At 37.5% G+C, this 72,089-nt stretch overlaps 3 protein-coding genes and 1 long non-coding RNA gene across 10 annotated transcripts; 1 reads left to right on the forward strand and 3 right to left on the reverse strand.

Annotated features, from left to right (window-relative positions):
* Positions 1–15,967: 15,967 nt before the first annotated feature.
* On the reverse strand, positions 15,968–30,999 carry LOC110873370. Of its 7 annotated transcripts, none has more exons than XM_035975869.1 (19): positions 30,851–30,995; positions 30,115–30,189; positions 28,918–28,940; positions 28,607–28,797; positions 28,368–28,490; positions 28,238–28,280; positions 27,991–28,055; positions 27,680–27,775; positions 27,442–27,496; positions 26,689–26,788; positions 26,401–26,599; positions 26,129–26,291; positions 26,009–26,046; positions 25,690–25,744; positions 25,517–25,621; positions 25,396–25,421; positions 24,579–25,311; positions 23,870–24,008; positions 15,968–16,308 (listed from the first exon to the last, which is right to left on the reverse strand). In XM_035975869.1, the coding sequence occupies exons 2-18, from the start codon at positions 30,154–30,156 to the stop codon at positions 23,888–23,890; spliced, it is 2,178 nt and encodes a 725-aa protein (XP_035831762.1). In that variant the 5' UTR covers positions 30,157–30,189; positions 30,851–30,995; the 3' UTR covers positions 15,968–16,308; positions 23,870–23,887. The 7 variants fall into 7 exon arrangements, 6 of the variants coding, with proteins under 6 accessions (XP_035831762.1, XP_021977978.1, XP_021977979.1 ...); XM_022122288.2 differs by lacking the exon at positions 15,968–16,308 and having other exon boundaries at positions 23,781–24,008; positions 24,579–24,894; positions 24,955–25,311; XM_022122286.2 differs by lacking the exon at positions 15,968–16,308 and having other exon boundaries at positions 23,765–24,008.
* Positions 19,874–23,827, forward strand: LOC110873371 (two-component response regulator ARR17). The gene is made up of 5 exons (XM_022122289.2): positions 19,874–20,190; positions 23,066–23,145; positions 23,229–23,306; positions 23,386–23,456; positions 23,556–23,827. Exons 1-5 carry the CDS (start codon positions 20,067–20,069, stop codon positions 23,677–23,679), a joined length of 477 nt encoding a protein of 158 aa, XP_021977981.1. The 5' UTR covers positions 19,874–20,066; the 3' UTR covers positions 23,680–23,827.
* A 5,100-nt stretch (positions 31,000–36,099) lies between the features above and the next one.
* LOC110873369 lies at positions 36,100–37,557 on the reverse strand. The gene is made up of 2 exons (XR_002555093.2): positions 36,733–37,557; positions 36,100–36,635 (listed from the first exon to the last, which is right to left on the reverse strand). It is a non-coding gene; the product is annotated as an uncharacterized LOC110873369 (long non-coding RNA).
* Positions 37,558–40,085: 2,528 nt separating this feature from the next.
* On the reverse strand, positions 40,086–44,280 carry LOC110873368 (trans-cinnamate 4-monooxygenase). Its single transcript, XM_022122285.2, has 4 exons — positions 43,606–44,280; positions 42,363–42,707; positions 42,100–42,233; positions 40,086–40,820 (listed from the first exon to the last, which is right to left on the reverse strand). Exons 1-4 carry the CDS (start codon positions 44,043–44,045, stop codon positions 40,222–40,224), a joined length of 1,518 nt encoding a protein of 505 aa, XP_021977977.1. The 5' UTR covers positions 44,046–44,280; the 3' UTR covers positions 40,086–40,221.
* Between the last annotated feature and the right edge of the window lie 27,809 nt (positions 44,281–72,089).

The following is a 72,089-nucleotide window of genomic DNA, read 5'->3' on the forward strand; positions in this document are numbered from 1 at the left end:
AGATAAACCCGTGTAATTCACAAGGTTTTTAAAGATATAACATTTTTTTATTATTTGCTATATAAAATAAGATTTATTCAACCCGTACAATACACGAAGTTTTTTTAAAATATCACTTTTTTATTATTTAGTATATAATTACATTTCTTCAACCAGGGAATACAAAAGGTTTTTTTAAATATAACTTTTTTATTGTATGGTATATAAATTTACATTTATTCAACCTGCACAACAAACGAGGTTCTTAAAGATAATTTTAAAGATTTTTTTTAACAATAGATAAACCCGTGTAATACACAAGGTTTTTAAAGATATACCATTTTTTTATTATTTGCTATATAAAATTAGATTTATTCAACCCGTACAATACACGGAGTTTTTTTAAAATATATTTTTGAATTAATTACATAGTTAGTCCCTATGGTTTGCACAAAATAACATACTTAGGTACTAATAGTTTAAAATCACCTTCTAGGATATTAACGTTTCATTTTGTAACGTTTGGAGGTATTAGCTTCCAGGTTATTAACATAGTTAGTCCCTATAGTTTGCACAAAATAACATACTTAGGTACTAATATAATGTGATTTTAAACCTACAAATAACGTTAATACCTCCAAACGTTACAAAATGAAAAATGAATACCTAGAATGTGATTTTAAACTATTAGTGTCTAAGTATGTTACTTTGTGCAAACTACAGGGACTAACTATGTAATTAACTCATAAAATTATATTTCTTCCACCCATGAATACACACGGTTTGTTTTAAATATAACTTTTTTGTTGTGTGGTATATAAAATTACATCTATTCAACCCGCACAATAAACGAGGTTCTTAAAGATATAATTTTTTTATTATTTAATATATAAAATTATATTTACTCAACACGTGTAATAAATGGGGTTTCTAAAAATATAATTTTTTTATTTAGTATATAAAATTATATTTATTCAACCCGTGTAATACACCAAGTTCTAACCTAGTTATCTATATATTAAATCACAAACCTTGCGAATAGTGATTTATTATATGAAAAAACTAAAGTAAACCCTAGGTTCACTATCTATCCTATATCCTATCTTTCAAAGTGGTTAGCGTGGACGGTATGGTTGGGGTGAGTTAGGGTGTTTGAGTTTTCTCTACCCAATAATCACATGCTATGTCAACTCCCTCTTTTCACTCTCTATTTTCTACTAAAACACTAGAAATAGTTTAAACACCCACTCAATTAAAAAAAAAAATTGATTGGTTCTCTCTCTCCTCCATCTTTTCGTCTTCACCTTCGGTGAATACTCACCGATCACACCCCTTCTCTCCTACTCCCCACTCACCGATCCACCACCGGAAATGGTTCACCGATCAGCAACCCCCTCTTCGAAGCCATACCGACTACCCTTATGAGTGAAAAAATGTATTATTTAATTAATTATGAATATATACGAGGAATTAGATGTAAGGGGTTTCATCAAGTGAATACATTTTATGAACGAATATGTATTTTAGTGGAAATTTATGGAGGGGGATAAGAATTTTATTGTTAACACTCTTAAATCTTAATATACCACACAACAAAAAAGTTATATTTAAAAAGTCTCGGATCGTGTGTAATTATTCTAAATTTGTTTAGAATATATACGAGGAATTAGATGTAAGGGGTCTGGTAACAATGCGAGAACAAGAGTTACTCACTTCTATGATGTTCTTGGTGACGAAACTGACTTTGGGGTGTCAAAGTTAGAATTAGAGTGTTAGAAGATCAAGGTCTGCTCGTTGGCGAAGAAGAACAATACGGGTTATATATAATCGCAAACATGAGCAAGACGATAACACTGATGGGTAAACAACAGTTGATAGAGAAAATACGATGTTCCCATAATTAAGGTTATATATAATCACACGATATAAGAAATGGTGGGGCGTAAACGTATCCTTATTCCCGTTATCAATTACTTTTTATCTATTAGTATGTTCATCTAAATATTTTTTGTCATCTTGAAAAAGTAAAAACCATAAGTTTAATAGCAAATTGTTGTTTTGTGTGTTTTAAGTTTACATAAAAGGTTATATCATAACTGAATAACTCAATTATTTGTACTAAAGACCCACTTTTCATTTCTAAAAGATAATGAAGTGGATATAAAACGTTCTGTTCAAAATCCATACTTGTGTTTGCTTTATCAGAAACGTGTGCATGAGACCGAGAGTTATCTACCAAAAGAAAAATATTCTGACTGTTTTGATTATATGATGATACTAGTATATATATACACGACAGGGAGATCGGTAATTATAGAGAGAAATTTCTATTGAGTTAAGAAAATCAAACAAATTCAAATGGATGGAGCATGTTACGTGTTACACTTTTTCTGACACTGTTACCTTTTTTTTACTGTTCAGTTTTGTAACTTCACATGTTACACTTTTTATGGGTTCTTTTAGCAGTTTTTTAGAAACAATTACGAAGTGTTTAAGTTTTAGAACTTAGAATGTTACATTTTTATAGGAAGATATATATGTAACAATTAGAACTGTTATACCTTTTTGTCAGTCTATTACAATTTCTGAAAAATAATATTTTGTACTTGGTCAATCTCCATCATAGATTAGTTGGATGGATAGTAGATATGAGGTTCCTTGGTTTTCCTTAACATACCAAGATTTTTGCTATATCCTTCCCGATATACATAATCATTTCTATTTTTATATCGTAGGTAGTAGTAACCTTTTATTGAGTCCTATATACACATGATAAATAATAATTGATTGCATCACGTGTCACACTATCGTGAGCCTAAGATTTTTTTCGCTTCTCTTATTTCAATCCGTATTCTATTTCTTAATTAAAACATATACTTATAATCATATCTTATCTAAAAAAACATAAATAACGTTTTATATTAATAAATCTTCATTACTAGCTATTTAATATCTTTTTTATTCAAATCTTCTAGTATAAATCTTCATTACTAGCTATTTAATATCTGTGCCTTGATTTCCATCATGAACCTCGATCATTTTCAAGCTTTTCTTCAACCATTTTAAATCTAAGGTTTTCAATTCTTTCACTATTTCTAATCCACCTCTCTACAGGTTTTCAATTCTTTCTTTAGATCTTTACTGTTTGCCTTTATTATTCGATAAAATCACTTTTGTAATTCTTTAAAATCACTCTCCTGCTCATTACTCCACCTTCACTTGTTTCTTCTACACAACACTACGATTCTCATTGGTTTAAAATTCATTGAGAAGCTAGTTATTGTAAGTTGCACGCCAGGGGTTCGATGAAATGCCGAGAAGAAAAACCATTTGTTTTAAGGCTGAATGTCAGTTGTTTACTACAACTGATTGAATAATCAACTGTTTCAAATAGTTTCCGTTGGGGTTTTAGATGTGATAAAGATGTAGATGTCGGATTTGGAACACCGAAAATAGATTAGGACTCATTTTATTTCTGTTTCGAAAGCCCGCAATGGATTGAGTGTGGTGTACCTTAAAGGGAGGCGGGGCAACTTGTCGTTGCCCCCGCTAACCCATTACTTTCGTTATTTATTTCCCAAGCTCAGCGCGAATTTTCCTTAAACTTCGTTTGTATTTTGAATTGTTGATGCTCGGGTCTAGACTGGGGGTTTTGTCTGGGGCTTTGACTGTTTGTGGGGCTCCATCCGAGGAGGGGGTTGTTGGTTCCTCAAGGGGTGTCTGGATGTGCCCTTTTAAAAGCTTCCATTGTTGCCCTGATGGACAAGCAGGGGCTAAGGGGTTCCCGAGGTTGGTGGCCCATATCAAGCGGCTTCATTTGTCTTCAGATGACAAGAAGTGGGCCATGCGGGATGCCGTAGCTACGGATAGGGATTTGTTTGTTTCAGTTGGTGAAGCTCTTAAGGTCTCTGGCCAATGGTTATGTGGGGAGTGTATGTGTTTACATGCTCTCAGTCGGGGGTGCCACCATGCAGATTGGGTGGCACGGATCAAGTTGGTTACGGGAAATGCAGAGGAGTTTATGGTGGGGATTCCTACGTCACATGTTGGAAAGGATATTGTTTCTTTTGGAGGTATGGGGGTGGACGTGAACCTGCTTGATCGTGTCTTCTCTCTTCCCATCAAAACAGTTAAGAGCATCCCTCATAGTTGTCGAATGGCCTTTTCCCAGGCTTTAACGACATCTTTGTGCAAGGTGGTGGCTACGCCAGAGTCTGTTGAGGCGTGGGTGAGACTTTTGTTGTTACCGTGTTGCACGTTGCGGATTTTCAGGCCTTCTAACCGTCAGGAGTGCAGGTCGGGGAACAGGAAGTCCTTAGTAGGGGTGTTCAAAACCGGATATCCGAAAATTCGGATATCCGAATTGCGGATATCCGAAATTTTCGGATACCAGATTTCACTATCCGAATCCGTATCCGAAATTTCGGATATCCGGAATTCGGATATCCGAAATTTCGGATACGGATTCGGATAGTGAATCGGATATCCGAAAATCCAACTTTTTATTTAATATTTATTTTTTTATTATTTTTTTCGTATTCGGAAGCGGATATTTTGGATAGTTTCGGATATCCGAATATTAGTTTTCGGATATTTTCGGATATTTTTCGGATATTTCGGATATTTTTTGGATATTTTCGGATATTTTTCGGATATTTTCGGATACTTCGGATATCCGAAAAAAATGAAAATTAAATTTTCGGATATTTCGGATATCCGAAATATCCGAAAATTTTGAAAATCACTATCCGAATCCGAATCCGAAAAATTCGGATATCCGAATTTCGGATATCCGAAATTTCGGGTATCCGATTTTTCGGATATTTCGGATTCGGATATCGGATATTTCGGATCGGATTTTCGGATACGGATAGTTTTGAACACCCCTAGTCCTTAGAATGTCTTAGTATTCAGCGGGCCCTGGCAGCGTGGGGCAATGGGGATGGTTTTGCTGAACTCATCCTATCACTTTTTGCCGAACCATCAGAGGTGGTTACGCGCCCTAATGAGCTTCCCCATGGGTCTAATAATTCTAGGGTGGCACCAACGTTAAGCAATGTTTACGGAAAGTTGCAGATGGTCATTTTACTGCGGCGGTGAAAGTTTTATGTTCTTCGGGGGTTGCACCTCTTGGTGAGGATACTATGAAAGCGTTGGTGGCTAAACATCATGTCCTACCTCCTCCGATTATGCCTGTGTCCTTGCTATCGGAGCCACCCCTTATTGTGGATGTTGATAACGTTCTTGGGTGCATTAAATCTTTCCCCAAAGGGACCTCTTGTGGGAGGGATGGGTTGAGGGCACAACACATTTTGGATGCTCTTTGTGGAGAGGGGTCAGTGATCACTTGCGGGCTGCTTAAGGCTATTTCTGAGGTGGTCAACTTGTGCTTGGGTGGGAGGTGCCCTAGGGTCTTGGCGGAGTTTGTTGCTTCTGCGCCCCTCATGCCCTTACTAAAACCGGACAACGGGATTAGGCCTATTGCCGTGGGCGCAATTTGGAGGAGGTTAGTCTCTAAGGCGGCTATGAGGGGGGTCGGGAAGGAGATGGCTAAATATCTCGGTGATTTTCAATTTGGGGTGGGTATTCCTAGTGGGGCTGAGGCTGTGCTCCATAGTGCGAACAGGTTCTTAAACGTGTTCCACTCGGATGGGTCCTTAGCCATGATTACTGTTGATTTCTCTAATGCTTTCAACCTGGTGGATAGAACCGCCCTTTTGTCAGAAGTTCGGACCCGATGCCCGTCCATTTCCTTATGGGTGGATTTTCTATATGGACAGCTGGCCAGATTATATGTCGGAGATGATCATATTTGGTCCACCACTGGGGTTCAGCAGGGAGACCCCTTGGGGCCTCTTCTCTTTGCCTTAGTTTTGCATCCCCTCATTCATCAGATACGAGATAGATGCAAGCTACTCTTCCATGCTTAGTACTTGAATGATGGTACGATTATAGGAGATGCTAAAGAGGTAGCTAAACCTTTAGAATCATCAGGACTAAGGGGCCTTGTTTGGGGCTTCAACTTAACGTCAAGAAAACAGAAGTTTTTTGGCCATCATGCAATGGAGTTAAGGCACAAAAGGGTTTGTTTCCTTGTGGGATTGGAAGGCCGGTGTCGGGTGTCAAACTCCTCGGAGGCGCTGTTAGTCGGGATGTGGGTTTTATTTGTAGGTTGGCCGTGAAAAGGGCATCTTGTGTAGTAGATCTGATGAGCTATCTTCCACATCTGCGGGACCCTCAATGCGAGCTCCTCTTGCTGCGCTCTTGCATGGCTGTTGCTAAGTTGTTATTCGGCCTCAGAACGTGCCAACCCACGTTTGTTGGGGAGGCTGTTCCGGTTTTTGACAAAGGTCTTCGGAGAGCTATCGAGGATATTGTGGTTTGCGGGGGTCCGTTTTTTGGGGATCTTCAATGGAGGCTTGCATCCCTTCCGACCCGTTTTGGGGGTTTGGGTTTATGTTCGGCTGAGGATGTATCTACGTATGCTTTCGTGGCATTGAGGGCGCAATCTTGGAGTTTGCAGGACCACATTCTTCGGGACTGTGGTATTGCCGGGTTAGATTCTGATTATGTGTGTGCGTTGGATTGCATGCACATGTCCCTTCCGGATTTCAATATTGGCGGTTTCTCTAATAAGGACACCGCCTCCCCTAAAGCCCAAAATGCTTTGGCGAGTGCCCTATTTAGTAGAACTGTCCAGAGTTTGGGAGAGAAGTTTAGTCTATCCCCTCGTCAAAAAGCCGTGTTCGATTGTCTACGGGCTCCTCATGCTCAGGATTTTCTGACAATCATCCCCATTGAAGGACTAGGCCAACACATGTCGGCAGTGGAATACCGGGCAATCCTTAAGTACCGACTAATGATCCCTCTGTTTCCAGTTGATGAGCCCTGCCCAGTTTGCCGCAAGGTTTGTTTAGATACTTTTGGCGAGCATGCGGTTCATTGTAAGGAGTTGCCTGGTTTTAAACACAGGCTGATTTGGTAAGGGATATTCTGTTTGATGTTTTAAAGCGGGCAGGGATTTCAGCAAAAAAGGAGGCTCCGGTGAACTTTTTGACGGACCCGCTCGATGGGAGGTCTACTCTTCGACCAGCTGATATTCTTGTGTTTGGGTGGGCCAGGGGAAAACACACTTGTGTGGACCTTACAGGAGTGTCCCCTCTTGTTGGGCTCAGGGATAATGGGTTTGTTGCTGGCCAGGCTGCGTTGAAGGCGGAATCAAGCAAGGTCGCTAAACATGAGAAGGCTTGTTTAGAGAATCAACATGTGTTTATCCCATTCGCTTTTGATACATTTGGTTCCCTAGCCCCAGAGGCTGTGGAATTCCTAAACAGGGTTCAACGGGTTGTGAATAGTAATCTCTCAACCTTTAAGGGTCGTTTCGTCTTTAGCAGGATTGGTTTTGCAATTCAAAAGGGGGTTGCGGCGCAGCTTGTTGCCCGTTTACCTGCCACTTGTTTGTAATTTGTTACTTTGGCATTTTAATGAAAAATCTTTATCTAAAAAAAATTAGATTATATATCATATTTAGAGGTATAAGTATACAGGGGAGGGTTCATTTGAGAAGAATTTTTTATTGAGAAGAAAAAGAATAAAAGGGTACAATTGTAAAACATTAAATAATTTTTTTCTTATCTCATTTATTATTATATTTGACTAATTAATTAGTCATTAAGACTACAATCCTCTACACTAAATATTTTTGCCTACACACATCAAAAGTTATCCTACACATTTCGAAATTTATCCTACACATATTGAAATTTATCCTACACAACTCGTAATTTATCCTACACGCCTCGTATTTATCCTACACTATAAATGAATTTTTATTTTTTGTGAAAAATATATATCTTAAAAATAAGTTACAAATTTAATATAGTTAGTTAATAAAGATGAAACTACCAATTAATGATGTATGTAAATTTACTAATATACCCTTATAGTTACATTAAGTACAAATATTAAATGAAGTCTAATGAAGCATTCCTATTGGTTAAAGTTTCTTCTTTTTTCTTCTTACAAAGAATTTCTTCTCATTTGAACCCTCCTCTAAGTATACAATATATTATATTTAGATTATATATTATATTTAGAGGTACAAGTATATAAAATCCTTACAAAAAATATAATTGTAATATTTTAACAACTCTTATCTTATACAAAAACATTTTAACAGAATCTCAATTCCTCTAAATATAGAACTATACTTAATTTTTTAAATTTTATTTGGATATCAACAATTTTTCTACATTGACCGAAAACCATTAATATGTATATGCGTAATGGTTTCAATAGTACCGGTTTCGATTTTGTTCGGTCGAATTGACGTTGTACTGATATTGTTTTGGGACGGTATACGTTCAGTTTGTCACGATACTGGAACCCGCCTTACGATACAACAAAGATACTCTCATGAATACAACTTCGTTCTTAAGAAAATTTATATCGGAAACCTTTAAAAAAACGGGTACCGCCATCGAGGTTGTTCGGATAGTATCAGTTCGTTCGTCACTTTAAAGAACAAAAATAGTTAATTATATTTGACTTGTAGGATCTTGAACAAAACTTTTATTGCAACTTAGATAACAATAGGCACATCGCAACATTATATTCGGAATTTTATATTATTAGAACAACGAAAATGGTAAGCAACATCGATTTATAAAAATCGTATGTATATTAAAAGTTAAAAGATATGTTTAAAATTAATTATAATAATAATCAAACTTTATAAAAATCGTATATTAAAAGTTATAAGATATGTTTAAAATTAATTATAATAATAAAATAATAAAAAATGTGTTAAAGAAAATGAATATAAAACCATGAAAAGTAGGGATTTCTCATGTGCTCGTATCGATTTTGTTCATTATGGTACCACACTCTTCATAATGACCGAGTAACGACACCGGTTCACTTAATATTTATACCAGGATTGATGTTGTTCGATCGGAATTGTACTCATACAATAACGACACTCATATAGCTTACGGTACCTAATAACTTTTTTCATTCAACTCCATTTTCTAAAAAAAGTTTATACCAAGACGTCGAAAAAAATATTAACGCAACCTGGTCTTCAGTTTTGTATCCCTTTGAATCGTTACGTAACAGACACTCGCTATAGTAACCTAAAAAAATTGTTATATTTTTTTGACAGATGAACTTCACAACAGATGGCTAATTCACACCCACAAGACGCAGGCCCGCCACCACTTATTACCAGGACTATGTCGTCTTAATCGGGCCTACGTCTGGTCGAGAGGGGCGTTACGCTGTCCCCGATAAAATTTTCAGCCTCCTGCCACATGACAGGAGTTGCACCATCCACAAGAGCCGAGCCTCTGGAGTAAATGCACTGTTGTAGAAAACTCGGGTGGGATCAAGGGTCGAACCTGAGTCCTTCCCAATCATTTCCAATGCATCAACCAGCTGGACTGGAATCATTTGCTTAAAAAAATGCATATACCAGTACATGGATCAAAAACAATAAATGCATATACCAGTACCAGTTTCAATAATGCCGGCACCGGTACCAATATGTTCTGTCGAAATCGCTTTGATTTGTCACGATATTGGCACTTGTATAACTTACGATAGAAAAACAAACTTTTTATACAATTCCGTCCAAAAAAATTATATAAGAGTGTGAAGAAAAAAATTAATACAATCGTGTATGCAACTTTTTAAAAAAGCTAATGAATACAAGTTAGTAGAGAAAATCAAATTAGTAAAAAATTAAATACGTTAAAAACGTATATCATATGAATTATAAATAGTGAAAACTAGAAACTAAAAGAATAATATTAATATTATTGTTTCTTTAGGTGCAAATTGTTTTCTAACGAGTTGATGTAAATTCGTAAGTTGGCGGGATGTGAATTATAAATGCCTTAGTTTTCATATGCCAAAACATACTTTTCATTTCACGATAAAACGTTTTACTTAAAAAGAGAGAAAGTGTTTTGAGGATATGCTTGCAACTTTATAGTCACGCTTCCTTTCGATTTCAAATCAACTAAACTTTGGCTTATTGTCATAGTATGCAGACGTGACTCAAATTGCTTCATAAACACAAATTCAAATTAAAATTGAATTCTGATTTAAAACAATATCGAGTAGGAATTTGACGGTGGGGGTGGAGGTGGGGGGCGGTGATGGAGGATTGGAGGGTGACGACAGGGGCGGAGGTGGGTGGTTGCGGCGGTGGTGGCGGGTGACGGCTATGGTGGTGGTGTGTGGCGGGTGGCGGTGGCGGGGGCGGTGGGCTGACGACTAGGGATGAGCATTTGGTATCGGGTACCGGTACTTTATCGGTACCGAACCATACAAGGTATATTCGGTACCGGTTCCCCTTACCATCGTTTTTCGGTACCAATATTTATGGGTAAAACACCGGTAAATACCGGTGCGGTACCGAACTGGTATATTCGGTACCAGTTTGATACTGAATGGGTACCGTGCTCATCCTTACTGACGACAGTGGCAGTGGTGGTGTCAGAGGTACGTAACGGTGGGTGTCGTAGCGGCAGAGTCGCGTGGTAGTCGCAAATCCGGCAACAATGGTGGGCATCGCCAGCAACGGTGGCGGGTGGTGGCGACGGTGGTCGGTTGTTGTTTTGTTAAGGAAGGCTGAATTGGGGGATGGTATGGTAAAAACAAGAGGGGATACATGGAATGATTTTGAGGGAATGAAATAACTTATGTAATTGACGACATCGACCAACCAAACATCTTTTCTTCATTCCCTCACGATACTCCATTCATTCCAGCTCTTATTTCTGCATACCAAACGCTATATATTTACTCGTGCATTCCATTCTCTCATCTATTCTACTACCCAATACCAACAAACAGACCCTAATTATTTTTTTATGTGACTCAAAACGATTTCTATGCTACAAAAAGGGCCTACTTAATCATTTTAGGGGCTTAGACGAAAAGTAAACCAAAACCCTTTTCTAGACATAATGATTTTCTCTTAATAGATTAATTTTTTTTTTTTCAAAAATGTTGATTATACTAAAGTCTGGCTTTATATTATGTGTTTAATGATCAAAACCCTTTTCTACCTTCACGAAGACATACACAAATTTCAGAACCGCCAAACCACGTTTTATATTGTGTGCTGACAAGCCTGACATTGGTGATTTAGAAAATCTAATCATTGAAATCCTTACCCACCAAGTCCAAAACAAAGTGGCAATCTCTTTTCAAAGAGTTTAGGCTTTGTGAATAAGACGTTAAAGAGAAAAAAGGAACTTACTGATTATTTCTTTTGGTGATAATGGCATACCTTTTGAATGTAGCATTTATCTACGATATGAACTACCGGTATTCCACGTGCTATGGGTCGAGCGAGTAAAAATGAGTTTTGGAGGTAAACACTTGCTGACGCGAACCAAAATGGGTTAAATGACTAAAAATGAGTTTTCGGTGTAAACATTTGCTGACCTAACCAAGATGGGCCGAACGAGTAAAAATGAGTTTTTTGGTGGTAAACCAACGAATTATACAAAAGAGACCCTATGGTGTAAACCATAACGGGTCAAATAAGTGAAATGGCAAAGTAAACCACATGTTAGTGATTAGACAAACAAATATGAATAGGAGACCCAATGGCGTAAGTCATAATGGGTCTAATGGGTTAAAACTCATGTTGAATCACATTATGGCGATAAACAATATAAAGATTAGTATGAAATGCAAAAGGGGTAAGCCAAGAACGGATCAAATGGAAAACCGGATCAAACGGGTCGAATGGTGAGATTATCACCATTCGAATATGATATTTAATGCTTGTTTGTTAAGTTTTATACTTACAGATAAGCATGATGTATGGGCCTGAAATGTCAAGGATAGTAATTAGAATCGCTAGGTGAAGGGATAAGGTCCCAAAAATCTCGCGCAGGCACATAGGACCATACCACAACTTCAACACCAATAAACCTCTTTCATGGAACCTTGCGCGGCAGCGCACTGGTTCTAACGAAGAGAACTTAAAAGAAAGTAGTCTCCAACATTCGCACGCCGAGATAGAACTAATAACATATCCTTGCGCAGACTCATGCAACGGAACAGTTAGAATGAAAACAAATATCTTCGCGCAGATACAACCCAGACTTGAATAGAAAGTGACCTTCTGTTACAACAGAATTAACATGGGACAGAGGCATAGAGGATTACAACTGTAAACCTTCTAGAAAGCCCCATCATGCACAACCATTCGGTTATAACCGAATGGCCACGTGGCATCATCCTGAACTCCCATCAAGGTCACGATGATGGCACTAAATTGGAGAAGGATCCACACTTACTCACTTTCCACGTGGCATCTCCTCAGTCGTTGATCATGCCCATGATCCGTGTGTATATACACCACGTTAGTGATTAACGGTGAGGAAAATAACCGCTTACGGAAATTACTTTCCGTTACTTCCTCCGTCAACAAACTTTCCCGCCCAAAATTCGGTTATAAATAAGGCGATTCAAGTACAACCTCTCAAGTTACTCTCACTTCACTTTCACTATTACTTCTTCTTCTTCTTCATTGAAACCTGTACTTATTCTCACGCCGGATGGTGGTCACGGAGAGAACCCCCATTCTCCCCGTGGCGAGTTTAACGGTTGTTCGTTTTGCAGTTATCATTCGAAGAAAGAGCTTAGCCAAACCCCGAATCAAACGAGAGGATCTAACCCTTTTATGCAAAACTATACCCCTGGTCCAATTGATTCCGGTCATTTGAACCAGTGTTTCTTCATTGGCGCCCACCGATTTCTCAATTTTCATTCCCATCTTCTCGTTGTGATTCAATTCTTTTCGATCTCTTTTTTCCATGGCAGAGAATTTGTCAATTCGCCCATCAAGTCCTCGATCCGAAAACAAGGGTAATCCAACCCAGGTTATTCAGATCGACGAAATTATGGGAAAAACAGCTAGCAGCAGAAATTGTCACGAGGCAAAAAGCTCTGTTGTCTCAGAAATGCAATATGGAGCTCAAGATCATCCAGATCTACTCTCAGAAGAAACTCCAGAGTATTGGTTCACCAAATTCCAGAACACCATAAACGAGATTTTTGCACCAAATTCCAGATCTGAGCCTTTTCATAACAGATCTAATGATCAGAAGTCTCAAGAAGGGTACATGTTCAAGAAAAATTTGATACCACAGTGTTGGATCCATAACCAGCACACCAGTGGGACATCCAACTTAGTAACAAAGGATATCTGGAGCCGTTCAGATACATAAAACAAAATATGGAGGATAACAACCACCAGGAAACCAAGGTGCAACAGACAAATATGGTACAAGTAGGACCTTCACGGAGACTGCACAAACGGAGTCACAATCAACACTGGCGAGAACAACAAGTAGTCTTCCATGTCGTTCCAGGAGGTCCTCAAGAAGAACGCCCGGTAATCATCACTACTATCTTTGGCCATTATCGCACTGATTATATGTTTTATAGATCCCGAAAGTTCCATGGACATAATTTACGAGCAATGCTTTAAACAATTAGACTCAGAGGACAAGGCACGCTTGAAACCAGTCGATTTTTCTCTCACTGGTTTCTGCAATTAAGCCGTCTTTCCGTTGGGTCAAATCGCCTTCCCTGTAACCCTCTCAGACGGCGAGCACTCGCGCACTATCACAATCAATTTTATGGTTATGCCAGCAACATCGCGCCATGATGTATTACTAGGGAGACGATCACAGAGAGAGTTCAACATGATCACCTCCATACTGCATGCCGCTTGTGGTTTTCCGACGGAAACCGGGGTAGCAATTTTATATTCCAGCAAAGAAGTGATGTATGTGGATGACGAGCCACCAACAAAAATTGCCAAACCCTCACCGTCAAATGAACGAGAAAAGTGGGTCCTCAACGAGGAATACCTTGAACAAACAATTTTGTTAGGACACGCCATCTCACCGGCAATCCGCGCAAAATTAAAGGAACTCCTATCTAACAACATGTATATCTTCGCTTGGTCTCCGGCGGACATAACTGGAGTACCAAGAGAGATAACACAGCACTGCTTAAATATCCGACCTTCCACAGAACCAGTCGCGCAAGGAAAGCGCAGTCTTAGTACAGAAAAAGCAAACGCGATGAACGAACAAGTGGCCGAATTACTTCAAACTGAGATCCTGCGCGAAGTACAATACCAAATCTGGGTAGCCAACCTGGTAATGGTACAAAAGCATAATGGCGGGTGGTGCATGTGTGTCGACTTCAAAGATCTTAATAAAGCCTACCCGAAACATTGTTACGCTCTTCCAGAAATAGATAAGAAGGTCGATTCTTTAGCATCGTTCCGCTGGAAATGCTTCCTAGATTGCTATAAAGGATACCATCAAGTGCAAATGAAAGTGGAAGATGAAGATAAAACGGCCTTCCGCACAGACAAAGGTATTTTTTGCTACACAAAATTTCTTTCGGCCTCCACAACGCGGGAGCCACCTATCAACGTCTGATGGATAGAGTCTTCGGAGACGATATTGGTGTAACAGTAGAAATTTACATGGACGATCTCGTTATCATGAGCTGAGAAGAAGAATCTATGCTTACAAACATTCAACGCACCTTTGACTCCCTGCGCAGGGTTAACCTAAAGCTGAATCCAATAAAATGTTCATTCGAAATGAGGAAGGCAAGTTCTTGGGTTTATCGTAACCAAAGATGGTTTTAAGGTTAACCCAGAAAAAGTGGAGGCTATTCAAATGATGTCGTCACCAGCATCCATTAAAGAGATGCAACGTCTCGCCGGACGATTAGCGGCACTCAATAGATTTCTGGCAAATCAAGCTTCCAAATCATACCCATTCATCAGCACATTACGCAATTGTGTTAAAAAGAGCCATTTCCAATGGACTCTAGAAGCAGAAAAAGCTTTCCAGCAAATGAAAGAATGTCTGATTCAGCTGCTAACCTTAACAGCACCGCGGAAATATGAGCCATTAATCCTAAATCCTAAATCTATCCGCAGCAGAAGTAGCAGTCGGCGCAGTACTAATGGTCGAAAGGGACGGAGTTCAAACTCCGATATACTACATCAGCAAAATGTTAACCGGTCCAGAGACACGCTATTCTTGTAGGATCGATTTCGACCTGAATGAGTCGTTCGGAAGATCTCTAGTCCGTTTCAGAGGCGGAAACTAAGAAACGGATGTGATAACAACTTGAAATACACTTTAAACCTCTTGTATATTGAAATAACAATGTTTACAATCAGAGGAAATACCGGCAGCACTTCGGTATCACTTGGCCTGTTCGTTACAAATGCCATCATTAACAAGCCTATTTATACTAGATACCCAACCGTTTGAAGGTGACATGCCACCCTTCAAACGGTCACACCTTCAAACTAAAGGGCTTCAAACGAAAGCCATCTTCTCAAACGGAACCTTACAAATGATTGGGCCTTCAAACGGACTCATCTAATTGGACCTTTCAAACTAATTATTCAAAAGTCAAATTCAAATCAAATTGTTCTTGTCGTTTACTGTTGCAATGATGATTGACATATTATGATGATGTCATCTATTATGATGTCATCATTCAACATGATGACATCATGTTTGATCAGATCCGCAACGCAACCCAGACTCGACATAAGACGAAGACGACAGATGAATGCACCAACAGACTCCCCCTCAGATGTTGACGAGTCTTAAGTGTCGAGTCTTCAACGTCTTCAGTCTTTATCAGTCTGAACACTCTCTGAAATATCTCACAGTGTAAGCATCCTCAAATCTTTCTCTTTTCTTTTTATCAATATCAACAGACTCCCCACGAACAATCTCTACTCGGATGTGTTTAATAATTCGCTAAAATTATAAGATAATACATTTTTGATAATTTCTTTAGACCCCATATAAAATATAAATTAATAATTCCTTATATATAGCATATTACATGAATGATTTATGAAGGTTTCTTGAAAAATGACTCAATTGTCTTTTGTGTTTCGTTGAAATCAATTTCCCCTTGAATCTCGTCTCTAATTTTCCTTAGCATGGTAAGAACTTCTGGTGTTGTTTTCTCATAGCTCAACAAGAAATTGTTCAATGTGATTGCCGCTTTAATAGCTTCGTTTCACGAAGGGGGATCCATTGTAGAACTTTCATCATCTTCTTCATCGATATCATCTTTATTAATTCCAATAACGCTTTCAATACTTTCTTAATCAGTCAACAACTGTGCAACTACATTTTCTTCTGGGTGAGTCAGAGCATCTTCGACATCCATTGCATTGCGATAACCCAACTCTTTGATCAAATTCTGGAGTTCTTGAGTGCTTTCACCACCTTCATCTGAGTTCTGATATACATGCATTGTATACAATAATTAAGTGGAAGCTTGAAAGGTGTTTGTAAACTAAGTATTCTACTATAAATTAATAAAATATTAATTAATATATAAATTAATAATTATTAATTTATCGGTTAATTAATAACTCTTTTAATTAATAAATTTTGGTGGTCGCAAGTGTATTATTTTGTAGAGTTTCTACTGTATTGAAAACAAGTCATGAAGGATTAATAGTTCGAGTACTCTAAAATAAGCCGTTGAAGCCACGTGACATTCACTAAGTTTTTTAAATGCGTATTTATGAAATGTGACGTATACTGATGTGAGAATTTAATGCACTTATACAATTTATGCGGGCGTTTCTTTACTATGCTAACGTTTCTTTATGTAATTATAGTATATTAATTAATGTTATAATCACTTTTATATTCTATTTTTTGCTTATATTTTTTTTTATATTCGATGTTTTGAAAAGTTTCAAGTATGCATTGTGACGTATTTTTTTTTTTATATCTATGTTCAAAAATAAACTTTACTTAAAATCAAGTGGTAGATAGCAACGTACAAGTGATCGGACCACAAACGTACATGTCATCAAAACTACGTCACATTTTAGTTTTTTTCTTTTATGAAGTGACGTGTTTATCATTTTCGTTGTATTAGTAATATAATATAACGTCATATAAATTTCGAATCTACCGTCGTGACTTGTTTTTTTGTTCTTTGCCATGAGAAACAAATATATACCGTTCGAAAAGCATCGGTAACGGTATCGTATTCGTTTTTTTATGGTTTTCTTGACATGGCATATCTTAGCAATATAATAACGTTTTATAAATTGTGACGTGCTTAATTTTATGTACAAATAGAAATATAGTTGATTTTTGTCTTTATAATGTTAGCCAAACCGATGTCATCCGAAAAAAAAAAACACTACCAATACCTTATTTGTTTTTATGGTTGTCTCGACATGGCGGCATATTGGCTATAATGAGTGACGGTACAGTAATGGTGAGTAACAGATCGAACCGATACTAGCCACAACATTGGTGTCGGTACTGGTATACATTTTTATAGTTTTCAATCAATGTAAAACACGTGTTAATATCCTGTCGAGCATATCTTATCCAACTGTTATATCGAGCCGGTATCCATGGCCGGCCCTGAAGGTGGGCGGGGAGGACCACCGGACAGGGCCCGATATTTCGAAAGACACGTTATTTTTTAAAAAACTCCGATATGTATATGTAAAAATAAATAAATTAATAAGGTATACCCATACAAATACCAACATAGGCCCACTTACAAAACTATTTTTATAGTTTAGAATAGTTATTAGCCCATTGACATTAGGTTTAGACCTTTAGTGAGCCCAATACTCAATTTCATTAAGGCCTAAGGGCACGTTTTTTCAAGCTCGAATAAGGTACATGAATTCTCAAGACCGGCCCTGCCGGTATCATACCAGTGCTATAATAAATCAAACCGATACCGATAGAAAACCCGCTAAGAAGCATAAGAAATCCCACAAGTTATATACTTGAACGATATAAATGCCTTGCTCACAGACTCGATATAAATGTGCTGATACATCAAATATTTTCGAAGAGCATTTTTGGAAAACATCATTGAAGCAAATCAGCAATTCTGCATGAGTATTGTGATTGATATCCTATTTTTTTACGCAACAAGTATTGCAATATATAATTTATTCATTAATGAATAAATTAAACAATAGAAAAAAAGAAGTTTAATTGCTCTCCTATTATACATATTTTGTATAATATTATTTCTTCCGGTGGGACTTAGTAATCTAATATTTTAATTTACATCGAGATAGATAGTAAACGGACAACAAGCTGCGCCGCTACCCCTTTCTAAATAGCAAAACCAAGTCTTTTAAAAACTACGTCCATAGATCTTAGGGTCATAACATTACGAACAAGAATTTAAAGCACACCAATATACAGTGAGACCCTTTGAACTCTAAGTAGGTCCACAGCCTTTGGCGTCAGAAAACCAAAAGTATCAAAAGCAAATGAGATAAACATATGTCGGGTTGTCAAGACACGTTTTCTCGTGTTATTACTATTAACATGGACTATTGTTCTAAGAACACTAAAATCATAAAATTACATCACATGTATATGGGTGTGCTTTAGGTTCTTGTTCGTAGTTTTCTGACAACAATATCCATAAGTTGGACGCCTAATTATAACTAGATTTGTTGACGTCGCGCGTTGCGGCGAAACAAAGTAATGATAATGTAAAACAAACGTTATTTGAAAATGAGGCATGTTCTTTAGAAAGCCAAACCGTTAGAATCGATTTAATTTATCATCATGTCGTTTTACGACACCAAATAAATAGTCTATTTTAAATACAACTTCATTTTAACAAAACTTGGAATATTGAGAGTAAAAAAATTAAACACAATCACGTACTTAAGTTTTTAGAAAAAAAAAATTAACGAACTTAAGTTATTAGAGAAATTTCAAATTATGTGATAAAGGAAATATGATTTAAAAAATAAAAAAGAAATATTAGAAACAAAAAATAATTGATAAAAATATGGTTTTAAAAAAGTAAAAAAATAATAAAAATATGTTAAAAATAATAAACTATTATAATATTAAATAATAAAATACTAAAAAGTTATATATTATTACAAAAATAAAGTTACTATTCATGATCCTTCGATAACAATATATATATATATATATATATAATAGGTTAGAAGCATAATCACGATAGGGGACGGTTAACTTATAGCAAAAACTCATTACAACAATTTAAATATTCACAGGTTAATATACAAATCAACAACAAAACAAAACAAAAAATCAGTTATTAACTTACAATACAAAGTCATATTGGATATGATAGGATTGTGGGGTGGATTGCTTACAAAAATACAAGGTATTTGAGATTGTTTATCCAAATATCATGTGGATCTGAATATATTTACAATAATTTAAAGCTATTTATTTAAACTTCTAGTTTTAAAAACAACAAATAAGGAGGTGGTTTAAGGACTGAGAATTTGGTTTAACGGTAAATTTTTCTAGTGGAGATGCAAGTTCGATTCTCATTTGGGTCATTTTCGATGGACATCTAGGTGAAGGAATGAATCGGGGCTTTAATCCAGAGTTTGAACCTGACGGGGGACGAGTGTTTACGGATTTCATTTGGTTCTCGTGCATCAGGAGGCACGGTCTCATTGCAGTAGAGGAGTCGATCTTAGATATAGCTCTGAGTTGGGTGAGTTTACACGTAAGATTTAAAAAAAAAAATAGGTAGTTTAATAGATAATAAATATAAATAATAAGTAATACCAAACACCAGCCCAATGTCTACTTTCTTGACTGTGTAGTGTAGGTTCGCCTGCAAATCGTATCCCAATGACCCAAAAAGATCACGAAATATCTGTCCCCTGATTTCATCACCCCTATTTTTACACTCTTCCCTAATTTCACCCCATTTCACACACAAACACACCCACACACACCCTTTCTCTTTTGTCACATGTTCTATATATATCTCCTCTTTTCCTCTTGTTTTTTCACATAGTTAGTGTGTGTTCTTCATGGGTTTTGTTTTTAAGTGATTTTCTTCGTTGGTTTTCTTTGTTTTTTAGTGGAAGATCATAAAACACATAGTGGGTGTGTGTTTGTTTCTTCCTGTGTTTTGTTTTGTTTTATTTTGTTTGTTTTCAAGAGAAATTAAGATCAGAAAACACATAGTGAGTCTGAGTGTGTGTATGTATTATGGATTCATCAACAAAAGTAGGAATGAAGGAGGAAGAAGAAAAGCCTCATGTGTTGGTTGTGGATGATAGTTTGGTTGATCGTAAAATCATGGAAAGGCTTTTCACCAACTCTGCATGTAAAGGTATTATTTTTAATTAATTCCTGTCATTCTGTATTTAAATTAAATATTTAGGATCAGATCCAACTCTTGAAATTAATATATATTTTTCGTAATTAAATAATATTTCTTTCGACATTTTATACTATAGTTTACACGTTACATTGCATTTGATCTGTTTGGGGTACTAAAAAAACTATAATTTACATGTTGCTTTGCTGGAATGTTGATCTCCATAGTTTTAAAAATAGTACTTCATCTTTTATTTCTTAATTTTGTGGAAATTAGATACAACTGTATAACTACTATCAGAAAATACCACGTTCTTAATTTTACAATTGTCATTTAATTTGGAATTAATTAAAAAAAAAAGAGAACAGTAAAAAAACATTTAAAATAATATTTAGACACATATGTTTTTATTCCCTACTTATTTATTTGGAGTTTAAAACATTTATTTCTCCATCTAAAATTGATATATTAAAAATTTATAAAGTTACATAGATTTTAAATATTTATCGGATTCACATATATAGATAGATAGATATATGTATGTATGTATGTATATAAAAGTGTGAAAGTGAAAGGAAATAGCTGGCAATACCAGGTTAATTCTCCTCCGTAGTCCCTCCCCAAAAAACGTTCCTCAGACAATCACATGTAGCTCTCATGCTCCCCGCATTATATGGACCATACATGCTGTATTCACCTCATGTTTCTCACATTCTTTTTGTGTTATCAGGTCAAATTCACATTTAAAATAAATAATTATCTATTTAGAGACTTGTATAATTATAATAATACACTTTTACATAATGCTTTGCTAATTTGAAAAGAGCCATATAAGAGCATTCACATCCATTCCACTAAATGGTGTGAGTGAGATTTTTATAATATAAAGAGTATAGAAAGTGGTTGTGAGTAGAGGAGAGAGAAAATATTACTGTTCATCTGTATATTTGAGGGGACACTGTTCACCCCCTATAATTTTTTAATATATTTTGAAAATTGTTGTGAGTGGAGGAGAGAGAAACGGTAATGATAAAAGTATAAAAAATATTATTTAATTGAACAGGAGAGAGAAACTGTAGTGTTTTTTAGTGTAATTTAGGGTGAAAATATGGTGGAATGGATGTGGATGCTCTAATGTTATATAACTGTCATATGTATTAATGTATATGTATTAAAGTTAACTCAGATTATAGGTTCATCTTAATCTTAATAAAATACTAAAAATTTTACGATTGGTGTTCGTTTTTAAAACAAAAAAAAAAAAAAAAAAAAAAAAAATAGAACACTTCCTCTATTATCGACCATACACACATTGGCTAACGTTTAAACCACGTTTTCTTATCCTCACCACAACCATAATATTTGGACATAATTAAATAAAAAGAACTATTTTGGGGATACAATAATTGTATCTCGTGATCTTTTATCGTAAAGTGGAAAGTGTGTCAAGTCCATCACAATCACAAAATGCCCAATTATGTGTGCCAATTCTGGCTCAGAGAATTAGGTCCGGATCTATATGAGTTTTTAATATAAAGGGTATGTTTAGCAAAAGTAGCTGGTGGCTGGTAGCTGAAAGCTGGAAGCTGGTAGCTGGTGGCTGGAAGCTGGTAGCTGTAGCTGGTAGCTAGTAGCTGTAGCTTTTTAGATATATTTGATGTTTGGTAGAGTAGCTGGAGCTTTTAATGAAATGTATAAAATTACCAAAATGGACATAGCTAAAAATTTAGAAAGTTGGTGCATTAAAAAGTTTCTAATTTTGAGAGGTTAAAATAGTCATTTTTCCCTAAAAGCTTGTAGCTCCTTCTAAACGCTACTAGTAGTAGCGTTCAACCAAAAGCTTCAAGCTCCTAACCTAAAAGCTTAAAGCTCTTTCAACCAAACAAGACTTTTTATTAAGTAGGAGCTTTTTCTTAAAAGCTTAAAGCTAGAAGCTCCTAAAAGCTCCTAAAAGCTCCATGCCAAACATACCCAAAGTTATGACTATTTTTCTTGGCCTATCCTACCACTTTGGTATTTTTCTTCCAAAACAAACCATTTTAACCCGAACTTATTTCGATAAGAACCTATTATTATTAGCTATATCACCTAGCTAGAGGTGAAAACCAACATTCGGGTCGGGAACCGTACCCGATTTTGAAACCAGTATGAAGCTTGTCAACCCCGGTTTCAAACCGGTTAAACCTGATCCTTCCCCCCTCAAAACCGGCTTCAACCTGAACCGGTTTAAACAAAAAAACCCAAGTTGACAATCTTTGACTCAACCCGAACCGGTTTGGACCCAAACCCCGATTTTTGCTCCTCTACACCCAACCATTTCTACCCAACCCCATTTGATGCAGAAACTGTTTTGACCCAAAGCCTATTGTGATCAATTACTTGACCCGACCCGATTAATTCAGCCCAATACCTTTTTCGGACAGAACCCGTTTTGATCTTAACCTGTTATGATCAGTTACTTGACCTGGCCCGGCCGTTTTTGTCAGTCCTATACCAAACTAAGAATTTCCAATAACAACTTATTACTTTAGTTTTATTTTTATAACAACTTATTACTTTAGTTTTATTTTTATTTCTAGTGTAACTTTATGGTGCAGGGTTGTCTACAATCTGTTGTTAAAACTTTCTCATGTTTCTAGATTTATAAATAATAATTTTCAGACTATTATGGTAGTTCTATTGTAGAACATGTTAGAAGTTGATATATATCTTAAAAATTAGTTTGAAATGAAACTATGTGAAAGTTGTCAAAAACCCGTTCACTTGATTCAGGTACGACCCATTTATAGCTAACTTGGTCGAAATTGCCACCTATACTCTATGTTATACTAAACAAGTGTACACACTTGAACATTGACATTGTGAAGACATTTTGTGTTTGTGACAGTGACTACAGCGGAAAACGGGCAAAAGGCGTTGGAGCTTTTAGGTCAAGGAGAAGACAAACACAACAATATCAACCACCAAGTAAGTTGATGATATATGAATATTTTGTTTTTTGAGACCATGAAAGTTAATGAAAATCTAATTTTCTTTTTTGGCAAACGCAGGGCCTGAAGATAAATTTAGTTGTTACGGATTACTGTATGCCAGGAATGACAGGATACGATCTCCTCAAAAAGGTTAAGGTAATGTGATGTGATGTCTCTATTCCTTAGAATCACATTCTACATTCTATGTTATCTAATCCTAAATCATCTGTAACAGGAATCATGTGACATAAAGGAGATCCCAGTGATTATAGTCTCGTCCGAGAATGTTCCCACTCGAATCGAAAAGTAATCACGCGTTGAACACACAAATGTAGTTTTTAGATATAAGCATGACATAATAATGATGTCATTGATGTTTTTCTTTTGAATTATGTTCGTGTGTAGGTGTTTGAAAGAGGGAGCTCAAGAATTCATCCTTAAACCGCTCAAACAGTCTGATGTTAAGAAGCTAAGATGTCAAATGCAGTTTACACAACCGATGAAGGGAAGGCTTTGCATGGGAAGATAAGTGATCTTGATCAGGATCACAGGATGTTAATGTGTATTGGCACTTAAGGCTTTATTTATGCTAATCAGATTCTAGCAATATGTAATAGGAACGTCCGAAAGTTGCTAAAGATAGATTGCAATTTATGAATTCTGTTATTCTATTTCAATTGAATTTCTGTGCGGTTTCGTGTGCTTGAGAAGTTACGTACCTGCTTCTAAAGTGCTGCTCACATAAGTTGCAGAACAAAGCTTCCAAGCATCATTACTTTGCAAGATCTATCTGCTCCTTCACTTTTAAGCTCATTTTGGCTCAAGAGAGAAGTTTTTGAACCGTTTGCGTTTGCACATCTGGATTTTTATATAAAACAACTTTAAACCATTTTAAAAAACAGCTGTAATTAAATTTCTTATTGGCTATGCAGTTAATATCGGTGATATATCACCGATATATCGGTCCTCAACTAAAATATCGGTGTCAGATATCGATATCGATATTATCGGCGATATTGACCGATATCGGTCAGGATATTGGTACCGATATTATCGGCGATATTGACGGATACTGGACCGATATCTCACCGATTTTCCTGATATCAATAGCTTTCTTCTTGGTTCTACCATTCGTCTTTCTTCTTATTGCTGCTATTAGTGTTTTAAGTCTTTATCCATTCTTGCTCGCTACAATTGTTAGTGTTTTGCAAGTTGCAAAAGCTTGATTTGTTAATGGTAGGAGATTATACTGAAAAGTTAGTGTTGAATTGCTATATATATAAAGTCTGCATGATATTAAAATTACCGATGTCCCACTGCGTTAACCGATGTCTCAAATATCGGTCCTTGACTGATATTCGATTTTTTACCGCATTAACTGCTTAGCTTACGGGCTTTAAAAAGAAGCATAGAATATTACTGACTTACTCTTTTGAGACATCATATTCTTCCACCTTCTGAGGCATCTCTACCGATGAAGATCCACCATCTGAACGTAAAGGAGAGAGTACTGCATTCGGACACGCGGTCATTTCCGGAGTTTTAACATTAGATTCCTCAGAACAACTGTGGTCGTTTTCCGACTCTAAGGCGTTAACAGGCGCTCCATTTTCCGAAGATGAGTGATTTCGCTGATGAAGTGTGCTACTTATAGCTGGTGGGGTTGCTGATTTAGTTTCTCCGGTGCTAACACTCTCTTGAAATTGCATCTTGAGAGAATCTTTTTCTTCCTTATAAAGATTACCACTAAATGATTCATGACGTCCAGTTTTTACATAGATGCTTTCATCTGAGAAAAGATTACCACTAAAGGCATCATGTTCTGATGGCTTCTCTTTCTCATCAGCATAAAACTTCGGGTTGAAATCTGAATCGAACGGCCTGAAAGAGGAGTCCATTTGGGTTTCCAAGGGATTTACGGAAGCGTAACACGGTTTTGTATTCTTGGTATGGCGTTGCTCTTCAAATAACCAATCGTCTCCTGGAGTTGAGAACTCAGGGATCTTGTTATGCATTCTTGAGCAAATGCCACTTTCCTTTTGCCATAATTCCTGTGTAAATGTATTCGTTTTTTTAGCGAAATTATGTATCGGGCATATGAAATCAGCTTCATGTCTTTCGGTAAATCTAAACGATGGTTTTTTGGTTTCTTCATGCCATACTACATTTAAACATGTAACTTTGTTAGCAAGAAACATAAATGCATAATCAGGTAATTGGTATACAGAAGCTTGAAATTTGTCACCTGAATGGGACAAGCATGAATCTTCGCTGTACAAAAATTGTATCAAAGATCATTCAAACGAAACAAGATGAAAAACACTTGAAATATATCGTATATTGAATATAAACTATAAAGTATAAACCTCACAAAGCTTAAACAGTCTCTTGTGTCTTGTGTTGTAAAGGAAGGCCAAGCCGAATAATTGGTCATCTCACTGAAATCAGAGTTTCTACTTCTAGCTGGATAACTGTCATTGTTGAAGTTTATTAAATATTTACAATTGTATCACATATGAATTTAATTGAGTTGGCATACCATGACATGAAATCGTAGTCATGCTCCGTTTGCTGCTTATATGAAGAAGATAATCCTGATTAACAAAATGATAGTAGATTAAGGAAACCGTTTCTTATTATTGTTATTATTACAATTACCACTACTATTGTATTACATCTTTGCAGGATCTCCATTTTATCACTTTCGGCGATGAGCCCAACAATTCAATTTTTGAAGTTCTTTTTTTATAAATATATATATATTTGAGGTCTAGTTTTTGTTAAGAAAAACAAAATGGTTAGAAGGAGTAACGTTTTTTTTTTTTTTTGAGGGGGGGGGGGGGGGGGGGGGGGTTTACCTGAAACATCGAAGCAGTCTGATGTTTTTGCACTTGCTCTGCAGATATAACTCACCAATTAAGAATTAAATTAATATAAAGTAAGAGAGGATGGATAAGAAATATCGGTTAAAGACAGACCTTCTTTTTTGCATATGAATGTCTTCAAACGAGAAATCTGGTTTATCGTAGTTCCTACTTCTCATATGATTCATCACACTGGAATCCGAATCACATGACCAATTCTTCCACAATAAGCCACAGTTATCATCAACAAACTTGCGATCCAAGAAGCTATATTTTTCTGAGAAAAAAACAAAGAACTGAATAATATTAACATACTTTGATGCATGTTAACTCACCTTACTTTTCAGAATACTCAAAGTACTAGCGAATAACTGAAGGATTAGTACCATCTTGTTTAAATGCATCATGCTCCACCCTGCTATCATAAAATTCATCATTTCTTAGGAAATTATCTGCATCATGCAGCAAGCAATCTTTGCTAACAAATGAATTATGCTTCGTATTACGATATGGTTCTTCAAGATAGGGAGGGAACTTTAAAGAACTTGCATTCGTTGGTACATCAACACCAAAAGCCATATCATCCTGCATCGAAAATAAAAGTTACAGAGAACCCACTGCATCGATAAGCCCGATTTCAATGTGGGAATCAACAATCATAAAGAACATTATACCAATTCATGTAATTTGTCCTCCAGGCTGTAATTAAGGTTCTTGGAACAGTGCGAGCCCCTAAAATTTTTGGACGGTGCAGGCTTTGCATAGGAAAAGTTTCTGTGACAAAAAATGTGAAGTGCTGAATAAGATAATTTACATTTGTAACAAGATAACTTACAAGAGATAATTTTAGAAAATGATAATGGTGATGGTAAATAATAGTAATGATAATAATATAAACAAAAAACGCACTACAAAGTAACTTTTTTGACGAAGTGGTGGTATAACACTTACAACTTGTTAATCATTCAGATCGGTATGTTTAAACTACTAGTGAATAGTGATCTATAAGAGCTGAAAATATGGGGATTTTCACTTGTAGATGATTAGTTATACATCATATTCCAGTAATAATAAAAGTGAATGCATGGAAATATTAACATAAAGGCCCAAGGAGCTTTACTGGTAATTGAAAAGCGCTAAATTTACAAGTCATCACATTAGTCAATACATACAGATTTGAAAATGAAAAAAGAAAAACCGACCCCTCCATTTAACCAACCAATTGATTTGTTGAAATCTTCTCAGTAATAAAACTGCGAAGTTTGAAGGGCTGTTGTCATATTGGCTATTTGAAAAAGGGAAAACATTTAAGCAACTGCTATGATAACAACTAGAACTAAATTAGGAAATGCATGCGTTTTTCTCAGTCTTTTCTATTTTTAAAACTGGAAAGCATTAACAAATAAGATTTTGAGTCCAAAAGATACCTTGTAGGATGTTGTGGTGAATGAACTGGAGTTTCCATTTCCACTTTACCAAGACCTGGCGGGAAAGGGAATATATCAGATACATATATGAGTGTCAAAACAATTGCAAGCTTCACAAACCATTAGTAATTTAGTAAAATTCATAGGATTAAGTTGTTACAACATATAGGAACTGTAACTGAAATAGGATAAAAGGTGAATCAATTATAGATCTTTAAAGCCGTGACATATTTTGCACCTTCAACTGAAAATGCAACATGTTTCTCATGTACTAGATGTCCTCTTGAACTGCTATTTTGTTCGTCATCACCGAGCATATCCACGACAGATAACTCTGGGAGAAAAACAAGGAAATGCAGGAGTCAGTTTATTGGATGCAACTAATAGTCTAAACAAAATAGCTACAAACTATTATAAGCACTTTGAATTAAAAAAAGCGCTCAGTGACTGTAACTATTAATTATGTTCGTCAAACATTCAAGATAAATGAATTTTTAATGAAAGAAAGCTTAGTAAAAAGAGAGGATATCTTCAGTATCTTCCACTCACTGTGTTCAGTGATCGTCTTTATAGGATCTTTGTCACTGTTCCTTCTTGAAGCATCAGGATGATTACTAGAAGGTAAATCAAATTACAAACCTGTGAGCATCAAAACAACAGATCTACACGAGGGGAAACGGGACTTTTTACGAATATTGAGAAGCAAACAACATATTATGAATATAGTATTTGATAACTGAACATTGGTTTAGATCATGTATGGTTAAAATGAAGTATTGAACATGAATGCACTTACCCTTGTGGATATACCGTCTCTTCCAAGTGATTAGATACAATTCCTGATACAACTCAATCAATCAAGAATCCGGGAAGAATAAACCGCCCAACAAATGAGTTAAAGTTGAGAAGAGTACAGAAGTACATACTTGTTTCCCTTATTACTACATGTTCAGATGGGCAGAGCTTTTCGGTTTCCGTTTGAATCGTTTTTGTACAGTTCACAGTTTGATAGTTTGGTGCAGTATGTTCACTATTCAAACTTCCCATTCCTTGTACATGTATAAGATTATAAACAGTATCATTTGAAGAAAATGGAGTATCAAACAATACATGCTTGAATCAGAACTTTATGCAAGTAATGAAAATAATATAGGCATAAAAGTACCTTCCGGGACTCTGGAAGTGCAATCATTGCTAGTTTTTGATAAGTTTAGCAGACTGAGAACATCAAGGGATCTATTATTTTCATTACATTGCATGTATGGGACCTTTTTATCAGTATAGCTCTCTGGCCCACTTGACTTATGCTCTTGCTGTTGCTGCAGCCGTTTTCTTTGTTCAAAATATTGTTTTTGCCTGGAAGGTTATCGTAAGAAACAACTAGTGTCAACTATTACTTGATAATTAGCTGTCACGAAATCTCTCTTTTGAGGACATCCAGCTCATTATAGAACCAAATGAAAAGGCATAACATACCTCTTTTGTGTTGACTTGCTTGACTGAAAATCCCCTCATTTAAGCACATCCAGACCATTTCAGGAAAGAAAAAGAATATATTTTCAGTTGTAAACTACAGAAATGAATTAATGAAACATCTAGACAATTACACTATCAGGAGGCCTACTACAGCAACCTTAACAATATTAAGTTATCAGATTTTTACACCAACTGTATGATTATCAGTATGTTAAAAGATTTAAGCTATGAAGCACGGGGACGGCATCTTACATCAAGTACCCGTCCCGGGGACGGCTCGGGGACGGAAACGCGTAGGGGACGGCTCGGGGACGTTTCCCAAACGTACCCGGATATTGGGGACTTCTACAAAACCGTACCCGATAATGGGTACTTCCAAAACAGAGTATCGGGGACGTTTTGGTTCGTCCGATCCAATTCGCGGTACGAAAACGATCCGGTTTCGCTTGGGATCGCGTTTCTGACGACCATAATGGCATTCCGAAAAAACAATTCAATCGTAATAGAGAAGAAATGGTGGCTAATCGAAGTTGCTGATCGAACCTTACATTCCCTGCTGAATCGTAGAATGAAAGATCTGTCGGCTGATTTTTAGCTTTAGAGCTTTAGAGCTTTAGATGAGCGAACAGGGAAGAGAGAAAGAGGACGGCTGATTTAGTTTAGGTTTATACGTAGGTTATAAAAAATCAACTCTTTGTTTTCCTTGTTTACACCTTTTCTTTTAACTAAGTTACGATTTCATCCTCCAATTTATAGATTTATCAAAATTAACTCTAGATTATTATAAATTAGTGCATAAAGATGTATATATAAGATATATATTAAATAATAAATAAAGCTTATTTGTAGCTAAATATTAAGTTTAATATATTTTTATTTTTTAATATTATTTTTTTGCCGTACCCGTATCTTGTATTTTTGAGTTTTACCGTTCCCGGTACCCGTATCGTCCCCGTACCCGAGTCCCGTACCCGTATCCGTGCTACATAGGATTTAAGCAAGAAGCAGACATCAACCCCAGCTCAGTGTTTGCCATACTAACTTATTGTTGGCTGTAGTATACAACACACACATCTAGTAATGTATATCCTTCTTTTTGTAAATCATTTTGAACCATGAGATACAGTTGCAAATTAGTTTACAGCCAGAAAAAAAGCCAAAACTACAAGAGATAATGAGGTGTTGGCCAACACTTACAGTTGTGACTTTCCGCCTTGATCCTCCCATCCATTGTAGCATTGTTCAATGTACAGATGAAATCTTACGTCGTAACTAAAACAACAAAAAAACAAGAAAAACAAAAGCCAAGTTAACCATATTCATACGCAAGGAACCGCGTTAATATAGTAAAACGTGTCGGTTTCTCTGGCTTCCAATGATTTCATTATGTTATTCTATAGTTCTAACCAGATATTAAATAAAATCAAATCCTTCTATAACATTTAGGGATTAGTCATCTAGAACAACTGAATCTTCAATCCTGAGAAACGAAAACAAAAAAAAAACTAGAAAACGTATAGAATCCTGTAAACGAAATTCGACTCTCAACAATTTCTCCATCTTCTCAAAAACAAAAGCATCTTAAATTCTAATTTCATGCACGCATACAAAGCTCATTAGGTTACACAAATAAAAAATAAGCATAATAAGATCTGAAAAAATAACACTTACATATCAAATTAACAACAAAATGTAAACAACTAAAACAGGAATCAAACCTAATGTACTGTCCTTTCAAAAAAAACCTAATGTACTGTGCACGCATCAGCTTTCAAAATCAATTATGAATCACCAGCTACTTTACGAGACGTAGGTTAGTGAAATTTACGATCGAAGATCCGTTAATTCATTGAATGAAGTTATATTGAACAGCGGTTTATAATTTGATGAAACTAGAGAAATAGAGATCGTCAATGGAGGATAAAGAAATTACCTAGAGAGAGTAACAGTAACAGATCGATCGATCGATGGACAGATAGGGTTTGAGGGATGCAGATGACGAACGAGGGCGGTTACGGGAGTTTGGTGGCAAATTTGAATCCTTTTGAATATAAAAGGGGGTCTCCACCATGGATGAGCAAACGGTATAGGCACACCGAATTTATTGAAATGAAATATTTTTTTTATCGGTTCGGTACTGACTTTGAATTTATTGAAATGAAATATTTTTTTTATCGGTTCGGTACTGACTTTTGACATTTTCAATACCAGTTCCGTTTGATATCGGTATTTACCAAGTTTTCCTTTAAATAACGGTACCGTACCGGTATAGAACTGTATAATACCGGGTATTTTCGGTACTAGAACCCGTTTTGGGGATTTTCGGTACTGGTATTTTCAGTACTGGTACCGGTTGGTACCGAGCTCATCCCTAGTATGTACATGTTATTAGAAGCATTCGGGATAAACTAAACAAGTGGATATTGAGATGATTTTGACATGTGAGAAAAAGGCAGACGACATTGACACTTAGAGCATTGGAAACCCTCATTGTGGGGAGGAGGAGTACCAGAGGTAGACCAAAATTGATTTGGGATGAATTGATTAGGTAGCATATGGTAGAGTTACACTTCATCGAAAACATGATCCATGATAGGGGGTCATGGAAGCGTAGGATTAAGGTTAAGGACTTTTAGCAGTCGAAACTCATGTGTTTTAGCTTTGGTTTAGGGACTTAAATGATCTTACACTTTAGGTAGGCATTGCATGTGATTGTCTTCGTGTTGTGTCTTGCTAGACTTGCATGTCTATATGTTATATATTATGTTGTATGTGCTCTTGTTCTTGTTATGTTACTATCTGCCACTCTTTTTATTATTGGTATCTTTTTATTTCTATATATTTAGTTTTGTTTATTTATCTGTTGTATGCTTTGGAGCTGAGGGGATCCCCTGTGACTCCTCTATCATTTACACTATGTTCCCGAGTCATTTAACAGGGGGAGGTGAGAGGAGGGGAAGGAAAATTTTCTCTTCTAATCTCTCCAATTTGGGAGGATGAATATATGGTTATATTTGGTCATATTTTCTTCCATTTTCCCTCCTCTCCCCCTGTTAAATGAAACTCGGGAACATGGTTTTTCATATTTTCATCTATTTTCCCTCCTCTCCCCCTGTTAAATGAGTCTCGGGAACAAAGTGTTAGGGATGGAGGTATGGTTTGTCTACATCCACTACCTTAGACCCCCTAGTTTTGCTATTTACGGGATTTATTGGGTATGGTTGTTTTCATCATTATTCGTTCCACTTAGCACCAATACATTTACATTCCTTTAAGTTCAAAAGGTCTAATTGAGACGAAATTGTGCGGAGCCATGTTGATTTGGTTAGAAACCGAGCCGAGCTCGACAAGAAGTTTTTAACTTGATTTAAAATTCAAGTTAAGTCGAACTAAGCTCGAGCTGTTAAGGCTTGGTTTGAGTCATACTAATATGAAGCAGAAACATCAATAACTAATTATAACCCAATAATTGGACCAACAAACAGGTCCATGTATTAGGGACACCATCAATACATTGAAAGAGAAAACAAATTGCCAAAAATGTCCAATTATTTATCACATTAAAACATTAAATATGAGTGTATATGAGCATGCAGAGAAGTGATCGCGTACAATACACTAATTATGTAGGAAGCATACTAGGTTCAAATAATTGAAAAAACAAATAGAGGAAGCGTATTCTGGTCTTTTCTCACATGAACTCGTTTCCCCATTGATTTTCAAACGCCTATAACTTTTTCACACGTTAATATCTAAAAAAATACACCATATTAACGAGCATTTCATTCTCTTTTGATTCGAGCACACTATTGCTATAGTTTTCTTAAAAAAAATACAGGATTTAAATACATATTACGTGATTACGTGATTTGGAATACCCAGTACGTGACTACATGATTTTGAAACCTATTACGTGTTTACGTGATTTCATTATAGTATTTTATGTGAAACCCCACTAAGTGATTACGTAATTACATAACAATCGTTGACTATGTACGTGACTGTGATTTTAAATACTCGTTTCGTGATTACGTGATTTCATTATAGTATTTATGTGAAACCCCATTGAGTGATTGCGTAATTACGTAAAAATAAAACATGTAATACATAATATTTCATGGAATACCTAATGTTTGAGGTCTAATCACGTATTAAGCATAAATGTAATACAAAACATTAGCTAATCAACCTATAATAACCACATAATGTTGTATATTAGAGATTATGTTAGAACCACGTGTAATACACGGTTGAATAAATGTAACTTTATATACCAAGTAATAAAAAAATATCTTTAAAAACCTCGTTTATACCAAATAGTAAAACAATATATCTTTAAAAACCTCGTCTATTACATAGGCTGAAGAAATGTAATTTTATATATTAAATAATAAAAAATTATATCTTTAAAACCCCCGTGTATTGTACGGGTTTAGTAAATTTAATTTTATATATTAAATAATGAAAAAAGTTGCATTTTTAAGAACCTCATGTATTGTATGGGTTGAGCACATGTAATTTTAATACCAATCAATAAAAAGTTATATCTTTATAAATCCTATGTATTATATGGATTGAATAAATCTAATTTTATATACCACATAATAAAAAAAAGCTATATTTTTGAAAACCCGGTGTATTACACGAGTCGCATAAATGTAATTTTGTATAGTAAACAATAAAAATATTATATCTTTAAAAAACTCGTTTATTACACGGGTTGAATGAATCTAATAAAAAATATATCTTTAAAAAAAACGAACGGATATACTCGATATATGATGGATGGGGTGATTGCGACGATGGTTCTTATAAATGTCACGTAAACTGTGAATACCGTATTTGAGTTGAGAGTTGAACAAAAATAAAAGTATAGAACCAATAAACATTGATTAATGTCCCCCCCCCCCCTTATAAACATTTTTGAAATACGTTCTACACTTAACTACTTTATTTTAATAAAATAAAATAAATAAATCATTTACATTATATTAATTTATATTTAGTGTACGTGTTTTGTTAATTTCAAGATAAATAATTCTGAAATCTAATAAATATTTTAAAATATTATATTATCTCCTATACGAATTGTTTAAATTTATATTGAATTCAATTTTATAATTATCTTTTAATTAATATTATTTATCTATAATTAAGTAGGAGAGAGACGGGAAAACTAAAAAATAGATGCCTTCAATGAATGACACGTGTCCCCCATTGGTTTTTTTTATTATATAGTACTAGCGGTAAGACCCGTGTGCAAACACGGGTCGTTTCTTAGAAAACCATACATAACACAAATTGACAGAGAGTAAAATAATAATTAGTGCAGACTTACAAAATTGATATAAACTAATGGCCAATAGGTTTATTCAGCAGCAATTCCATTATGTTGATAGCAAACCATTGTTGTCTATTAACTTTTAAAAACCTTTGTTGCTTTCCAACAGACTTTCCTAAAATCTGTCATCCATTATCTCCAACAGAGCTTGCCAGATGGATAGATAGTAAGAATCAGATGTTAATCAACCCATGTTAAAAAGGTCAGTCAACAGAAATTACAAAGGTTAGTAAACAGAAGTTAAGAGAATAATGTTATTAACAAATAATTTAGTACTCTCATTAAAAATGAGAGCTGCAAACTTGTTACTACAACGCCAGATATAAACATTTTTCACAGAATGTGTTCTCAGGATAGGCTTAATGCATAGCAAGTATCAGACGCTTTCAAAAAGTTGTATTAAAATATTATATTAACTCATATACGAATTGTTTAAATTTATATTAAATTCAGATTTATAATTATCTTTTAATTAATATTAATTATCTATAATTAAGTAGGAGAGAGACGGGAAAACTAAAAAATAGATGCCTTCAATGAATGACACGTGTCCCCCAATTGGTTTCTTTTATTAGGGGGAGGGGATGGTCACTAGTGATAGAATTCTATCACTCACATTATCCAATCAACTCATGCCATGTCATAAACCATTTTTCCATCACTTACAACCTTTTTTAGTGGCGGTGGTCATCACTCACCACCGCACCCAACAATTTCCCCCCAACCAACAATTACCCTCACAAAAAAATCATCACGGCGTGAAGAAAATAACGAAAATTGAATCCGTGGACTTTATCACGCGTTGTCGTCTGGGTGGCGGTGGGATTTCTTTGTTTTCCACGCGTGGAACTTTGTTTTCGTGATGCTATAACTGACCGCCCCCTCAGGCCTTATATAGTATAGATTTAATTGCGTAATAAAGTATAATCAATCAAGTTATTATTATTAAATGTGTAATCACGTAATTAGCATAATTGCAATATCATCCGTTATAAGAAATCATATTGAATAATAAAGTAATGAATTTATTTTGAATGTGTAATCATGTAATGATTTATGTTGAACTAGGTTATAACCCCGTGTATTACACGGGTTAAGTAAATAAAATATCAAATAGTTAATAACGAAGATTTAACAATTATAAAACGATACTTTAAGACACTTTTCTGATATCCGAACAAAATTTTGTTTTATGTATGATCAAAACTTGTGATATTTTTCAAGTTTATAAATAAGAAAGCATTTGAACCATCGATTAGAAGACAAACTGTATCGTCGACTTTCTCACGACGTGAACCCAAGTTTTATTTAAACTAGTGATTTTCATCTCACGCGTTGCGCGAGTGAATTCGGTGTTAAATATACTAACACATATTCGTGGTTCGCGTTGCGCGAGTGAATTCGGTGTTAAATATACTAACGCATATTCGTCTTCTTTAACCGCAAACCCAACAACCCCACTTGATTTCGCTTATTACTTTTCTTCACAACCCATGAGTTAGTATGTAAAGGTTTCAAAGTTTCCATACATTTGGTGTACACTTAATATCACATGTAGGTTCCTCTAGAGCTGGTAAATGGTAAATTTTCTTACATTCCTAAACACATATCAATATTAACAATTTGATGCATAACTCAACACTTCTCATCACCGATTTAAGATGTCATCCTAATGATCACAACGGAAAAATTACTAAACATAATACTATTTAGACTACAATAGACTGCATTTAATTTACCAAGCAGATTTGCAAAGCTTAAAAATGGGTCAACTAAATTCAATTTTAAAGTAGATCAATCGAATTCTTTGAAACGCCAAACAACTAATACATGTCACGCACTTTAAAAAAAAACATAAGACACAGATTAAAAGTAGAAAACATAACACGATGTACACAATCTTAGAATGCATATCAGCATACCAACTCGATCAACAGAAGAAAGAAGTGGGTCAATCAAATTCAGATTTCAAAAGCCCTAATTCTTTCAGCATACAACGACTATATATACGTCAAGCCAGCTACACTTTAGTATATGATAAACCCATCAGTAAAAGAAATAAACATGTCTGCCAACAATTGTTCTAGGCGACTACACTCCATCCACAATCACCATTTTAGTGTTTGTCACCGGCGTTTCCGACCCCTATCACCAATGATGGCTAGATACATACCATAGCCGCAGTACGTTGACTTGAAAAAGGTACAAAGACTAACAGGAAGACGATGGAATCCTAGTCGCCAGGTATAACCAATAGCTCTTTACCACTGTCATCGCTATCCGATAAGCCCTATATAACTAACCTCTGATGCGTTAAGCACTTCATCACGCACGATTTCGCACTTGATGTCTCCGACATTAGTGTGGAGGTAACCGACTATGAACATACAGAGATTACATAAACAGTTTTTAGCAGCGACGTAAAGATGCAGATGAACTGTTCGACGAAATTCAAAAAAAGAAACTGTACATACCATTTTTTAGAAGGCCAATAAGCAGTTTTCTATGTGTGAACCTCCGTTGTGCGCTGTCGTGCCGGACTGCCGGATGCAACGACGTCTTCTTCGACAAACTATCGCCATCACCGGCGGCAGAACCACCGCCATGAAACACCGCCGCAACCCACCGTGGAAGCGGTTCTCTCTGTGCATTCTTCTATTGCGCTCTCTCTTTCTCTGATATAATACCGACGAGATTGATGTTTGAAGGGTTTGGTGGTTTTCTACCACTGCCCCTACAGATGAGACAACGCATGTCACATTTGGTGATGAGGCCTCCACCACCAAATAGGCCCAGTCAAATACCAGCAGCACAAAAACTACTAAAGCACAAATTCTAATACCTAAACGAAAAAAACGAACCTTATAAAGAAAGCGACGGACGGTCACCAGAGGCATTTCTGTAATTCCCAATCTCCCGCCGGCAACTCCTCCATCTCCTCTCTCAACGCCTCTGGCTGGCCATATTCGGGGTTCTGTGACTCACACTGGTCTTTTAGGCTTGGGAATCCACGAGAATGTCGAGCGAAACCTAGAAGCCACAACCGTCACGGTCGCCGTCACCACCACCATGGGTGGCCGGTCGGAGACGTGGCCGGTTTTTCCATCACCGCCGCTCCCCTCTCTCTCTCTCTCTCTCTCTCTGTCCATCGCTGCTTTCTCTACCGTTTGCCGCGTCAAAACCACCCAACCATCATCACTGCCAAGAGAGTGGCCAGCCGGACGACGGCTCTGCCTTTCTCTCCACCTCTAATCTGTCTCTCTCTCTTACTCTTCTCTCTAACCCTAGTCTATGTGTTCATACAGCAAAAAAATGATAGGAAGCGTTGGAAATCCCAAAAATACCCTTCGTTACTGTTCAAAGCTTTGAGTTTTTAATATATAGGGGAATAACAGTGGTCTTAATTTATTAGTTCTAAAAATATTGTTGAAATTTTTAGATTAGGCGTATAGCAATTAGCCAATTAGATAAACTTATAGCTACAAACAAAATAATATTTAAAAATTTAAATATATGGACTTGAGTTGCATCTTAAAAGGATGGTTGTTTTTTGATACATTTATTAGGGGCTGTTTGGCAACATCTGAATGGTTAAGTGCTGAACTATTAAGTGTTGAATCAGTAAGAGGTCTGAACCGTTAAGAGCCTGTATAATGCTTAACCATTCAGAAGCAAATGTCTGACTAATTCAGATTAGAGGTCTTAACCATTCAGACTCTGTATAAATCTTAACCATTCAGAGACAAATGTCTGAACCATTCAGACATCTGCTCTGAAACAAACAGTCTGAACCATTAAGTGCTGAACCAGTAAGAGGGCTAAACCATTAAGAGCCTCATTAAGAAGTAAACAAACAGCCCCCTAGTTTGTTAAGCAAGAAAATCGTTCCCTCCACCCTCGTTATGAAAATGCTCGATATTTGTTTCAACTATTAAGATATTATTTATAACCTAGTAATTAATATAAATAACAAAAATCGTTCCCTCCACCCTCGTTATGAAATGCTCGATATTTGTTTCAATTATTAAGATCTAATTTCTAACCTAGTAATTAATATAAATAAATAAATAATAAGACAATTTATGGAACTTTATCCGTAATTTTTTAAATGTTTGAAACAAATATTAAATTTAATAATTTAAATTAAATAATAATTATCTACAATTTAATAATTTAAATTAAATAATAATTATCTACAATTAAGTAATAGCAAATGGTCTAGAATAATGACAAGTGTCCACTTATTGGTTTCTTTTATTATATAGTATAGAAGATATATGTGATCACGTAATGGGTATTAAAATCATGTAATCGCGTATTAGGTATTCAAAATCACGTAATCAGTATTCAAAATCCTGTAATTTTTTAAAGAAAACTATAGCAATAGTCTGCTCGAATTAAATAGAATGAAATGCTCGTTAATACGACGTAGTTTTTTTTTTAAATATTAACGTATGAAAAACTTATAGGTGTTTGAAAATCAAGAGGGAAACTAGTTCACTTGAGAAAAGACTAAATTACTCTTTATGCCTTGAATTAGAATTGACACTTGTCGCATTTCCCTCTCACGTATACTTCGGAGGAGATTTGCTTCTTGTACATGATCTCTACACTGAGCATGTATGAGTATGACATGACTTAGTGGTAGTCTATTTATTTTTAATGAGCATAAAAATTCTATATGAGTATGACATGACTGAGTGGTAGTCTATTTATTTTTAATGAGCATAAAAATTCTATTAAGTGGATTTTATAAGAGAGCCCATATACCCCTATGGCCCTATATGTTTGCATTTTAGCCCATTTTCACTCTATGAATACTAGTGATTTTGACACATGGAAAAGGCATGAGTGAACACTGAGTAAAACATTGTTTGTTAGGTCCAGGGAAATGTTATGTCAACCATGCTTTCAAGGAGATCATCGAGTCCTCCTGCTTTATACTTTATATCTATAATTTCATTCCAATGGTAATATAAGGTTTTAATGTTAGGCTATTGTGGTTATATGAAACCCATGCTTATCGGACCTCGGGTTAAGTTCTTAGTGTTAGAACTTTGAACGCAACTTGTTGTCCGTTTACCTGTCATTCTTATGTAATTTTGCCATAGTTTATGAAATTCAGTGGATACGGAGTTTTGGAATCTTTAGGGGAACTATTGCAGATTTCCATCGTTTATGAAATTCAGTTGATACAGAGTTTTGGAATCTTTAGGGGAACTGTCGCAGATTTCCAACAGCGGTTGTCAGAGAAGATTTATAGTCATCAAATTAAACTTGTCGTAATCATAGTAACATGAAGGTCATGAAGACTAATGTCAATGATAGGAAGAGAGGGAGAGTTAGTGGGTGTTTGTTTTTTTCAGTTTAACCTCTTCTGGCCTCTTATGTCTGCGCCGCGCAGACGTTTAGCTCTGCAGACCGTTTGTTTTTTAGAAGACATTTCATTAATGGCAAATGTTACCCTCTCTTTTAGCTAATACATTGAAGAATATATTACTTTTTTAATGGCAAATGTTACCCTCTCTAGTTATTCTAAAATATTCTCTTTCCTCAGCTTTAAACATAAGATCTTCCCTTTAAGAGGCATATGCCTCTATCAAGTGGGCTACCCACATTAGCACTAAACGAATTAGTGGTTTCAATTTTCTTTTGATAGATGTTGATTCTTTTGAATTTAAATATTCATACTTTCCAAATTCAACTTAATTTTTTTAACAAATTTCAATTCCTTAAAAAAGTTCGCTTAAAAATTCTGAAAAGATGGTTTGGATGGTTAATAAGGGTGAGTTTTTTGACATTTAAAAGGTGGTTTCGAGACTTAAAAAAGACAAATATAAAACAGTGTGATTATTACTAAATGTAACGATATACAAAACAAATTCAAAATCTTTAAATCACACAACACCAACACCAACACCACTTGGTTTAATCATAACAATGAAGAACATAAACAAGAATCCTTAAAATGACCTAGGTTTAGCTACAATGGTAGAGTGCTTCAAGATATGCAAACTAAACTGCCCACCTTTCTCATCGGTATTGATCTTAGACTGTCCCGGTGGAGGCAACAGCTCGAAATTCTGCACCAAACGCCCGATTGTAATACCAAGTATCGGCAATGCAAGAATAATCCCAGGGCAACTCCTTCTCCCGACTCCAAACGGTAAGTACCTAAAGTCATTCCCGTTAGCCTCAACCTTCGCTTCCTCTTCCAAAAACCTCTCTGGCCTAAACTCCTCGGGTTTCTTCCATTGGTCGGGGTTGTTTGCTAGCCACCACGCGTTGACCAAGATCTTGCTTTCGGCTGGGATGTCAAACCCGCCGAGCTTAGCGTCATGAAGGTTCATGTGTGGGACTAGAAGCGGGATTGCCATACGAAGACGGAGGGTTTCCTTGATCACGGCTTGGAGGTAAGGGAGGTTTTGGACGTCCGGCTCGGTGATCTGGACACCGGGCCCGAGTTTGGTGTCGAGCTCGTGCCTGAGCTTGGCTTGGATCTCCGGATGGTTGACTAGCTCCGCAATTCCCCATTCGATCGACCATAGAGTTGTCTCGATTGCTGTTTTAGAAACAATTTAGTGAAGTAAAAATCAAATTCAAGAATTTTTAAGTTTTTTTTTTTAACTATACATTAACATATAATTCAAATAGTCAAACAAGATCCGATTTTGAATCTTAATTACTTAAAAAAATTTATGTGTTGGAGGTTTGACGCACGTGGCATTAATTCCTAGACGTGTTAGGTGCAATACGGGTGGTGATAAATAAATACACATATGTGACTCATATTGTGCATACAATATTATTATAATTATAAAATATTAAAAACCACAATATCAAAAAAAAAAAAAAAAAAAAAACCCATGAATTTTATTGCCTTATTTGTTAGAAAAAAAATTATATTATTGTCTTTTCTGTCAATTGGATCCCTACAAATTGTAGGGTTTGAATTAGGGAAAATCAGGAGAATATTCATGTTAAATATATCACCAAAATAGACATTTATATTTCTTTTTAATTTATCTTGTTACAAAACCATTTAATAAAATAAAAAATAAATCAATAGTAAATATTTGATTATTTTTTAGTCCCACCTCACAAAACCATTTAATAAAATAAAAATAAATCAATACTAAGAGGACCCGGGGCGGGAGCGTGATGGCCACCGGTCACGCGTGATAATCGAACGGCACACCGCCGCCGGTGAGTTCAAAACGCGTTATATATCTAACGCTTTAACCACACAACGCGTTGAACTTTTAAAAAATGGACCGTTGCACATGACCGTTGATGAAAAAAATGGGAGTGATAGAATTCCATCACTAGTGATTCCACCCCTCCTACATTTCTATCACTAGTGATGAAATTTGGTTGATGACATGGCATAATTTTATTAGATAGTGGGAGTGATGGATTCTATCACTAGTGAACCACCCCTAGTCCCCTAAATATTTGATTATTTTTTTAGTCCCACCTGCACAAAAAGTACCATTACTTTTGCACCGATTAAACAGAGAAAAAGTACTAGCATTGTTTGGGTGTGTGTAACTAACTAATAACTATCAAATTGATAGTTTAAAAAAGTTAATGCCTATTTTAGTAAACACATTTATGATTTGTTCAATACCCTGATTTTCCTTTATAAGTATTGCATTTTGTTTTTTTTTTTTTTTTTTTAATTTAACATATGAAAGTATTAAAACAACTTAAATTTTCAAAAAATTGTAACTTTATTTATTAAAAAGGTCTTGCTTAAATTTTATTTTTTTAATCTAACATAGGTGTATGTTATAACTATGTTATTAAAGAAATATATGATTAGTTTAAATAGGGCATACCTGCAACATTGATGTTTTCAACAATGTAAAGAACATTGTCTTCATTGATCTCACCCTTCTCTTTAGCTTCAAGAATGTGATCAATGGCACATTTCAACTGATTGTTGTCCATTTTCTTAGTGCTTCCAATCTTCCTGTTTTCCCAAAAACAAAACACTAATTACTTCATTGAATCTAGATCTATAATTAATCACATAACACTAAACTTATTGTAACTCTAATTCAAATCAATCGATTTTTCTTCGATCAAATCGTATACTTACTTCCTTTCATCAACAAAATAGTCCTTGAAGAGCTGAATCCTTTTATCTTTAACTTCCTTGCACAACTTCAAATAATTTCTCAAAAACGGCCGCAAAATAGGGATGAAATCGCCATAGTTGTACTCAAAGCTCTGCGCCAATCGACTCCTCTCACCGTTCAACGCCTTGAGTTTCAAAAACAAGGGATCATCTTCACTTTCGAATCGTCTGTCGAACATGATTCTGAACATGTTGTTATACATCATGAGTTGTAACCGTCTTCGGATCACGATTCCTTCAGTTGCTGCAGCCGGATTCTTCTTCACATCGTCCACAACCGCCGCGGCCTCAGCCTCCCACCCATACCTGTTTTTTTAAATAATATATTAGCTACGATTTATTGTAATAATATTTTCTTAACGATAAACTAACATACTCCTAAATACTCATATAAACCACCTCTACTTGTACATTGTGCAGGATTTGAACACTTCACTTCTTAGATACATGAGGCACGTTACCACCAAAGCATGTCCCTTAGGACGGTGTGTCATACGCAAAGTGCTATTATAAATCCAAATTAATGGCATAAAAACTAAATGCCACTAAAAATATAAGTTAAGCAAATATGAAATACCCAAAAAAACCTAAATTAATATGCCAATAAAAACCTACACTAATGACACAAAAACAAATACAACATAATCAAATCATCCCGTTATTGTAAATATTATAAAACTAGTGTAAAGATCAAATATAATTTGGTTTTAACATACAAAATACTTTTTTAACGCAAGAAATGGAGGGATTTTTTTTTTTTTTTTTTGAAATTTTTTCCCTGCTTAAAAATAATGATTAATTGCAAAATGTAAAAAAAATGTTCTAGATTTTACGGTAGTAGATAATTATATAATTACTCTACTACCGTAAAAATCACGATTTTTCTTTTTTCGGATTTTGGGACTAAAATACGTGCTTAACATTAACAAGTAGAAAAAAAAAATCTCTTTCGTTCACGGATTTTGTATATTAAAACTCATTTATACAATAATTTAATCCTATAAATCTAAATCATATCTAATATATTCACTTTAATAATAACATCTATTTAGTTATTAAGGTCAGATCCAATGACAAAGTCATTTGAGCTAAAAGTAGAAGAGTTCAAACTCGTTAACATCACCTCTCAATAAAAAAATAAAATAAATAAATAAACTATCACCTTTCAATAAAAAAAATAAAATAAAATAAAATAAAAAATAACCTGTATTGCTGAACAACTTTGTTGGTGAAAAACGGTACGGTCATGATCCTCCTCATCTTCCTCCAATGCTCACCATAAACCGTAAACACCATATCCTGACCCTTCCCAGTAAAAATATCGAACACAACATTCCTTGTTCTCGAACCAAACTCCACTCCTTGTGTATGCAACACCTCTTTAGCAAGCTCAGGCGAAGACACAACTACCAGATTCCTCTGACCCATGCGTAGCAGCAAGATCTCACCAAACCTTTTAGCCAGATCGGTTAAGTTCCGGTGGTTCAAATCATCGCCAACTTGTAACCAGTTGCCGAAAATTGGAACCGGGATTGGGCCAGGTGGGAGCTTGAATTTTTTACCGCGGAGTTTGGAGATTATTATTGCGCCGATAATGGCGGCGAATAAGGCGACGAGGGTTTTTTCTATGAGGAGGAGGTCCATGGTGGGTTGGGTTGGTTGGTTACGGTGGTGGTGTTGTGATTTTTGGAGAATGATGGGAGGTTTTATAGGGGTGACGGATGGGGTTAGGTGGAGTGATGGACGGAGGGGAGTTGGTCAGATGGGAAATGGGTGACGGCGTTAGCCAAGTTTGACGGTGAAGTGTGCAAGTTTGGTTTTTTGTGTGTTATTATATGAATTCAGTTATGCAAAGGTTATGTCATAGACCTCTCTTTTTGTAGTGGCACGACGACTATCGAGTGTCACGTTCAAGCTAAACTCTGAAGTTAGCATGGTTTTGGTTTTTGGTTTTTGCTTTTGAATTTTTAGCTGTACGATCTTTGATTTTTGGTTTTCGCTATCTTGTCAAGCTGTACGATCTTTGATTTTTGGTTTTCGCTTTTGAATTTTTAGCTTGTAGATTTTAGAATTTTTGTTTAGCTCATTATGTTTTTTTAATTTGACATTGTGTTTTCTTTATTTTTGTTATTATGTCTTTTTTCTTCGACATTGTTTTATATTTTGCGATTCATTGTGTATTTGTAATACTGATCTTACTCTCTTTTTGGAAAACAAGTGTACTTAAATGAGTCTTGTTTATATATCGAAATAAAAAGTCATTATCATCATCATCATACTGAGTAAATCCCACCAATAGCAAAGCTAAGTTAGGGTCTGAGGAGGGTAGATGTAGACAACCTTACATCTACCCCATAGAAATAGAGAGACTGCTTCCAATGAGACCCCTGACTCGATTGTAGTTTTGTATCAAACCTTGGACCTAAACCTTCTGTTTTAACTATGATACATAAAATAGTTTCCTAGTAAACAACGCAACTATCATGCTCTCTTTTCTAATTTGTATTATATCTATATATGATTTTCATAAATCTCTATCAAAAATTGAATATTATTAAACACCCATTTTGAAAATATATGCCTTGGTTCCACAAGTCTTATAACTGCTTAAAGTCAAGGTTACAGGTTATTAGACAATACATTTGAAATGTCTATTGTTTATTGTTTATATAAAGATACAAGAATTCTAAATAATGTCTATTGTTTATATAAAGATACAAGTATTAGTTGGGTCAAATACTTAAAGTAAGAATAAGAAAAGACTGAATAACTCACGAACAATAAAAACCTGTTCATTAAATATTATGAGATTTGTAGCTTTTCAATAAATAAATAAAAAGGTTTTTACTTTTTTTTTTAAGTTTAATTAAAGTTGGGTGATTAAAACTTAAAAGTTTGACGCCTTAAACTTATGTGTAAATGTTTGAAAAAGAAAAAAAGCGATTAGGTAGAAAGCATGAAAGTTGGATCGGGGTAGGTGGGAAGGAGCCAATTGGTTCACGAGTGGTTTATATTTGTTCTTCGTTTCGGGTGTCATTTACACACAACCTCTCGTCTCAACTTGTATCGTGACCCCAATTATTTTATTTCTCAAGATGATCTCACATTTTATATCTATTGTTTTCTTTATAGCTGTCACCTTAATGCTATTCCATTTAATAACAGTTTTATTTTTATTACTATTGTTAAAAAACTCTTTAGTCAAACTAGGAGTTGTTCTCTTAATATTTTCTAAGGGGCTGTTTGGCAACTTCTGAATAATTAAGTGCTGAACCAGTAAAAGATCTGAACTATTAAGAGCCAATATAATGCTTAACCGTTCAGAGGCAAATGTCTGACCAATTCAGATTAGAGGTCTTAACCATTCAGATTCTGTATAATTCTTAATCATTCAGAGGCAAATGTCTGAACCATTCAGACATTGCTCGCGAAACAAACAGTCTTAACCTAAGTGTTGAACCAGTAAGAGGTATGAACCATTAAGAGGTACATTAAGAGGTAAACAAACAGCCCCTAAATCATATTCAGACATTGCTCGCGAAACAAACAGTCTTAACCTAAGTGTTGAACCAGTAAGAGGTATGAACCATTAAGAGGTACATTAAGAGGTAAACAAACAGCCCCTAAATCATATTTTTTATATCGTTGATCAATGGTTGCTTTGTTTGCGGTTAAGTTGCCGGAATTTATGGGTTTCTATGGTTTAAGCATGTAAAATTGATAATGGGTTATTTGGAATTTCTAATTCTGATTTTAGAAGTGTGTGTGGGGGTTGGGGGTGTGGGGGTTGGGATGATGATGGTAGTGGGGTCAATAAGAATTCTACAATTTTGGTTTTGTTTTTCATAGAGGTATGTTAGTTGATGTAGGGGGTAGCCCAAGACCAAAGAAAATGATTTAAGTACATAAATGTCTGAAAGGTTAAATGGTTCGAAGGTTAAAAAGCTGTGAAGTGGGGAAAAGCAACGCGGAAACAGTAGCCAGTCACATCCAGGGATTGCTTCACCAACCCACAGCCGCAAAAGCAACGTAGGTCTGCAGAGCACACGCTATTATCCAGGGGTCAAAAGGCTTCAACCCCCGAAAGGGCAACCCCTCGCTGCAAGCAAGGTCACTAGTCAAATGAATGCCTCTTTGGGAGATGTCTTCTCCTATATAATTGAAACTTCATTTACTGAGTTGGGACATTCCGGACCAGACCTGTTTCCTTAAAACTCTGGTCATTCACATCAGGTACTTGCTTCATGCAAGTCGTTTCCTCTCACATCCAACACACACATATTCTATTTGCTCCTTCATCCGAATCTGAACACACTTCAGAGAAGGATCCTTAGCAAACAACAAAAATAAACTAGTGAACCTCCTTCCACGTCTTGCAAACGTGGGGGGACCCCACGACCTGCGTTAGGCAAGGTTAAACCCTTTAACCCTTTTGCCTAACCATCCTCGCTACTATCCTTGGTCTATTATTTGTTGCATCAACAAGTTGGTGCCCACCGTGGGGCCACGCCGCTATTTCTCCTCAAAAAGACCTAGTAGTGTAGCTCTTTTCTCTTGAAATCACCATGTCTGAAAGTGGATCCCCGGGTGAAGTAAATCAGGTCCCCAAACACTTCAACCCCAGGTAGCAGCCAAGCTCATGTGGCTATACCAACCTCTTTCTCAACTCCGGGGAGCACACCCGAGTTTCTTACCTTTAACACTCCGACTCCTTCCAGATCTGGAGTTCCTTCCCCTAATGTTGGCGTCCCTGACACTCCAACGCGTATCGAACTTACCCCCGAGGGTGTTGCTAACAATTTCCTTGAGTTGAGGTCTCTCCTCAACCAATATATGAACAAAGAAAGGGATAAGGGAGTAAGGATTCGTCAAGACTATGATGAGCCTGAACCAACGCTGTCGCCCGGACCTCCCATTCCACCTTTTACAACCAGGAATGAGGCTGGTCCCATTAATCCTCCAAACCCTATTCCATATTTGTCTACAATGGCAAACCCTATAATATATCCTCTCTTTTCATCTCAACCAGTTATGAGTGGTGCTCCTCTGGGCCATGAGCTGACCCTAGATCAGCTCCTGCAATCCCCAGTGACAAGCCTTCCAGCTTCAACAACAACTACTTGGGAGCAAGCCCTATCCGTGCTCCCCCTGACACGAAGCGCTGCTATGAGCACCCCCTTTGGAGTTAACTATTCAGTTGCACCCGGAAGCCTTCAAGGCTTCAACCCCATGCCCCAGATGATGACCAAGATGATGGCCAACTTCCCATGGCAGCACTTTATCAATCAAGTATTGGCCACTCAAGGAAACAACGGCAATGGCAATAACACGGGAGTAGGGGTTGAAGAAGATTTGGCCAAACCCTATAAGCCAAGTAACCTTTCATGCTTTTCACAGCAAATAACCGATTATGATTTTCAAACGAAGATCAAGATGCCGTCCCACATCAGAACGTACGATGGGTCTGAGGACCCAGAGGACCATCTTCAAATCTTCACCGGTGCAACAAGGATTGAGAAGTGGTCAAATGCTGAATGTTGTCTAATGTTCATGCAAACTCTTGTCGAATCGGCCAGAATCTGGTTCAATGATTTACCTGCTCGAAGCATTCGAAGCTTCGATGATCTTAGCAAGGGTTTTCTAGCCAACTTCTCCCAACAAAGGCGATATGTCAAAGATGCGACAGTGATCTTTCAAATAAAACGACGTGACAATGAAAGTCTTCGCGAGTTTATTGAACGATACAAGAAGGAAGGTCTGACCTATGTAGGGGCAGATGAAAAAATGAGGGTAGCCGGTTTCATGAACGCTATCACCTCGAAATATCTCACAAGAGATTTCAACAAATCCCTGCCCAAGACCTTGGAAGAAGCTCTCGAAAAGGCAGAAGCCCATATCCGAGGAGAGGAGGCAGTTGATATTAAAGAGCAAAGGAAAAGAGGGTCTAGTTGGCGAAACGACAGCCCGACCAGAAAAAGAGGGAACTATAACTCCTACGACAGACGACAGAAGGGTTCAGACCATCGAAGGTCTGAAGGTCAGAACCCTCCAACCAGGGAGAAAGGCATGAGTTTCACACCCCTCACAAAGACTCCTCAAGAAATCCTTGCCACAGAAGAAGTCAAGCAGAACTTTAGGCCTCCTAGGCCTCTCCCCAAAAGCAGAAAAAATGAGAACTCCACACAGTATTGTGAGTTCCATGAAGAAAAGGGTCACCACACCAATGATTGCTTCCAGCTTAAGAAAAGAATTGAAGAGGCTGTTAAGTCCGGAGAACTCGCTCATTTGGTAAAAGGGGTTCGGGACAAAATGGCTGGAGGAAAGGGTAAGGAAGTCAATATGGTGGACTTTGATGGAAGGGTTCCTCACAAAAGACAACGGTTGGAAGCTTGGGAGCTTCAGTGTGTTTGCTTTCCCCCAACAGAAAAAGATCCTCTTTCAAGCCCTCTTGTGGTAGAAGCTACCGTGGGAACGTTGAAAACATATAGGGCATACATAGACACTGGGGCGGCCACTGAAATCATGTTCGAGAAATTCTTCAACCGTTTTAGTAATGAAGAACGTTCAAGGCTTCAACCCTCTGGAACTTCCATAAAAGGTATTGCCGATATCCCCCTCAAGCCTTTAGGGCAACTGACACTTAATGTTCGTTTCAGCGAAGGTCAGAAGGAAAGAATCCAACCACTCACCTTTGTGGTTATCAACATACCTTCAAACTATGATGTGATCATAGGAAGACTAGGACAATGTGCATTCTACATGGCCGTGTCTGTTGGACATGGCATAGTCAAGTTCCGAACCGAGAGGGGGATAGCAACCCTTCAACCCTCTCAAGAAGCCTACCTGGTTGAAGGTGAAAGTTCCAGAAGTGAAGAAGACAAGCAAAGGCTAATCATAAATCCTAAGTACCCTGAACAGAAAATAAGGGTCAATCCAAGCCTTTCACAGGAAACACTCTCTTATCTTGAAAAGTTGTTAACACATTACAGCGATGTCTTCGCTTGGTGTCCAGAGAACATGACAGGGATCCCCCGAAACATTGTTGAACATGAGTTAAGAATACCACCCGATGTTAAGCCCGTGGTCCAAAAGAAAAGAAGCTTAGCACCCGAGAGAAGCCTGGCTGCTTGCCAAGAGGTCGAGAAGCTCGTATCAGCCGACATCCTCCGGGAAGTCAAGTACCAATCATGGGTTGCAAACCCGGTTATGGTCAAGAAACCAGACAACTCTTGGAGGATGTGCATAGACTTCAAGGATCTCAACAAGGCTTGTCCTAAGGACTGCTATCCACTACCGAAATCGATCTCAAGGTCGACTCGCTCACCGGTTACCCTTTCAAATGCTTTCTTGATGCTTACAAATGGTATCACCAAATACTCATGAAAGAAGAAGACGAAGAGAAGACAGCGTTCCACACTGATAAAGGAATCTTCTGCTACAAGAAGATGCCTTTTGGACTCAAGAACGCAGGAGCAACCTACCAACGTCTAGTAGACAAAGCCTTTGCAAGCCAAATTGGTAAAAACATGGAGGCTTACGTTGATGACTTGGTGATCAAAAGCAAGACGGAGTATCAAATGCTTGACGACATTCAAGAAACTTTCAAGAATCTCAGAAAGGTTAACATGAAGCTTAACCCTGAAAAATGCTCATTTGGATTTGAAGAAGGAAAATTCTTGGGTCACATTGTTGGGAAGCAAAGCATCAAGGCTAACCCAAACAAAGTAAAAGCTGTCCTCGAAACCAAACCACCAAAAACCAAAAAGGAGGTGGAAAGCTTAAACGAGAAGCTTGCAGCCTTGAAGCGCTTCACCTCCAAGTTGGCTGAAAGGGCTCTACCCTTCTACAAAACACTCAAAAATTGTTCTGATAAGAAGGATTTCAAGTGGACTGATGAGGCTGAAGAAGCCTTTAATCAGATGAAACAACATCTTGCTTCCTTGCCAGACATTACAGCTCCTGAAACGGGGGAATTAATTTCAGTCTATGTATCAATTGCTGAAGAGGCCAAAAGTGCAGTCCTCACCATCGAACGGGACACAGCTCAGGTACTCGTTTATTTCTTCAGCAAAACTTTAAAATTGGCTGAGACCAAATATCCTCCCCTTGAAAAGCTTACCCTAGCCCTAGTTCAAACAGCTAGAAGGCTTCGAAGGTATTTCCAAGCACATCCTATACAAGTGGTCACTGACCAACCTATTAAGAATGTGCTTGAAAAACCAGAGAATTCGGGAAGGTTGGCAAAATGGGCAGTGGAACTAGGTGAACACAACATCACCTACGTCCCACGAAAAGCTATCAAAGCCCAAGTCTTGGCTGATTTCATCGTGGAAGTCCTGAACCAAATAATCACTAAAGTGAACACTACCACCACTGAACCTTCCAACCCTGAAGTGTTAAAAACCCGTTTAGGATCTCTCAATGATATCAAACTTTAACTTGCGAGAGTGCGGAAAACAATCACAAGTCGATTCAAGAACGTACACTAATAATCAAGATAAAGACAATAAGCAAAACACAAACCGAAATCTTGCATTCAATGACTAGCAAAGACTGATACAAAACTTCAACAGGAACTCGGTTCCTTGTCTCTTGTGTCGCAACCTCAACTCACCAAAACAATAACTGACCAACAACCTCAACCCTAAGGTTGAGGTTTGTTTAAATACTAAAACATCTAGACTATGCCTAGGCCCAATTGCGACACATCTAACACTAACCCAAACCACACAAATTCGGCCCATACATGTACATTAACAAAAGACATAAACAACCCTTAAACTATACTAACCTACATGAATAAACCTTCAGGTTCCAACAATCTCCCCCTAGGTTTATGCATGCAGGTTCTTGATGCTTCAAGTATCATGACCACCACCCAATCGATCTTTAAAACCACCAAAGCCTTTCTTGCGAATGTGAATAGCAGAAGCAACAGCTGCAGTCCATCCCTTGGCAATTTCTTCATATTTTTCAGTAGCTCGAATCTGATTTTGAGCTAACACTTCTAAATCTTCAAGAGCAATGTTGAGCACATCTACTTGATCCACTAAGCGAAAACTGACATCCCCATCACAAACGAACACTGCCTGACCAAGACGCTCATCATAAGCCCAGAAATGCAGAGACTTCAAAGCACCTTTAGGAATCTTATTAACCAACGGAATCACCTTCTCTTTGTCAGTCACAGGCCAGTGCACTATCTTCATTCGCTTCTTAGTAAATGGATCTCTAATTCCTTTAACCGGTTTGACGAAAGATTCAGCTGTGCGCATCGATGGAAAGTTATGCAGAACTTCCCTCTTCAGTCTTTCGAAAAACATATGTCCAGGACCTCCAGGGTTATCATCAACGTAAGGAGCATTTGACAATTCAGTCAGATCAACTTTTGTAAATGATTGAAACTGACCAGGATGTTTATACCATTCCACAGGACCAACTTTCCTTTTAATCCACCATCTTTTTCTATCATGGTCATAGCCCCAGCTCACTACTCCTGAACGATCCCAACTTGATCATATAGAGTTTCACCAACATCCATCAGATGATGAGTAGCCTGAGCATCAACATCGTCTGGGTTCAGATTCTTGTTCTTTAAAATTACCAACTCTCTTTTCTTCTTAAGTCTTTCTGCCTTTGCTTTGTCTGCTTCTGGATCAGTAACTCTCTCAAAGTATTGTTCCATTGCAGCATTCTTCTCAGCATTATCCTTCTCAAAGGCTTTCCTTCTGTTCTCAACGTCTGTAGGATCAGAAAATTCCTGCCCAAACTTCTTTCCAAGTTTACCACGTAAATCATAGACCATAGAAAATAACAGACTAACATCTCCTTGAAGTTGTTCAATCTGCTGATTCTTCTGCACTATGATGTCTTCAAGTTGGATAATCTTGGCTTCTTTGTGAATTGAATCTTGTTCAACAACAACCAACCTTTTCTTCATCTCTCTCATACTTATAAACTCATCATCATCACTTGAATCATCGTCAAAGGGCATTCTCACTGGTTCCTCAGGCCTTTTACCACTTGAACTACTAGGCATATCATGAACAACATTAGAAGGACCAGCAGAATCAGAAACACCAAGTGATACAACATCAACAGGCTCAGTAACAACACTTGCAGCTCGAGCTTCAACAGAAACATCGGTGGTATCCATATCAGTTCTTTGAGCGTCAAAATCAACCTCAAAGAAGTCTGCGGCAGAGGTGGTGGCATCAGTAACATTCTTCTCAAAATCAAAATCGTAAAGACCTTCATCATCTTCATCAGTAATCAAGGGTTGATCTTTGTTTTTCTCAACATACAATCCGAGCCGAGGATCCCTCCTTTTCCGCTTCACAGGTAGAGAATCAGGATCCTTTGGGTTTTCACTGGACTCTTCATTTGGAACTGAAAGATCAGAAGGAGGATTTCCCATCTTTTCAGTCACAGACTTTAATAACAGAGCCAAACTCTCAGCAGTAATCACAGGTGGAGCAGTTGTAACGGCATCAGTAACTCCAGCTTCAGGTGGAAGCTCTACTTCCTCATCAGTATCACACATGATTTCAATACCTTCTTCCTCAGAATCAATTGTCACAAACTCAGTCTCAGGCTCATCTTCAACACCTCTCTGAACATCATGGTCTTCAGCAACAATAGCAATAGTAGGCCCAACATTAGCTTGAACAGGTTGAACTATAACCGGATCAGCAGCAATATCTTCAGTCTCAGCGAATTGACCAAACTTCTCCAGTGGAATTAGTCCTTCAAACTTCTTTTCTGTACCCTTCTTTGTAGTAAGAGCACCAAAACATGAAGGACCCATAGGCTTTAATTCCAACGTACTACCAGATCTCTTCAATCCTGGATAACACTCATTTAAAATCATCTGCACAAACCTTGGATACATGAGAAACTTATCCTTTCGAAGTCCAATTGCATTTCTCTTCATTGCTTCCAAGATATATCTTGAATAATTGAACAGCTCATTTGTAATCACACATATCAAAGCAGCAGACTGAGTGGTATTCAACTGATCAATTCCCCCTCTATTTTCTGTCATGCACACAAGGAACATGTGAAGTAATAGACGCCAGTAGGGGTGCACAAACTTCTTTATCAGGGGTGGAAACTTTCCTTCATAGCTTAAACGAGGTAGAATTGCTTCCACTGTTCCAGCTGGAAGTTCTATAGGATCCGTTTCCTGATCATTAAGTTTTAACGCTTCTCTAATCATCTGCTCAGTCACTATAACTTTCATCTCTTGAATCTCAGCAACTATAGCTCCCTTTCCTTCAACGACTTCGACTTTAGCACTCTTCCAAAAATCTCGAATAAGGTCTTCATAAACAACCGGATTCTCACGAAGAGCATGAACAATCCGGCATTTATTTAGGCCTTTCATCAATGACGTATACAGCTGCTTGTGTTTCTCTGGTGGAGGTGCTAAGTATCCTACTTGATTGTGAGAAGATATAAACTTTAAATCCATTTTCTGCACACAACACAAGTCAAATAAGTTTCCAGCTTTGGTCGATAAAAATAATAATAAAAAAAACACTGCTACTGTTCACTCGAGACCATAAGTCGAAACTGAAAGGTCTCGAGTCGAAACCACTTGTCATCGAGTCGCAACCATGAGTCGCAATCAATAGACTTCGAGTCGCAATCATGAGTCGCAACCAATAGATTTTGAGTCGCAACCATGAGTCGCAATCTCGATGTTGCGACTCGCAACCACTGGTTTCGAGTCCTTGTATTGTTTGAGTCGCAACCACATAATCACATAAACTTCATCTTAGTGTTCTTGATTGCGAGTCAAAAACTTCATCGGAAACTTCAAATCTTCATCGGAATCTTCAAATCTTCATCGGAGCTTCTTCAATTTTTCATAATTTTCTGCAAAACTTGAATAATAACACCATAATACCTTGATTATCAATGAATCGAAACTGCAAATTGCGAGTCGTAACCGGAGACAAATCGGAATCTTCAACGATCACCGGAATCTTGAGAGAGAATGAGAGACTTAGTTGCGAGTGAACATAGGTTATGACTCGAAACCAAGCCTATTTATATCCCATATTGATCATGGGCCCATGACTTATGGGCTTGGGACTTAACATTTGGGCTTAACAGATTTATCAAATATACCCAACATAAACCCATTAATCTAAATTTCAAATTCAGATTTAATTTTTAAAAAAAATTATCCGTTAAACCTTTTGAGCAATGTTTGCAAAACAAAAACCTAAAAAAAACAAAATTAAATAATAAAATATTATTTACAAAAATAAATTAGGAAATTTGCATAGATACTCAGGGATCAAATCACAAGGTTTCGGGCTTGACTTCACTTATCAACACTGATCTACTACTGGATGATCTAGACAATTGCCAGTATATTTGTCCCCTTAAACTCATCTCCCTAGACCTTTTCCATATAACTGCCTGTAACTCATTTATCATGTTTTGATATATTAACAATGAACACCCAAACAAATACTAATCAAATCTCGGAATTATACACAGCACACTCTATCATGCAAGTAGTTTCCCTACCACATATTTCACAAGTCCAATACAAATTTCTGAAATCTTAACTGGGAGTAGGTTGAGAAGAGAACATAATAGATCTTTTGTAGAGATGGTATAATATACAGATCAAATGAGTTTTTCTCAATTTGATATAGGTTTCTTGGGTTTCTTTTGGGCACTAGAGGGCCTCTTTCGGGTGTATTAGATCTTATAGCGCGACAACGTACAGCTAGGTCAGCATGTATCTGGATGCAGCAGAAGCTGTCGTTGCCTAGCACCTCCAGGTCAGCATGTATCTGGATGCAGCAGAGGAGGTACACGACTTTTTTCAGAGAAGATTTCAGAATCAGATCAAAATTGTGTGTATCGGGACAACATACAGACATTCAAATAGAAATGAGCTAATTCCAAGTGATTTTCTTTTCTGAGGTCATGTACTAATTTAGTTCTGAACAGAAACAGCTAATGTTTCCAGTCTTAAGGATAGAGCCTACCAACACATCATACTAGAGTCAAACTATTTCGATACTGGTCTTACATGAGTCAGCCCTCGACCATAATGTGAAAATTCATTTCATTTCCCAGTCCAGCCACACCTCTTTTTGTATTTTTCGATTTTTTAATGTTTTTTTTTTGAATTTTTTAATTTTTAAATGTTTTTGTATTTTTCAAAATTTCTCCCCCTAAATTTGAGCATAAATAAAAAACTACCTAAGAATAGAAAACTTTATGAACAAATTTACCTACGAAAAACAAAACATGCTCAGTCAGTAAAACAGATCATTTTTAGAAAATCCACAAGCACTCTGAATTTCGAGCTGCTGACAGGTTTGGTGAACAAATCGGCAGCATTTGCATCTGTGTCGATTTGTTCAAGAGTAATAAGACCTCTGTCAAAACAGTCTCGGATAAAATGAACTTTAATATCAATATGCTTGGTTTTGGAGTGAAAGACAGGATTTCGAACAATTTGTATTGCAGCATCATTATCGCAGTAAATAGTAGTGTTAAGATAAGTCAAACCATAATCCTGCAATTGATGTTGCATCCACACCACTTGAGAGCAAGAAGCAGAAGCAGCAACATACTCGGCTTCAGCTGTAGATATCGCCACTGTTTGTTGTTTCTTGCATTGCCAAGAAATGAGCCTATCACCCAAAAATTGACATCCCGCAGATGTAGATTTCCTGTCACTATCAGTACCTCCAAAGTTGCTGTCAGAGAAAGCAAACAAGTCAAAATTGGAATCCCTCTGATACCACAGGCCAAACCGAGGTCGGCCTTTAAGGTACCGAAAGATCCTTTTAACAGCAGTAAGATGAGAAGTTTTAGGATTAGCCTGATAGCGTGCACAATTGCAAACGGCAAACATGATATCCGGACGGCTAGCTGTGAGATACATCAATGACCCGATCATGGACCTGTATTGACGTTGATCTACAGAATCTCCTTCTTCATCTTCAGTCAATAGCGGTCTCTCTGCCATTGGTGTTTCAGCAGGCTTTGCGTCCGTGAACCTGAATTTTGCCAGCACATCATCCACATACTTCCCTTGATGAATAAGAATCCCTTGTGAACTCTGCTTGACTTGTAGACCCAGAAACAGTGTCATTTCCCCGAGAGCACTCATTTCAAATTTCTTCTTCATAACTCTCTCGAACTCCTTGCAAAGATCCTCACTTGTAGATCCGAAAATGATATCATCAACATAGATTTGAACTAAGATTTGATCACTTCCTACTCTCTTGATAAACAGAGTCTGGTCTATGGTGCCACGCGTATACCCATGAGCCAAAAGATGTTCTGTTAAGGTGGCATACCAAGCCCGAGGAGCTTGGTGTAAACCGTACAACGCCTTGTCTAGCTTGTAAGCATACTCTGGATGGTCTGGATGTACAAACCCTGGTGGCTGCTCGACAAAAATCTCTTCCTTCACATCTCCATAGAGAAACGCAGTCTTGATATCCATCTGATAAACAGTGAATCCCATGTATGACGCGTAAGCTAAGAAGATCCGGATGGCTTCAAGTCGTGCAACCGTAGCATATACTTCATCATAATCTAGACCTTCTATCTGTCTAAATCCCTGAACCACCAGCCTTGCTTTGTTTCGAACGATGACCCCTGCAGAATCCTGCTTGTTTCGAAAAACCCATCTGGTTCCAAGTTTACGCTTTCCTTTTGGCAACTTGACGAGTTTCCATACTCCAAGTTTTTCAAACTGGTTCAGCTCTTCGTGCATAGCATCTACCCAGCCTGGTTCCTGCAAAGCTATATCAACAGTTTTAGGTTCGATTTGAGAAAGATAGCAAGAATATAAGCAAGTATTGATGGTTCCCGATTGACTCCTTGTCAAAATTCCAGCATTTACAGGACCAATCACATTCTCTATTGGGTGATTGCGTTGTACACTTGTAGGTATTGCCAAATCAGGCACGATCTCCTCTTCAGTGGTGGTGTTGCTAGACTCCCCCTCATTAGGTGCTGCTGTACTATGAGCTAAAGGAGTGGTGACAATGCAATCCTCAGGAATTGGTTCAGGAAACAGTACATTGTCAGAACTGCTTGATGCAGAACCACCAGTTGGGGCACCTTCAGGGGATCGACTGAACGTCGGCGGAGGCGTAGGATGCTGCGTAAATGACATTCCCGGTGGATCAATGGTATGATGCCTCACGCTTTCTTGCATCTGTTTTTCGTCTTCAGTGTCTTCAAATGACAATGGTTGTTTGGGAATAGACGTACCTGCACCTGAGAAATCACTTGACAAAGTGTTAAATGATTTAAACAATTCAGAATAATCGTATAACCAATCTGGACCGACTCTAGCATCCGTAGCATTCTCTTCAAGCCACTCTATGTTGCACGACTCGACGACTTTTTTAGTTACTTTGTTGTATACTCTATAAGCAGAGCCCTTAGCATATCCAACAAAGAAACATTCGTCCCCTTTGACTTCAAACTTTCCGTTGGAGTCCATGAGTAATAATACACATGGACAACCAAAGATACGAAAGTGTGAAACCGAAGGTTTACGTCCCTCCAGAATCTCATAAGGCGTTTTCATATGACGTTTGTTTACTAAAGCGTGATTCTGGATGTAACAAGCCGTGCTAACAGCCTCAGCCCAAAAGAAGCTAGGAAGCTTCGAATCAGCCAGCATAGTTCGCGCAGCCTCGATGAGAGTACGATTCCTTCTTTCAGCAACTCCATTTTGTTGAGGAGTTCGTGGCGCACTGTACTGACGATCAATTCCCTTATCAATGCAGAATGTATCCAAAGTAATGTTCTTGAATTCTGTCCCATTGTCTGATCGAATGACCTTCACCTTAGCACTCGCTTGATTTTCAGCCAAAGTGATGAATTGTTTCACCAATACAGCAGTTTCATTTTTATGACTGAGAAAGTACACCCAGGTGTAGCGAGAGTAATCATCGACGATTACCAGACAATAAGCTTTCTTCCCAATACTTAGCACATTCACTGGGCCAAAAAGATCCATGTGAAGTAGCTCGAGTACAGCTTTTGTCGAAGGTGCTGGTTTAGTCTTATGGGGTTTTCGATGAGCTTTCCCTTTCGCACAAGCAACACATTTCTCCACCAACATGAAGTCCTTGATTGGAAGATCACGTACCAGTTGACCTTTAGCTAGACGGTTCAAGTTTTTCATGTTCACATGCCCAAGACGACGATGCCACAGCAGACCATCATGCTCCTAAATCTTTGAAAATAGACAAGTGATCTCTTCACACGGTTTCTTGTTCATATCAATAACATATGCATTTCCCTTTCTCTCAGCTGTCATCAAGAACCAGTCTTCTGGAATAACAATCCCAGGTTTAAGAACATGACACCCCTTCTTTGTGAAATGAACTGAATTCCCTCGATCACAAATCTGAGAAATGCTCAACAGATTGTGTTTCAGTTCTGGAACATAATTAACATTTTCAAAGCTTAAAACGCCGTTTTGAACAGTTCCTTTTAATGTGATTCTGCCTGACTCTCCTCCCGCAAATGAGACATATCCACCATTAAACTCTTTGACATTCACCAGTTGGGATAAGTCTCCTGTCATGTGCCTGGAACAACCACTATCCATGTACCAGAGGCGCACGGTAGTCCTCCACAGCTGTTCCTGCACGATTAGCGGGATTAGTTAGATTTAGGAACCCAGCCCATAGTGGATCTGGGTTTTCCTTGTGCATCAATATAGGTCACTCTCTGCCACACTAAATTATCTTTATTCAGAAATTTCGAAGCATCTCTAGTGGCGAAATCTTTATAATATGATTTCATTGAATTGGATTGCATGCCATTAGCTTTAGGTTTCCAAAACTGTCTTGACCAATTGGAATTGTAATTACCAAAAGCATTACATCGATGGTGCTGAAAATTGGTTTGTCTATTTTGATTTTGATTATAGCGTTTGGCTGCATTCCAATCCTGATCAGAAGGTTTGGTCTTGTGATAGTTGTTCTTCATTGTCTTAGTCCTTGCAGACATCATGGACTCCGAACAGTGATATCGGTTAGACATAACCTTCTGATTTTGCCCTGATGTTTTCTTGTACGATGCCCTTGGGAGTTGACCACAATTTCTGGCAATGTGACCAGCAATGCCACAGCTAAAACATGTTTGACGCTTGACATGGTGCCTATTTTGAAAACTTTTACTCTGTTTGCTTGATTTCGAGTGATTTGATGTTTTGGTTTTCTGAACATGTTTGACTTGTGATTTTTCTGAGGCTTTAGATGATTTGATTTGTGGTGGTTTTGATGAATTTTCTTCTAATGATATCTCACTTAGATCAGCATCTTTTTCATTTTTACTTAATTTTGATTCAGAATTTGAACATGTACGAGTTTCATCCAAATGCGTTTTATCAAGGCATTTATCATGTGAAACTAGTTCAGGTTCACTTCCTGAACAAGAGGAAGTCTCATCAATATGCTTTTTCTCAATGCATTTGTCATGTGAAACTGATTCAGGTTCATTTTCTGAACATGAAGATGTTTCATCAATATGCATTTCCTCAGAGCATTTATCATGTGACGCTGATTCAGGTTCACTGTTTACAGCAGTTTCAGGTTCTTTTTCTGACACAGTTTCAGATTCACTGTTTACTACAGTTTCCAATGGGGTCCCACTAGATTAAACATTAGGGACACCCACTGAGACAGATTCTTCAGAAGAATCAGGACACTCTTGATTTTCTTTAGAAGTCGTTTCAGTGGTTTCACTGAATGCATCCTGAGGGACCTCACCTGTAACATTTTCACAAGCTGAAACATTAGAAATATTAGTATCACACACATTAGCTGAAAAGCAATCAGCACCACACTTATTGTTCAAGTTATCAACACAAACATTATCAGTTTTGCCCAAAACAACAGGCTCACAAGACGAAACGTAAGCTGAAAACGACGCAAACAAAGAACGACTAAAAGCAATGTCTGACTCAGTTGGTTCAGAATAAGGTTCAAAATAGGGTTCAGAAACATTTGAAATAATAACCGGTTCACTCCCATGAACATCATCACACTTTACTTCAGAGCTATCATCTGCACACGAAGATGAAACATTAGGATCAATTGTGCCTTTGTGAACAAAATTCAATGGAGTAGACTTTTGTGGCTCAACATGTCTGTCATGAACAGACGATTTGTGGTTTTTCGAACCATACGTCATTTTACTCTCATTTATCATCTCCTCCTCGGTCATTGGTAGATAAGTATAATTATCATTGTACGGAGGAGGAGTCTGAGTGTAACCCAAGCCACGCCCTTTCTTTTCTTTAAAAGCGATTTGTTGATCACAAAGATTTTTAACTAATTTACTGGAAGAATCAAACTTCTTGATATTAAGTTCATTAATTTGATATCTGTTTCTAATATCTTCCAGTTCCTTTGTTAAAATGCACACCTTTTCTTGAGCTTCTAGGAAATGGGCTGTTTTTACACTCACATCATCCTTTAGTTTGATGATGTCCTTTCGCTGAGCCTCAATTTTTTCTTTATACAGTTTCTCATTTTTAGACAAAGTAAAGTTCTTATTTTTTATGTCATTATAATCTTGAATGAGCTCAGCGTTGTGTATTCTGTAAGCCTCAACCCTTTCCCTACACTCAGGAGTACAGAAAACGGAAATTACCTCTTCTTTGGTGAGACCTTTAACAGGAGCTGAAAGAATTTGAGTCATGAACGCAAAGTCATCAGCTGCAGTCTCTTCTTCAGGCTTTGGGCTTTGATCACTTGAAGTCATGAATGCAATGTTGGTTGCAGCAGTTTGATTCTCTGGAGCTGATATGTTCAGACGTTCAATTTCTGAAGTCCAATCAAAATTGATGTTGGGCTGAACCACCAGTGCTTGCGCCAATCCTTGCGGCTGAGGGCTTCCAGCAGCAGCAGCATCTGCTACACCAGTAGTGGTCACAAGCGCTCTTTCTCGATTAGGAGTTGCAGGCAGAGCAGGGGTTTGTTCTCTGTTTATCAGTGGCTTTGGGCAGTTTCGAGCATAATGCCCTTCTTCATGACAGTTGTAGCAACGTAAGTTAAAAGGCACCTTAGCAGCTCCATTCCAGGCATTTCCCCACCTGTTTTTGCCTGTTCTTTTCACAAACTTTTGAGCTCGAAAGGCTGCCATTGCCATTTGCCAGGTGATGTCCATCTCTTCAACATCATCTGGATGAACCTGTGTCAGATCATCGGGACTCCACTTTGGAGGATCAAGTTTTCCTGCAACGAAAGCATTCAAACAGTTTATCACTGAAGCTGCGATATCCAAGTTTTCCTTTGATTGTTTAACAAAGAAGGCTATCATTTCGTTGTTTGCAGCGGAGGCAGAAGCAGCAGTAGAGATATTTCCAGCATTTGGAATGCAAGCAGGAGCAGCAGGAGAGACCACTTGATTAGAAGATCCAGAGCAGTAAGCATTTGCTGAAGTTGGAGCAGCAGATGTGTTGCGAAACATTTGAAACCCTCCTTGAGACAACAAAGCTGTGTTGTTGTTGTTAGATGAAGAGGGAGCGATGGAGTAACCAGCAGCTAGCAAACTGTTCTTGTAGTTTGTTTCTCTTTGCTTATCATCTAATTCACATGCTTTAATATGAGAGATCATCTCTGACAGAGTGCATCTTGCGAGGTCTTTAGTTTTCTTGATCACGGCAACATGATGATCCCAACTCTTTGGCAATGCATTAAGAAGTTGTCGGTTTGTGGATGCATTGGTTGTATGAATTTCTTCCATTTGCATTTGGGTTACCAGCTTCACAAATCTCTGAATCTGATTGTCTACTGTTTCACCATAAATGTGGTTGAAATTGTTGAAATTTTGTTGCAGCAAATATCTTCGACTTTCTTTCATATCTTCATTTCCTTCATACACTTCGACCAGAGAATCCCACAGCTCTTTAGCAGATTTGCAGGTGCGAAATCCAATAGCAACATCAGGACCCAAACCCATGGTCAAGTAAGAAAGAGCTCGATCATCTTCTTCAACAATAAGCAAATCATCTTCGGTATATTGATCTCTAGGTTTCTTTACCTTAACACCTGGTTCAGTGGAGCTTTCCATCATAATCTCCCTTGGACCTCTCAAAATGCTTCGCCACAGTTTATAATCTTTGACCTTCAAGTGCTGTTCAAACCGCCACTTCCACTCGGGAAAATCATTTGCATCAGTTAACCTAGGAATGCGTGTTGTGGTTCCAAGCTTTGAATCCAATTCTTGTTGTTGATTAAGGGCAGTCAATTCACTGTTATTTGTCGACATGTTTAATTAATCAGTTAATTAATTAATTAAATTTTAAGTCCAAATAGTCAACAGTTCAACAGTCCGTGATCAGTGTCGTTGCGAGTCGTAATAACTGTGATTGCGAGTGGAGACTGATTGATGATTGCGAGTCGTAACTAAAACAGGATGAGCCGAAACTATGGTTGCGAGTCGAAACCAAACAGGATGAGCCGAGACTATGGTTGCGAGTCGAAACCAAACAAGATGAGCCGAAACTGTGGTTGCGAGTCGAAACCAAACAAGATGAGCCGAAACTGTGGTTGCGAGTCGAAACCAAACAGGATGAGCCGAGACTATGGTTGCGAGTCGAAACCAAACAAGATGAGCCGAAACTGTGGTTGCGATTCGAAACCAAGCAAGATGAGCCGAAACTGTGGTTGCGAGTCGAAACCTGCAAAAAAATAAGAGATAAGATCTGTTGACTCGCAATCCCTATTTTTCAGCACTTCCAAAAATTCAAAGATATTGTAATCTTTGAATTTGTTGAACACCAACTTTCCGTAAAATCAGCAAACACCCTTTTCTGAAATCAACAAACCAAAATCAGCAAATTTCTTAATGATTCGATCAAGAACAGACTTAGTATTTCAATGGTTTTCACTGCAAAAACAAGCAACAAAACTGGATCAGTAGCACAAACAGTTCTTGAATCTGAATGATATCAAAACCGAGCCCTTGAATGGCTTCAATGGCTCTGATACCAATTGTTAAAAACCCGTTTAGGATCTCTCAATGATATCAAACTTTAACTTGCGAGAGTGCGGAAAACAATCACAAGTCGATTCAAGAACGTACACTAATAATCAAGATAAAGACAATAAGCAAAACACAAACCGAAATCTTGCATTCAATGACTAGCAAAGACTGATACAAAACTTCAACAGGAACTCGGTTCCTTGTCTCTTGTGTCGCAACCTCAACTCACCAAAACAATAACTGACCAACAACCTCAACCCTAAGGTTGAGGTTTGTTTAAATACTAAAACATCTAGACTATGCCTAGGCCCAATTGCGACACATCTAACACTAACCCAAACCACACAAATTCGGCCCATACATGTACATTAACAAAAGACATAAACAACCCTTAAACTATACTAACCTACATGAATAAACCTTCAGGTTCCAACATGAAGCCTGGAAGCTTTTTACTGACGGAGCTTCAAGTGTTGAAGGGTCAGGGGCTGGGCTAATTTTGATCAACCCAGAAGGGTTGGAATTTACATATGCTCTCCGTTTTGATTTTCAGACCACCAATAACAAGGCTGAATACGAGGCACTGATCGCCGGTTTAAGGCTGGCCAAAGAGATGAAGGTCCAAAAGCTTGAAGTGTTCACAGATTCATTACTAGTCTCAAGCCAAGTAAACGATAGCTATGTTGCCAAAGAACCCAACATGAGAAGATACAAGGAAAAATCCAAGGAGTTGATGAATACCTTCCAAGCATGCCGCATCAAACAAATTCCCAGATCCCAAAACAAAAAGGCTGATGCCTTAAGTAAGCTAGCATCTCTCACTTTTGCCCACCTCACCAAGAAGGTGTTGGTAGAAGTGTTGAAGGCTCCATCGATTGATGAATTGGAAGTTCAAGACGTAGTCACCGAGGAAGATCCAAACTGGATGACTCCCATCAAAAAGTTCCTTAAAAATGGTGAACTACCCAATGATCAAGTAGAAGCTGAAAGGGTTAAAATCAAGGCAAGGCAATATATACTACAAGGAGAAACCCTTTACAAAAAGGGTTACCTTGCCCCCTTGCTAAGATGTGTTGGTCCTGAGCAAAGTAAGTATTTGATCAAAGAGATTCACGAAGGCATATGCGGAGCTCATTTTGGAGCTAGGTCGGTGGTTGCAAAACTCATGAACCTTGGATATTTCTGGCCCTCAATGCATCGTGATACCACTGAACAATTGAAGAAATGTGATGCTTGCCAGATTCATGCACCGATCCCAAAAAATCCCAAGCATGACCTTGTCCCAATAACCTCGGCATGGCCATTCCATAAATGGGGAATGGACATTGTTGGACCATTCCCCCCAAGCAAAAGAGGAGTAAAATTCTTGCTGGTAGCAATAGATTATTTCACCAAGTGGCCGAGGTTAAACCACTCGCAAAGATCATAGGCAAACAGGTCATCGACTTTGTTTGGGAAAACATTATTTGCCGTTATGGATTGCCGGGAGTAATTGTCACCGACAATGGGAAGCAATTTGCTGAGAAGCCTTTCAACGTTTGGTGCAAAGAGTACAGAATCAACCAGGTTTTCAGCTCAGTGGCTTACCCGCAATCAAACGGCCAGGTTGAAAGGGCAAATCGAAGCATAGTGGAAGGTATCAAGACAAGATTGGGAAGATACGAAAGCAACTGGCTTGAAGAATTGCCTAGTATTCTATGGGCAATTAGAACAACCGAAAAAACAAGCTGCAAGAAAACACCTTATAGCTTGGTATTTGGATCCGAGGCTGTAATCCCCGCTGAAATAGGAGTTGTAACCCAACGAATTGTCAACATGGATCCCGAAACAAACCAAAAAAAGTGACCATGTTGAATTTACAACTCCTAGAGGAAGCCCGAGATCAAGCCGCAATTCAAGAAGCCAAATACAAACAACGAATGGAAGCCTACTACAACAAAAAAGTCAAAAACGAACGTTTCAAGCCAGGGGACCTGGTCCTCAGAAACAATGAAGCTAGCTAAAAAGAAAATCAAGGAAAGCTTGGCCCAAAATGGGAGGGTCCATATACCATCCTCGAAGCTCACAAGGGGGGATCCTACAAGCTAGCAGATTCAGAAGGCAAAAGGCTTCCAAGGCATTGGAATGGCAAAACCCTGAGAAGGTTCCATGTTTAGACAGGAAAGTTTGGTTTGTATCAAAATGTATTTCGAACAACACTATGAACACCTTTTGTAAAGAACAAGTATTGCTTGAATGAATGAAGTTGTTTTATCAGACTTGTCTTTCTATCCTAAGATCAGGTTGAGAACCTAGCAAAAAACTCCATGGCAAGGGCCATGTAAGGGGATGAGCTCCCAGGCCACATCGCTCAATAGGTTCAAGGGTTGAACGAACCTATATAAGGGGTGAGTACCTAAATCAATACAACTCCATGAGACTTATTAAGTCAAAGCAAAATTGTCTCATAGACAGGTCTGAACAACTTACACCAAATGTTCCTTAAGCCTTAGAAATATAACCAACAAACAGGCTTATGAAGTCAAATAAATAACAAAGAAATGATAAAAAGGATAGGTGTTATGTCTTCTTGTTAAAAACGCCAAGGCTAAGTGTCTGCAGCACTGAACCCTTTAAGGTGTAAAAAACATAAAGGCAACACAAACTCGACAAAGACAAAGTTACAAGAAGACGAAAATTATCTAAGGAAGGATACAAGCAAAAAGAAAAAAAATTACAAAAAATACAAACCAAATCAAGTCATAAAGAGCCGTCAAGGCTTCAAGCCACCTACGTGACAACTCGAAACCCCGAAGGCTTCAACCTACCTACGGGTAGCCAAAAGGCTTGAAGGGTTAAAGCCAACCAAACTGCCTTAATAAAACAGGCATAAGTATAAAAACATAACACAAAGAAAATAGTTAAACATCATACCATATCAAAGAAAGCCCTGAAAGACTTTCAAACAAGAGTTAAGGCAAGTCCTAGTGACTTGCAAGTTTAGCTATTGTTCAAATGGCCATACAGGCCTAAGACACAACCAACAGGAACCTTAAGGGTTCCTGGAAACCTAATATTGTTCAAGTTAACATTCCAAACCACGAATTGTCTTTGGATGCTAAGAAAGCTACGAATCAAACATCAACAGAGGACTTAGAAACCCCGGAACCTTCACCCGTCACCTTCTTCGCTTTTTTAGACTTCTTAGTCTTTGCATCCCCATCACCGCCTATCGCTGAAGCCTCCAAGCTTGCATCCTTTGGAACACCTTGTTCTGCTGAAAAAGTGTCATCACTATCACCCGAGTAGGACCTTTTCCTTGAAAGGGAACCCAAGATTTCAGCACAGGCCTTTTCATTAAGGCCTTCTGGCTTCAAGTCCTGCAACACAGCAAGAGGCTTACCAAAACAAGCAGAAACTTGATGAGTGTAAGGGTAGGTCAGCTTCTCCATCTGCTCAACGGATCCTTTGAAAACATCGGAAGCCTCGGGACGAAACAAAGGAGACTTCTCTAAAGGTTGGCCGGATTCATGAAGCTTATAGCCAGCGATGAGGCCTTGTTGTTTCCCCAGGTTGAGCAACTTAGTATAAACTTCACCAAGGGAAGAGTTAAACTCCTTGGAATGAAGAAGGTAAGTAACAACCTGATGAAAACCCTGCTCAATTAACCGCTGATTATCAAAGGTGGATCGAGCAACCGAAGCCTTCAACCCCTCCTTTTCCTCATCAAAAACCCGCTGCTGAACAAATAAGGCTTCCCTATCAGCTTTAAGCTTCAATCGATCAGCCTCAAAGCTTTTTTTCAAGTTACTCATCTCAATCTCATGCACCCTAGTAAGCTCACTAACCTTTTTGTCCCACGCCTCTTCCTTCTCAGCAAAACCAGCTATCTCCTTTTTCATCGCAGCCATGGAGGATTTCATTTTATCCTTCTTCTTAGAAAATTTTTTATATTCCTGCATCCTCTTACGAAAACGAGCAATCCCTTGAGGAAGCATAGAAGAAAGGTTACAGGTGCTCAAAATCATACGGGATAACATTAAGTCATCATCCATCCCAACAATAGTATTGTGAACCGACGGAGGAGCAAGATGACTCAGAGCATCTTCACAAACAACAACATCCTTAAAGTTGTCATCATTTTTCATCGACCAACCAGACACATAAACCTCTTTGGGATCCAACCCTTCAACATCCCTGCTTGAAGAACCCTGAACAGGGGTCACAATAACCTTTTTGCTCGAAGCCTTCTTACCATGAACAACCAATCCCTTCTCCTTTTCAACACCTGCCTTGATCTTCAGAAGCTTCAATATCATCACTCAAATCCACTGGTTCAGTAGAAGTGGATTGAGGAGCAGCCTTCAACAAACGGCGAGTAGATCGACGGGTTGAGGACTTGGGAGCACTAGGCCTAGAAAACCCTTTGACATTGGAAGTACTAATATAACCGGAACCCTCGAACCTTTGCTCAGCAGTTCTAACTACAACATTTTCACCAGGAACAGATGGAACATCCCCAAACACAACATCAGAGGTGTCATCACTCTTAATGAAATCCAGAGCAGACATGACTGCAAATAACAAAACAAAAACACATAAGGCATAAGTCAAGAAAAAGCAAAGAGGGAAATAAAGGAAAATGCATACCCATGCCACCTCTCATTAGAACCGGATCCCGATCGGCATTTCCCCAGATTTTACTAACCCCTAAAAGAACTAGTAAATGTTCAGGAAAGGGACGAACCCTCGAAGGGCACTCCCGGATGGCTTTGAAAAAACATCATTCAACTCAGATTCAGAGGGCTCCGGATCATTGAGAACGGCATCTGGGTGCCTCCACACCATCTTGAATGGAACAATAGTATCGGAAACCCAGAAAAAATGATCCTTCCAAGTTCCAAGTGTTGTAACCATAGACTAAATAAGGCAAGAATCAACCTTGGATGTTTCAAAGGTGAACCAATCGCCATTTTTGGCCAAACGAAAAAAACGGCGAAAAAGCAACAATGAAGGATCATATCCGAGGGCACGGCACAAAACCTCAAAATGTAAAACCCTAGCCATGCCCTTCGGATGAACTTGCCCAAAGGAAATCCGATAATACTCTAGAAGATTCAAAACAAAGAGAGAAAAGGGATAACGAAGATTCGAAAACTCAAAGTGGCGACAATAAAGAGCAATCGAACCAGGAGTCGGTTTATCAACAGGAAGATCACAAGCAGGAGCAATGGGTTTAAACTTTTTATCAATACCATATTCCACACAAAATAAATCTACCTCTTCTTGTGTTAATCGGGAAAAGGATTTTGCTAAATCCTTACGAGCACCCATTTTCGAAATATACGAAGAATGTAAGGAAAATGCAAAGGAAACTGAAACTAACCTTGGAGAAGAAGAAAGAAATCGCAGGAAGGAACTTGATGGAAATATGTAGAAAATGAAGGAACAAATGAAAATATAAAAAGAAAATAACCTAAATAGGGGTGATAATTGCAAACACTAACTACTGCAAAAACCGGCACCCTATGAACTGCCACACATCAACCAAATCGATTGTCAGTTATTTAAAATTCAAAAATTAACTGCCTACAACCTTTCAAGCCTTCAAGCATTGGACCTTTGAAACCTTCAGGCAATAAAATACATGTACAAAAGTCAGACGTCATTGAGCTCATTCCACAAAAACCTCTGACTTGGGGGGCTGATGACGGGGGTAGCCCAAGACCAAATAAAATGACTTAAGTACATAAACGTCCGAAAGGTTAAATGGTTCGAAGATTAAAAAGCTGTGAAGTGGGGAAAAGCAACGCGGAAACAGTAGCCAGTCACATCCATGGATTGCTTCACCAACCCACAGCCGCAAAAGCAACGCAGGTCTGCAGAGCACACGCTATTATCTAGGGGTCAAAAGGCTTCAACCCCCGAAAGGGCAAGCCCCTCGCTGCAAGCAAGGTCACTAGTCAAATGAATGCCTCTTTGGGAGATGTCTTCTCCTATATAATTGACACTTCATTTACTGAGTTGGGACATTCCGGACCAGACCTGTTTCCTTAAAACTCTGGTCATTCACATCAGGTACTTGCTTCATGCAAGTCGTTTCCTCTCACATCCAACACACACATATTCTATTTGCTCCTTCACCCGAATCTGAACACACTTCAGAGAAGGATCCTTAGCAAACAACAAAAATAAACTAGTGAACCTCCTTCCACGTCTTGCAAACGTGGGGGGACCCTACGACCTGCGTTAGGCAAGGTTAAACCCTTTAACCCTTTTGCCTAACCATCCTCGCTACTATCCTTGGTCTATTATTTGTTGCATCAACATTAGTCATTTTCAAATGGGTTTAATTACTTTTTGAGTAAATTGTAATTTGTGTACTCGAAGAAAGGGTTTAGTGTCAAGTTGAGTCTCTATTTTGAAAATTTTGTTCCTTGCGTCTCTGACTTATAAAAAGCGTTACATTTTGAGTCCCTGAGGTTTGGTTCCATTAAGTGGGTTACGGAATATACTGTAGCAAGGGCAAAATAGTATTTTTACCAAGAAAAAAATTGTCACACCCCAACAGATAGCGAAAACATCGAATTGAGATGAACGAGATTGCTCAAAACATCATAACGACTAAAATGTGACAATAAATGAATAATCAAAATTTCATTTCATTACTAACTTCAAAGGTACAATCATCTTGAAAAGAAAAATACAACAATTTGAAATTTAACATGTCCAACATAGAAGAAATACATAAAGTAAAGTTTGGGTGCGTTTCTAGTCCACCCCAACCGATGGCGAAAACATCGGAGTGAGACGAAAACGAGATTGCAAGAGACCTCATAACACTAAATGTGACAAGTATTAATAAACAATATTTCATTTCATTGCTAACATTAAGTACATTGTTCGAAACAGAATTACAACAAGTTTGAAACAAAATAAAATACAAGTACTAAAGTTTAAAGGTGTGTTTCGAGTCATCCTACTAGATTCCGTTCATTGTCATCATCATCAATTTCCTGCAATGCGTATTAAAGTATAGTTCAATACAAAAAAAATATTGGCGAGCATACAATTTTAGGTACTAGCACAAGTGTAAAAGTTTAAATGAATCCACATGGCATAATTGTTATCTAGAATTAACGTACAATACTAGCATGCAACTATAAATGTCAACCCAAAGATCGTTTTGTTTAACTTAACATGGCCTCAAGAATACGGGTGGTGTGTTACTCCTATAGCGTTATACATGGTAAGGGAGGCTTGTACGAAGTTAATGATAAGTATAAGGCATAAGAATAGTCTAGCATACACGAATTCAAGCATAACGTATTAAGCATGTATATCGGATTGTTTGTTTGCGTTTTAAAGCATAAAGTATGTGATTGAGTGATTTTCATAATGTATACGTATTGCACCCAAAGTGACGGAAATTTAAAAGGGGTCATGTACACTCACGGTTTTGCATAGCTTTCTGATTAAACCGAGAGTTGATGAGTTGTTGGGATGGGAACACCGAAGTTACCCTACACGGTGAAAACGAAGGTGTGTGAGTATTCGGTTTTTGACAAAGGATTCGGATTAGAAATTCAAGTACAAAAAGTATGTATACACAAAAATATATCTCGTCTAAGTACTCGTTTTGAAACTAAGTCTTTATGTGATTTCATGGTTCTAACTTGCCCATTAGAATCACAAACGAGAAACTTAGAACAAAGATAAAACAACCTAAGTTCATAACACCTAACCACAAACCAGTTAGCATCATGAATTCGGTTAAGTATATATATTTTATATCTTATATTATGTAATATTACAAGTTGGCGTTAGCCCGCGCGTTGCTGCGGATGTTAATTATATTTCTCATTTGATGCGGATGCTGGCTACATTATATTAGTTGAAAATAATAGTTGTGACGGTTGGAACATATGTGTGGTTGGAATATAATTAGTAAATAAAATAAAAACATTACATAGTGAAAGTAGCAGATGTATTGTTTCATGATGACATGTGTTGAACCGACATATGTGATTTAAGTATGTGTTTATAATCAAAATGAACCGATGTGATAAAACCGCCTTCATACTTTTTGTTACACCCTAACACGTTTAACCTTAAAAAAATGACGCAGCGGAAAAAGAGCTTTAAAATTTCTTTCCTTATTAACGACATTACTTTTACGAAGGTTCCAAATTCTAAAAAAATGTTAAACATTCTATAAAAGAATTCACAACATTCATACTAAAATTTAGGTCTCTAGAAGTTATATACTTCAACTATGTGACAGATCTATCCGTACAATCCTTGCTCTTGACTCGATCTACGTCCGCTTCACTTCCTTAGCAGCAAAAGAAGTCCGAGTAGCACCTGTGGCATCACATACAACTTAGCCATTAGTCAACGACAACATCATATAACATTAAACTCATATAATTAAAGATTGAGTAACAATCGACAATTTAACATTAGTTCATCCAACTATCCTTTCTCATCCTCTTGTTCCGAGTTCGGCTTAAACTTCGTAAGATCCGATGTATTCGTTCCTGCATTACATACCAACCTCAAACGCATACTTAGTAACGTTAAAACTCTACGTATCCAAATCATGCACACGAATCTTCTTACATGCATACATACACAACTACATACTTACATACCTTCCTACATCTCTACGTACATACGCACACTCATACGCACCCTTATACA

This window comes from Helianthus annuus, chromosome 8 (assembly GCF_002127325.2).
Source record: "Helianthus annuus cultivar XRQ/B chromosome 8, HanXRQr2.0-SUNRISE, whole genome shotgun sequence".
NCBI classification, from domain to species: domain Eukaryota; kingdom Viridiplantae; phylum Streptophyta; class Magnoliopsida; order Asterales; family Asteraceae; genus Helianthus; species Helianthus annuus.

Bases quoted from the DNA above. Each gene is read 5' to 3' on its own strand.
- LOC110873370 (XM_035975869.1), bottom strand. From the start codon at position 30,156: ATGCTACAATGGATGGGAGGATCAAGGCGGAAAGTCACAACT. The intron at 27,776-27,990 runs GTGAGTGGAAGA...TTTTTCTCCCAG, and splicing joins AAAGACGATCACTGAACACA to AGTTATCTGTCGTGGATATG. The intron at 25,422-25,516 runs GTTTATACTTTA...ATTTTTGTACAG, and splicing joins GACTGTTTAAGCTTTGTGAG to CGAAGATTCATGCTTGTCCC.
- LOC110873368 (XM_022122285.2), bottom strand. From the start codon at position 44,045: ATGGACCTCCTCCTCATAGAAAAAACCCTCGTCGCCTTATTCGCCGCC. The intron at 42,708-43,605 runs GTTATTTTTTAT...TTAAAAAAACAG, and splicing joins AAAGTTGTTCAGCAATACAG to GTATGGGTGGGAGGCTGAGG. The intron at 42,234-42,362 runs GTAAGTATACGA...TTGGGAAAACAG, and splicing joins TATTTTGTTGATGAAAGGAA to GAAGATTGGAAGCACTAAGA.
- LOC110873371 (XM_022122289.2), top strand. From the start codon at position 20,067: ATGGATTCATCAACAAAAGTAGGAATGAAGGAGGAAGAAGAAAAGCCT. The intron at 20,191-23,065 runs GTATTATTTTTA...TGTTTGTGACAG, and splicing joins CACCAACTCTGCATGTAAAG to TGACTACAGCGGAAAACGGG. The intron at 23,146-23,228 runs GTAAGTTGATGA...TGGCAAACGCAG, and splicing joins ACAACAATATCAACCACCAA to GGCCTGAAGATAAATTTAGT.